Here is a 72,089-nt window from a genome sequence, read left to right on the forward strand (position 1 = left end):
TTTAGTTAATATTTCATTTTTTGCATGCGAATCGAGTAATTTTTGTTTCTTCTTAAGTTGATTTCCGACAAGTTTTTTATGAGATTTTTGTTTCTTGTTAATATTTCAATTTTTTTACATCCGAATCGAGTAAAATACTAAGCGATACTATATTAGTGTAATTATGCGTTGGGGGTGGGGTTGGGGATTTAGTGTGTGTGTGTGTGTGTGTTTTTTTTTTTTTTTTTTTTTTGAGGAGGGGGGGAGGGGTTTAGGGTTTTTTGAGGGTTTAGGTTTAGGTTTTTGGGGATAGGGGTAGCGGGTTCGGTTTTTGGGTGTGGGGTGAGGGGTTAGGTTTTTTGGGGTGGGGGTTGGGGGTTTAGGTTTTTCGTAATGTTGCACATGTGTAGTAATAAATAGTACTACTTAGGGCCTTGTTCGTGTTCGTTCGTTAAGGAAATAAATGTGTTCACGAACGGTTCATAAACACTTACCGAAAGAGATTTTATGTTCGTGTTCGTTCATTAAGGAAATGAGCGTGTTCGCGAACGTTCACGAACACAACTAAATTTGGTGAACGCGACGAAGGATAAAGATAGATGGCCCAGTGTCACGACCCCCGACCAGGTTTTACCCGGTCCAGGAGCCGCGGGACAGAAATCCTGTGGTATTTATGTTTACAGCGAAAGTCTTAACAGGATCGTTTTAAATTTGAAAAATGCTCGAGTATTATTTATTTACACTTCGGGATAAACCCCGTAAATATCATAATTTCATTTTATTTTACAAACATGTTTATTTATTTATTTGAGCCACTACTTCAAGCTTGATGGTGCTTCGTAGCACGTATACTTAATTCAGTAAGTCACGTGAAACATGTTGTAAAAAGGTTTTGTCAGCGGGGAAATACTGAGTGAATCATTCATTTTACTAAAACGACACATTAGTTATAAATTACAGCATAAGAGCGATTACTATGGCAGTATCTTAATTAATATATGGCCTTGCCACCCGTGTGACGATGGTCATACCACTATTGGGTCCAGTCACCCAATTAGTGACGTTTTGTCACTGTTAGGTCTTATTAGCCTAACCCCTGTTAGGGCTTATTGCCTAACTGTGAGAAATTAGTAATGTGCACAATACCCCATTAACCAGCGGTTAAGATAACCATGACTTAATCCCTGTAATTATAACATTTTGAAAATAATTTGGAGTATTGTAAAACAGTTGATAAAAAGAGAATGACTCACATTGCAGATTTATCGAGCAAGGTATAAGCCTACTGATTAGCCTTGATTAAACCTAATTTGATAATAATGCACACACAACGGGTTAGTAACTTAATACAGCAGTTACGTCAATTCACGAGATTAAACCCTCACAACGATTAACAAGTGCAATACATAACAATCCAATCGGATTCACAACGAATAACAGAGCATAGTCCGAATTCGAACAGCACTCAAATATTCAAGTCGAAATCACGACGAATAATCAAAGTAGAAGCTCAATTTGAGCAGCACTCGGACAATCGTTGGATAGTTATAATCGATCGGACGTTGAATCGTAATAGCGATCCAGTTATTACCCTGATTGCGGCAGCACTTCGTGACCCGTGTGTGTTAATTTGAATGAATACTGATATAACTCGACGTAAAATCGGAATTTTAGCATCGTTTTAACTTCCCAGATCAAGTCCCAAGGTCGGCTATTTATAGTGATTTTTGGGACTCGCTTACGGACCGTATGACTCTTCCCTTACGGTCCGTAAGGGAAGCAGTCTAAATATAGGCAGCCTAGGTTCGGGACTAGCCTTGCTGAGTTGCTACATCTGGCCAATCAAACCTACACAACGTTTTATTTAGATAAACATCTAACTAGGGTTTGCCCCCCTTGAGTTTTAGGGGCCCTGATCCTGATTCCGATTGTTCTGAGAATTTTAGGGCTAATGCAGAATTACTTGGGTGTCTCAATTAGTGTTTCCTTAATAGATAATTATTATCCAAATTACTAATTTTCAGGAGAGTCGTTACACCCAGAAAGTAGCACTCGAACTTGAATCCCTTATTGTGGAACAGGGGTCGATCGTATTTGCCAATGTAAATAATGAGAAATAAAAGGGAAATAGTGCATAAACAACGCCGAAAAGGGTTTCCTGGTTTAATTGTTAGGGTAAGAAAATAAATAAAAGTTTAATAATATAAAAAACACACATAAAATATATGTAAGTACAAAGATCTTCAATTAAAACACAAACATACGAACATAAACGAACGCACATAAACGAACGCAAATCAACGAATGTTCATGAACACGTTCACGAATACCTTACCGAACGTTCACGAAGACAATCGAACGAACGAGACCTATGTTCATATTCGTTCATTTAACTAATCAAACAAAATTTTTTGTTCATGTTCGTTCATTTATTAACGTACTTCCCGCCGAAAGGTTCTCGAACTGTTCGCTAAACGTGCGGTTCATTTACAACCCTAGTACTACTGAAAAAAGTACGTCACCTCAAATCTTTTTTTATGTCATAAAAATATGCTCGAATATACTCGAATATACTCGAATGAGAGATAAAAAAAATTGTGATCTTACGGTGCCATTTAAAAAAAATGATAACGTATAGAGTGACTAGAAATGTTTAATATATATATATATATATATATATATATATATATATATATATATATATATATGGTTAGTTTCATTATTGAACAACCCCTTTGATTGTGAACACCAGTGAACTAATCCTAACCCTTAATTATCAATACACGAGTGTATACACAAATGGAAATCAATGGTTAGGATTCGATAATGAAAATATACTAGTGTATTTTACGATTTGATTTTTAAGTGTTACGACATTACACAAGCGGCCTTAATCGAGTATACACAAAGTCAAGGCAATATCCCGTACTTAAGGTGTTGGCAAATTCTTCGGCATAGCCCCAAATGGGCCAACATCCCTATGCCTTGCGGTCGGTCGGTAAATAAAAGGCCGTCAAAGCGATCAAAAACCAACGAGTCGGGTGAACCCGAAACGCCAACCTCCGACGCTCGAAACACTGTCGTCAACGATGATATTCCGGACGAAGAGCCGGCGGAAGAGCTACCACGACCCGCCGGAAGAAGAAGCAGTGCAAGATCGAAAAGGTCCGAGTCATCGTCGATGAGATCCGAAATGACTAATGCATTTTCGGAGATAAACAAACGACTTCAAGACATACACGAACTAGAGACTAAGCGTATGGAAGAAAACCACGAAGTGATCGAGATTATGCGGGATAAACAATGGGCTCCTGACTTTGAATTCTACTCGAAACCGCACGACCACCTAACCAGAAAAGCGTTGAAGATGGCGTTAGCACAAAAGGAGCGAATAAAAAAAAAATATAACCTTTAATTGTGTAATGTTTTTTTTTATTTATTTTAGTATAATGTTTTTTTTAAAAAAATTTTAATGTTTTTTTTATTTTATTGTAATGTTTTTTTAATTTAATGAAATGGTTTTTAATTAAAAAAAATTAAAAAAAAATAATTAATTGAGTAATGATGGTTAGGGGCTTTATGACTACGAGCTCTATTGATATTACGCCCCATAAAGTCCCTGTGTGACGTGGCACGACACGTGTCGTATAACGCCCACAAAGGGGCTTCATGACTACACATGACCTAAGAGCATTCACATCCATGACATCAAATTTGTGTGTGGTGTTTTTAAAATATAAAAAGTATAAAAAGTGGTTGTGAGTGGAGGAGAGAGAAAATGTTACTGTTCATCTGTATATTTAGGGGTGGAAACTGTTCACCCCCTATAATTTTTTAATATATTTTGAAAGTGGTTGTGAGTGGAGGAGAGAGAAAAGGTAATGATAAAGGTATAAAAAATATTATGTAATTGAAAAGGAGAAAGAAAATGTAGTGTTTTTAGTGTAATTTAGGGTGAAAATATGTTGGGATGGATGTGAATGCTCTAATATTTCAATTTTTTACACGCGAATCGAGTAGAATACTAGCTATATTATATTAGTGTAATTATGCTTTGGGGGTGGGTGTTGGGGATTTAGTTTTTTTTTTTTTAGTAGGGGGGAGGGGTTTAGGTTTTTTTTTGGAGGGTTTAGGATTAAGTTTTTGGGGGTAGGGGGTTTGGTTTTTGGGTGTGGGATGGGGGGGGGGGGGTAGGTTTTTGGGGGGTGGGGGTTTGGTTTTTGGGTCTTTGATTACATACATGTTAAGAGTAATTTTATCAATTTTTATATGTAATTTAATAATACACATATGTAAACTAGTTTTTTTTACATATATGTAATTAGTTATGACACATATATATAATTTTGGGAATTAAACATATGTAAACTACTTTTAACATGTATGTAATCAAAGAAATACATATAATAGATGATAAAAAGATGCTAAATACAAAAACTTTTATATAAAATGATTGTTTATTAGGAGTTCTGAAAGTTCTGTAGTTATTTAGAGTTCTGAAATGAACTCAACCCTATATATATAGGATTAGGTTCAAACGTGAACAAAATCTCAAGAGTGAACTGCGTGAACTGATCTGGGCCCTTGATGTTTATGATCTTGAGATTTTTAGTGAATGGCAAGATGGTAATTATTTGGTTATTTTTTAGTATTTAATTAAGTGAATAAGGGTATATGTATAATTTACATTTTAACTTGATTGCATAAATCTCGTTTATCTCCACATTTAGGTTTCAAAATCCCACACAAATCTTTCTCTCTCACATATCAGCGCCGCCGACATATCAGTGCCGCCGGCCACTTCCATCTTCATCACTGCCGGCCACCTCCATCTTCATCTTCATCACCGCCGGGCATAGAAGTCTTGCTCGGTCCTATCAACTGGTTATAACTATGAAAATGAGAAAGAGCTTGAAGCATGCCTGACTGGAGTTTATGAAAAATTGTGTGAGAAATTACCATCACTGAATGAGAATCCGGCACTATTCTTGTTATTTCTCGAGTTATTGAGGTTGGTATGTTTTATATTATTTATTGTTTGATCGTTCGCGGTGGTTTTGGGTGGCAACAACTGAATGGTGGTGACGACAAGGTGGAAGCCGGTGGAAGATGGGTTTTTCGATTTTTGGTAGTGGCCGGAATTGCCTAATCTGCGACTAACGTGAATGATGGCGTCGGAGAGTCATAATTTCCGGTCAAGTGATGTTCTCCGGTGAACTGGGTGGCGGCTGATGTCCTTTGTTTGCGGCTAGTGTTTGGAAAGGGTTTGCATGGGCTTGGATAAATTATGGGCCAATAATTGCACATGATTAACAAGTAATTCCCGTGGGCCCACCTGCTGATTATGGGTGTCGGTTGGTTTGCTGGTGTCACCTTTCTACATTTTTGGGCTGTGTACATCTATGGAGATGTGGGCCTTTGTGGAATTATTTCATTGGATCATGAAAGTCACGTATAGGATTGGATGCATAATTTATTTTTGAGCCATTTTTCTTGGTATAATTTATTTTGGGCCTCATGTTCACCATGGTTGATTAAATGAAATTAAATTCTCATCATGATGTTTAGTGAAGCCAAAGTATTAGTTGCTGAGTTGTTTTTTTTTCAATTTTTTGATTTAGCTCCGTTTTTAATGCGATGTACACATGTGTATTTTGATTTTGCTCTGTTTTTAATACGATGTACACATGTGTATTCTGATTTGTTTTGTTTTTAATGCGATGTACACATGTGTATAGCGTCTGTCTTTTTGTGATATCTCAGATTTTTTGGTGTATTGAATGTGTAAAGTTGTTGATGTACATTTGTGAATTATGCAACGTATTACTTGCTGAGTTTTTTTGTGCTATTTTAGGAGTTGTAGTTAACGAGAAAAGTGGAGATGGAAGGTCGATAAGGATGATTCACGTATGTTTGTTTGCTTGGTTGATAAGGATGATTCAGCATACAACATAGCGAATAGTTGTAAAAGATTTTGTTTTTTGTTTTTCCGATTATGTTGGGTTTATTTTTTTGACGAAACTGGAACTTGTAATTGTATGTTTTTTTTTTGTTTGGTTTGGCAAACATTATGCAACTTGTAATTTGTTAAATATAAAATAGTTTTACAGATATTGTTTCTATGTATGTGTTATGTAGCTAATTACACATATGTACGATGCTGAGTACACATGTGTACTGTTCTATTTACATCCAAGTACACATGTGTATACCGTTGAAATATGAAGGTTACGTGGATTGTAAATATCAAATTGTGAATTCTGGTGATGAAATCTGAAATAAAAACTGAAATTGAAATCTTATGATTTGTTGTTTGTTTTGATAATTATCTTATTAAAAAATAAAAGATAATGTGGATAATGAATTTAAAATAGGAAAGATGTAACTTAATTCAATTATTAAAATAATGATTTAAATCTAATTTTTTATACAATTACAATCCTACCCTTAACAACTAAAAAGGAAATCAAGGGTCTAGATCTGTTCACGCAGTTCACTCTTGGGAGATTGTTCACGCTGGAACCCTACCCTATATATATATATATATATATATATATATATATATATATATATATATATATATGTATATATATATATATAGGGTGGGGTTCTAGAGTGAACACTAGTGTATTTGTGAACTGAGTGAACAAATCCTGGCCATTGATCTACACTCGTGTATGGCCAGGATCTCATCATCAAAACGTAAAATACACTAGTGTATTTCACCATCAAATCCTGGCCATTGATCTACACACGTGTATGGTCAGGATTAGTTCACTCAGTTCGCAAACTACACTAGTGTTCACTCTTGAACCTAATCCTATATATATATATATATATATATATATATATGGTTAAATTCATTAGTGAACAACCCCTTTGATTGTGAACACCAGTGAACTAATCCTAGCTCTTGATTACACTAGTGTATGCACAAATGGAAATCAGTGGTTAGGATTTGATAATGAAAATACACTATTGTATTTTACGATTTGATTTTTAAGTGTTCGACACCCGCCGAATTGGTTTTTTTAGAGTCCGGCCCCTGCCGAGTTTCCGTTCAAGCTCCGCCACTACCCTTATGTAAACAAGGTTTTCTTTTAACGGTCAATCTTTAAACACATTACTTCCACGTTGTTGATGTAACAAATAATAGACCAAGGTCTGTAGCGATATCTCCGGGTAAAAGGGTTCAAGAATTTCGATTAGCCTAACGCAGGTCGTGGGGTCCCCCCACGTTTGCAAGACGTGGAGAGAGGTTCGTTAGTGTTATTGTTGTTGTTTTTGAATTTTAGACTGATATAAAACCAGCCCAGAACGTAATCGTTGGAGAAGATGAATTATTTGGTATGAAGAAGAGAAGCATAAAGCTAGTTCTCATGGGAGAAGAAGAAGAGAAGCAAGCATGAAGCTTGTTCTTGAGAGGGAGAAGGAGAATCAGAGAGTTAAGATAGTTTTCAGCTGATTCTAGAGTCTTTCATATGTTTGGCATGGGCTGCAATTTATAGGGGAAGAGGTTTCTCAAAGGAGAAACCTTTTGTTAGAACTTTTGAGATCGTTGATACTTGTGCTGGATTTGTTTTAGTCATAGTTTGTAGCTATTTTGAATGTAAAAGGGCTTATTTTGTAATTCTCTAGAAGGATCCTGACCTAGTGTAGATAAGATTCCAGCAAATTTATAAATTTGCTGGCTAGTCAGGAACACTATAAATAGCCTTCACATTGTAACCTTGGCAAGCTTTTGGCTCTTGAATGAATATTGGTGTTGTTACATTCTATCTTTGATCTTGTGCTCAAATCTGATATCCAAGGTGTTCTATTGATTTATCTTATTGTTTGGATTCAATACAACACTTGTTGTATTCATTAATCCATTAGCTTCACCTTCATCTTTGATCATTCTTAACTTTTCATAGCTCAAACACTTAATCAATAGGTGTTTTGGGTTCAAACAACCAACCACTTAATCAATAGGTCTTTGATCATTCTTAACTTTTTTTAAGGCACTTATTATTAAAAGAATATCATAGCGTCTTAGTCAGCATGTATCTGGATGCAGCAGAAGAACAACTATGATATCCTCCGAATGAAATACCAATATAAAGACCCGAAATCTCAGACTTTGGCAATCTGTCAACGCAAGATTCAAGACCATTAAGCTATATGCCGCGACGTGTTACCCACTGAGATGCGTAATGCCTGAGAAAAGCCAGAATTCTTGTGTGGGGGCCATCGAAGACTTGTCAATATTACCAAAAACATGATAAAAGCGCTCTCCGTAGGCATGTTGAAAGAAGGATGCATGGATTTAAGCGGACAAACATACTGGCAGTTTTTCTTGTGCCCTGGTTAGTAAATAATAATAATAATATATAAAGAATTTGGCAAGTGTTGGCAATATGATCTTCTGTAGGTAAGTTCGATGAGCATGGAATATTTCAAGGAAATTTGCATCAAATGGAACCTCCCTGAGCTGGAAATTTGAAGTTCGGAGTCAAAATGGCCCAAATCTTATTAATATTGTGAATATTATGAAAAAATAATTTGTTAAACAAATCTGGGCACGTTTTATGAGAAAGTTTGAAATCAACGAGCGAATTTAAAATTGTTTGATATCCCACCATTGGCGGCGGAATTAAGATGCCAGCGAAATTATGATTTCACTGGTTATCAAAATTCAAATATAAATATCTTCTTCAAACCGTCATTAGTTTGTTTTTTTTAAAAACTTCTTCATCTTCTCTCTAAAGAAACCAAATCGCACTCTGACAAGATCATCAGCTGGATGTATGACAACCTTCGAGGAATGTTTGTGGTGAAAAGACGTGGTGGAGTAATCCAGTATTTCCAGACCGGATTTGATCTTTTCACACTTCCCAGGTGGGATCTGCGTGAGCTTGGTCGTCTGGACATTCTAAACCCAGAAGAAAGAGGAGTCGGGAGGGATTTTGAGCGGATAATTGCCAAAGAAGGCAACAAGGGTTTCCCTAATCATGCTCCGCAGCGTCCAAGACGTAGAGTTTCAAAAACAACCATTGATCCTGTAACCGGAAAAGGAAAAGTGACGTGGGTGATCAACCCTGCCAAAGTTGTCACGAGGATCAAGCTTCCTGAAGAAGTTCCTGTCGCTCTCAATGATTTTAAGAAATGGTTTTATGAAAACAGGACTAGTGAAGCTGTGATAAGATCCAACGAAAATGTGGATATTCGTATCCTGGATCCTATGGATGTTTTTGTGTTTGGGCTCTCAGATCTAACAGTGTTGAACGCTAGCCGTATAAACGTGGGAGCTGGTAATGCAAATCTGGAGGAGGCAGCGTTATTTCAGAGAGCGGTAGAGCAAGCCTGGAAGTTGAAAAGGGAAATGCTGGATATGGTAGACAAAATTGAGAAGAGGAAAGAAACTGAAGAAAAGAAAAAGGAAGCAAGGAAGAAGAAGAAACATGAACGCAAGAAAGAAAGATCTTCTGCTTCAACAACTGAACCCACCACAACATCACCGCCTCGGGCCTCATCCACATATGAGGCCACTATGGAGGATCAACCAATTAGTGAAGCTGCAACTACTCAAGAAACTCAGTCTGCACCAATCGAGACCAAGGCACCACCAGAAACGACAACGAACAAAGAAAATCCCACAGAGCCTGAAAAGCCAGCTACAGAGAATCTAGCGGCAACCACTGAAGAATGAAAAGACAAGTATGCAACGATCTTGGGGGGATATTGTTAGAACTTTTGAGATCGTTGATACTTGTGCTGGATTAGTTTTAGTCATAGTTTGTAGCTATTTTGAATGTAAAAGGGCTTATTTTGTAATTCTCTAGAAGTAAGGATCATGACCTAGTGTAGATAAGATTCCAGCAAATTTATAAATTTGCTGGCTAGTCAGGAACACTATAAATAGCCTTCACATTGTAACCTTGGCAAGCTTTTGGCTCTTGAATGAATATTGGTGTTGTTACATTCTATCTTTGATCTTGTGCTCAAATCTGATATCCAAGGTGTTCTATTGATTTATCTTATTGTTTGGATTCAATACAACACTTGTTGTATTCATTAATCCATTAGCTTCACCTTCATCTTTGATCATTCGTAACTTTTCATAGCTCAAACACTTAATCAATAGGTGTTTTGGGTTTAAACAACCAACTACTGTGATCCTGATTGATTTTGGGATCTACACCTTTAACTAATGAACCTGGCTTGCAGTGAGGGGCTTACCCTTTTAGGGGTTGAACGGTTTGGACCTGCGGACAAAAGGGTGTTCTCTGTGCACATGCTCCGTCTGTGCAGAAATGGTTCACACGTTAAGTGTTGATGTGACCGGTCACTGTGCTTGTCCTTTTTACTGTTCACCTGAGTTTGCGCGTATTGAACCTCTCAACCTTTTAACCTTTTAAGTTGTTATGTATATTAGTCATTTTATTGAGATTTGGGCTACCCCCGTCATCAGCCCCCCAAGTCAGAGGTGTTTGGGATGTAAGCTCAAATGCTTCTGACTTTTACACATTATTTTTTATTGCTTAAAGGCTTCAGGGCTTTAAGGCGTTTGAGTTTTGATATTTGAATTTCGGAATGATAGTAGGCTTCAAGGTTTCAAGGCTTGAAGGCTTAAAGGCTTCAACTGTCTCACTCAAGAGGTAGTTGAGGATCGACCTAAAGTTTAATCCGGTGGCTCTTGGTTTTGGCAAATCGATCGGTTAGTGTCCCGTTGGTTCGATTGCTCTTTATTGCTGAGTTTTCCAACTTGCGTCATCCGTTTTCGGTCTTTATTCTGAATGTTTTAGAGTATTATCGTGTGTCGTTTGGTCAGTTACACCCTTAAGGTCTTGCTAGGGTTTTACACTTTGATGTTTTGTGTCCAGCGATAAGGTATGACCCATCGTTGTTGTTGTTCCGCCGTTTCTTCCAGTTAGCCAAGAAATGCGATTGTTTTACCTTTGAAACATCTCAGGTTGATGTGTGTTTAATTTCGTCTATGGTTACTACCCTTGGTTCTTGGAAGGACCGATTTTCCTGGATTTCTGAGTCCATTGTTCCTTTCAGGCTTGTTTGGAGGTACCCTTATGCTGTTTTGAATGAGCTTGAACCTTTCAAACACAAGATAGATGGTTGTTGAAGTTTACTAGGAGGTGTCCTTCTAGGCTTTATCGCTTTCCCGAACATCTTTTAGTGCAGATGGATGTTAGCAGGTTGTGGGACAAGCCGGATCGTGACCCTGTGCTCGTGAGAGATGATCAAGGTATGATATTTTGTATTTTCTGCTTATGTAATATTTTATTTGTTGCAGTTATGTTTGCCTTAGACTTTATCAAGAGCGATGACACATCTGATGTTGTGTTTGGAGATGCCGAGGCTACATCCGGCGAAGATGTTGTTGTTAGGGGCACTGAACATAGGTTTGAGGGTTCAGACTATGTGAACGTTCTCAATGTCAAGGGTTTCACCAAAGTTGTTGCTTCCAAAGTCTCTACTCGTCGTTCGAGCTGTTGTTTGATAAAGACTACTGACCAACCATCGGCTTCTGAGCCGGTGGACCTAAGTAATGACATAGAGGCTTCAGATGATTTAGAAGTTGGGGTTGGGGAAAATCAAAAAGGACAAGGGACGACCCTTGGTGGTTTGGCGGGTAAAAAGGTTGTGAGCTTGAAGGGTTCCGGGAAGGATGGTGAAGGTTCCACCAATGTTAATCCAGGGGAGGTTTATGTGCCAGATTGGAAGGTCACAGTTGGTGACAGCTTCAAGCCTTCATCCGTTTGTGAGGATGTTCTTACCCACTTTGATTCTCCTGTTGTTCGAGGTTCTTGCTCATCTATGGGTGATGACCTGATGATTTCGAAAAATGGTAATGGGTGCTTCTAACCTTGTTGCCTTGCTTCCAGAGGGTGTATCCCGATTTCGCAAGAGGATGCGAGAATATGATGTCTTCTCGAAGAAGAGGGATGAGATGAAGGCTTCACTAGCTACTCTAAAGAAGGAGGCAGAGGGTTATGCTGGGAGGGAGAAAAGCTGATGTTGAGTATTGATGAGCTTTCTTCCCAGCACAAAACCGAGGTGGTTGAATTGGAAAAACGCTTAGAAGCTGATAGGGTTTAAGTCAGGATCGATAAGGCTGCCTTGGAGGTTCAGAAAAAGGCCTTATTAGAGGAGAAAGAAGGGTTAAAGGCTTCACTTGCCCAGGCAACTAGTGATAATAAATGGCTCATTGAGTATGGATTCCAGCAAGTGGTTAAGTATCTTCTCCATTCATCGGAGTTCAAAAAGGTCTTGGGTGATGTGTACACTGAGCTTCTTGCTCATGGGAGACACCAAGGTTTGTTTGCTGGTTACAAAGCTTTGTGAGCCTGGGGAGCCTCAGGAAAAGTCTTCTCTTTTTCAACCCAAAGCCTTCGAAGCCTTCAAGGAAACTGTTTTGAAAGTAGAGCATATTATTTACCCTTATGTGGGTTAAGTCTCCAAGTGTTTTGGTAAACCTTTGCCTGTCTTGCAGGAGCTAAAACCCAAGGGCCTTAATGAGGCTGTTTGTAACGAAGTGTTGAAGTCCCTATCGAAGAAACGTCCTTGCTCCGGAGATAGCGAGGAAACGTGTTCTGAAGGTGGTGAGGGCTCAAAGGGTTCAAGCCTTGAAGCCTCCGAGACAACGGGTGTCGTAGGGAGGAAAAAGAGGATGGCTAAAAACACCCAAGATGATGGGGTTTCGAATAAGGATGATGCAGCAAAGTCTACCGTCTCTGATGCTGACAAGTGAAGAAGAAACTTTGATTTGTAGTATTCTTAGCATGTCGAACAATGTTATGGATTGTTTGTTTGAACATCCTTTTATTTTAAGGGAACCGTTTAGGTCCCTTAGTGGTTAAAGCCTGACAGGCTTGTGGACAATGTTTTATGTTTGATGGCCAATATGGCCCTTGCTATCTTTAACTTATCTTGTTATGTCTATTGTGTTGTTCTGTTTACTCCCTTGTGTTTTTATTGGTTTTGTATGTTGTCTTTGTTTTGGGCGGTTCATCTTATGTTACTTATACCTTAAAGGGTTCAGTGCTGCAGTCACTTAGCCTTAGGATATTTTTAACAAGAAGATACAACCTCTATCCTATGTATGACATTCACTTAGAGTCTTTTTGGTTCGTAAGCCAATGTTGGGGCTTAAGAAACATTTGGTGTAGGCTGTTCAAACCCGTCTATGAGACATGTTTTTCAAGATTTCTATGAGTCTCATGGAGTTGTATTGATTTAGGAACTCACCCCTTATATAGGTCCATTCAACCCTTGAACCTATTGAGCGATGTGGCCTAGGAGCTCATCCCCTTACATGGCCCTTGCCATGGAGTTTCTTGCTAGGTCCTCAACCTGATTATAGGATAGAAAGACAAATTTTGATTCGTCGTTCATTCATTTCAAAGTATTTTGATTACTAGGAGAATAGAACAACTTTTGGGAACTATTTGTAATACGTTTTGGTTAAACATGGAACCTTTTAAGGTTTTTGCCATTCCAATGGCGGGGAAGCTTTTTGCCTTGCGGACCTGCCAGCTTGTATGATCCCCCTTTGTGGGCTTTAAGGATAGTGTATGGCCCTTCCTACTTAGGGCCGAGCTTTCCTTGGCTTTCTTTCTTGCAGGCCTCATTATTTCGAAGCACAAGGTCCCCAGGCTTGAAGTGTTCATGCTTCACCCGTGTATTGTAATGAAATTCCATGTTTTGCTTGTACCTTGCTTTTTGTATGGCTGCTTAATCACGAGCCTATTCAAGTTGTTCAACATCGTCTCTTTCTTATTTGGCTCGAGGTCGATGTTAAATGTTCTTTGTGTTGTTACTCCAATTTCAGCTAGGATTACAACCTCTGATCCAAACACTAGACTGTAGGGTGTTTTCTTGTGGCTCGTTTTCTTGGTTGTTCGAATTTCCAATAGCACATTGGGAAGCTGTTCGAGCCCGTTGTTGTCGTATCTTTCCAATCGAGATTTAATCCTTTCAACCATGTTGTTGTTTATCCTATTAACTTGGCCGTTGGATTGTGGGTGAGCTACCGAGCTGAATACTTGGGTTATTCTGAACTCCTTACACCAGGAGCTAGAAGGCTTCTCGGCAAACTACTTCCCGTTATCCGTGACTAGTACCCTTGGAGCCCAAAACGACAGATTATGTTTTCGTAAACGAAATCAATGACCTGTTTCCCTGAGATTTTTGCCAATAGTTTTACTTTTGGCCACTTGGTGAAGTAGTTCACGGCTACCAATAAGAGCTTGACTCCTCATTTGGCTAGTGGGGATGGACCAACGATGTTTATTCCCTACTTGTGAAATAGCCAAGCCGAGGAGATGGGAACGGGGTCATGTTTGAGGCTTTTGGGTACCTGAGCATGTAACTGACAAGCTTCATACTTTCGCAGTTGTTCAAAGGTATCTCGATGCATGGAAGGCCAAAAGTGTTCGAGGTTCATCAACTTTGACACTACCGATTTTGGGCCACAATGAGCTCCACATATCCCTTCGTGAACCTCTTTGATCAGATATTGGCTTTGTTCTGGGCCAACGCATTGAAGTAGTGGTTCAAGGTATCCTTTTTGTAAAGGATATCTCCGTGTAACACATATTGCCTTGACTTGATACGAACCCTTTTAGCCTCAGTCTGGTCATTAGGTAATTTACCATTTTGAGGAACCTTTCAATGGGAGTCTTCCAATTTGGCCCTTTTTTAGTGATCACATCTTGAACCTCAAGTCTTTGGATGGATGAGGTTTTTTAACACCTCAATTAGTACCTTCTTGGTGAGGTGGGCAAAACGTAGGAGATACAAGTTTGCTTAGTGCATTAGTTCTCTTGTTTTGAGATCTTGGAACTTTTTTGATGGAAAATGTTTGAAATGTGTTCATCAATTCCTTTGATTTCTCTCGGTACTAATACATGTTGGGTTCTTTTGCTATGTAGCTGATATTGTCTTAGCTTGAGAGAGTCTGTGAGGACTTGAAGCTTTTGAACCCCCATTTCTTGGCTGTGTAGTTGTCACTTATTTGGTTTGAAACAAGCAACGAGTCTGTGAAGACTTGAAGCCTTTTGACACCCATATTTTTGCAAGCTTGAGCCCAGCAATCAATGTTTTATACTCAGCTTTGTTGTTTGTAGTCTGAAATTCAAGACGAAGGGCATACGTGAATTCCAATTCATTAGGATCAATTAGAACTAGCCCTGCTCCTGACCCTTCAATGGTTGAAGCTTCGTCGGTAAAGAGCTTCCAGGTATGGGGGTCAGAGGGTTCAGTGGAGGTTGTATTGAATTCCGTTGTGACTTTTTTAGGGACTTCTATGATGAAGTCAGCTGAGACTTGGGCTTTGACAGCTTTTTTCGGGACATAGGTGATTTTTTAAGCACATTCTTAATAGGTTAGTCAGTGACCACTTGTATCGGGTATGACTGAAAGTACCTTCGAAGCCTTCTAGCCGTTTGGACTAGGGCTAGAGTAAGTTTTTTCGAAGAAGAATATTTCATTTCTGCTAATTTTGAAGTTTTGAAAAAGTCAATGGGTATCTGAACTTTATTTCGTTCAATGATTAGAGTCGTACTTATGGTTTTTTCAGCAATCGAAAGGTGGACATAGATCGTTCCTCCTGTTTCCGGAGCTGAAATGGTTGGGAGTGAAGCCAAATGTTGCTTCATTTAGTTGAAAGCTTCCTTTTGAGGTAAAACGCTTCAAAGCTGTAAGCTTTCCATCGAAAGCCTTTCTTGTTAGCATATCCCTTGAGGGTTAGCTTTTATTCTTTGTTTCCCAATGATGTGCCCTACAAACGAGCACTTGATTGGATTAAGCCTCACGTTGATCTTTCTCGAGTTTTGGAAGGTTTCTTGTATGTTATCGAGCATTTGGTATGCTCTTGATCACCAAATCGTCAAAATAAGCTTTAATGTTTTTGCCGATTTATCTGGCAAACGCTTTGTCAACCAGACGTTGATAAGTGGCACATGCATTTATTAAACCAAAAGATATTTTAGCAAGATATACCTTCATCAGTGTGAAATGTGGTTTTTTCTTCATCTTTTTTTTTTTCATTATTAGGATCTGATGGTAACCCTTTTAGGCGTCAAGAAAACACTTGAATGGGAAGCCTGTGAGCGAGTTATCCTTGAGGTCTATCTCGGGTAGCGGGCAGCAATCCTTTGGGCGTGCTTTGTTCAAGTCTTTAAAATCGATACACATTCTCCCAGACTTGTCAGGTTTTTGAATCATTACCGGATTGGCTACCCATGATTGATACTTGACCTCTCGAAGGATTCCGGCTAGAACAAGCTTTTCCATCTCTTGGCGTTATACAAGGCTTCTGTTAGGGGCTTGACTCCATTTCTTTTGTATAATGGGCTTAACATCAGGTGGGATCCATAACTTCATGTTTCAACAATGCTACGAGGGATGCCGGTCATATCTTCCGGGCACCAAGCAAAGACATAGTGTAAGAGCAGCTTTTTAAGGTATGAGATGGTTTCTTTGGAAAGGTTAGTGTTTACCCTTATCTCCTGTTGAGGATATTTTGGGTTTATGTCCAACCCTTGTTCATCGTCTTCATCTTTTCTTGAGCTTTCCCCTTCAACCACAAAAGATTCTTGGGTAGGTTGAAGGGTTGCTATCCCTTTTTCAGTGGGAAACATCACAGTGCCTTGACCAACTGAAACTGCCATTCCGAACACACTTTGACCTGGCCTTCCTGTGATGATATCATAGTTGGAAGGGATATTGATCACCGCAAAAGTGAGTTGTTCGGTTCGTCCCTTTGTTCTCTCGTTGAACAAACATTTTGGGTTATTTGGCCTACAGGCTTGATAGGTATGTCTGCGATACCTTCGGTGGAGGATTCAGACTGTTGAAACTTTGAACGTTCATCATCGCTGAGAGGGTTAAAGCATTTCTCAAGCATGATTATGGTGGTTGCACCGGTGTCAATGTAAGCCTTTTATGTCTTGATGGTTCCTATGTTGGATTCCATCACCAGAGGGTTTGAAAGTAACTCTCCTTATGTTGATGTTCCTATGCCTCGAAATGATGGCGTTTGTGGGAAGCTTTGTTTTCAAGGTCGACCATGTTCACTATTATTATTATTATTATTATTATTATTATTATTATTATTATTATTATTATTATTATTATTTTTAAACCATCTTGTCCTTGACCCCTTTAACCAAGTGAGCCAGTTCGGACTTGACGGCTTCTTCGATCCTATTTTTGGTTTGGAAGAAATCATTAGTATGGTGACCTTTCTATTCGTGAAACTCACTATATTGGCTTGATTTTTTCGATCTTTTGTTTTTTGGCAAAGGTTGAGGAGGGTGGAAGCTGTGTTTTACCTATTTGGTTGCCAAGATCTCTTGCGGAGTACTGGTTAAGGCTGTAATGTTTATGGTTTTTTCTCGGCTTGGGGGGTTCCGGCCTTCAGGCCTTCTGGAATCCGATCCTTTGAACCGTTTGTCATAAGAGCCATATTGGAAGCTCCGGTTAAGAGTTTATATTTTTTTTTTTATTTTTTTTTGTTCTTTGATGTCTACAACTTATTCTCCTCGAATGTGGGCCTTAGCCCTTTTGAGTGTTTCTTCAAGGGTTTTGGACAGGCATTTATTAAAGTCTCTTGTGAGACATTTGAAATTTATAGCATTCATGAACCCTGTAACCCTAATCTTTTCATTGGCGTAAGTTAAACCTTCCTTCTGGTACCTTTCGGTGAAGTCTCTGAGACTTTCATCGTCATGTTGTTATGGGAAACCTTTGCTAAAATCGTCAAAGGTCTGAATGCTTTGTTCAGGAAGGTCATTAAACCATATGCGTGGAGACCCTTCAAGGGTTCGTATGAACATGAGACAACATCCGGGGTTGGGCCATTTTTCAATTCTTGTTGCCCCGACGAAGATTTCGAGGTGGTTTTCAGCACCGTAATAGTATCTTTATCTGGGTTTGAAACTCGTAGTCAACAATTTGTTTGGGAGAAGCAAGACAAGATGTTGGGCTTGTAAGGTTTTGAGAGGTATTTTACTACCCTTGAAGCTGGGTTACCGCTTGAGGTACCCTGGTGAGTGGTTGGCACTTGGTTGATGAGATTAAGGTTAAAGCCTTGAAGGCTTTCTGTGTCATCAACCAACTTTCACGTGCTGCAAAGGAAATTGTGCCATCATTTGTGTCATCAGCTAGCGCATAAGGTTAAATCCTTAAAGGCTTTCTGATGGTACTAATAAAAGATGCTATTATCTATGTCATAAGGTTAAAGCCTTAAAGGCTTACTGTATAAGGCATTCCCACAGATGTGCTCATGACCGCACCCCGAGCAAAAGGCGGGGTGACCATGGCTTGTTTTCACGAAGTAGCAATGGGAGGGGGAACACTTGAAGCTGGTGAGTGCCATAATTGATCAAGAGTGATTTTATGCCCCATAGGTGCACCAGTTGTAACGGGTTGGGAGGTAAATAAGGGAAAAACGGTTGGACTTGGCCTCCCCAAAAGCTAAAGGGCTTGAGTGGTTGGTCTGTCACACTAGGACCAGCTTCAAGGTAAGATGTGGCTAAACGTGAGCTGCTAAAAGGAAGAGATGGAGGGCCATGTGATAATGAGGGTTCAGACTCCTCATAATTTAGTTTTATTCTCACTCTTTTTTCCCTTTCTAAGCTCACATGCTAGTTGAGAAGAAATCCCAGTTGTAAGAAATTTCTAGCTAGTCACTCGGGTGTTAGATCTATGCGTTCCGGTGTATGCATTACATCGATTTGAGTAGGTGCAACCCCTGACCGAGATGGGTTTGTGTTTGAAAAGAAGTGAACTCCGGGAACATATCCCGGTGGAGTACTTCCGGGAGTAGAAAGAGATGTAGATAAGACCGGTGAGATCCGACCCGAATTTGGTGTTAAATCGGTGTTGTTAGGCACCTGATTTACCTGACCGAGAGACTCGCTTTCAGACATGATGTAAAGAGAAAATGGAGCTACACAACTGGTCATTAAGATAAACTAAGCGGCGTAGCCCCACGGTGGGCGCCAACTTGTTGATGCAACAAATAATAGACCAAGGCCTGTAGCGATATCTCCGGGTAAAAAGGTTCAAGGGTTTCGATTAGCCTAACGCAGGTCGTGGGGTCCCCCCACGTTTGCAAGACGTGGAGAGAGGTTCATTAGTGTTATTATTGTTCTTCTTGAATTCTAGACTGATATAAAACCAGCCTAGAACGTAATCGTTGGAGAAGATGAATTATTTGGTGTGAAGAAGAGAAGCATAAAGCTAGTTCTCATGGGAGAAGAAGAAGAGAAGCAAGCATGAAGCTTGTTCTTGAGAGGGAGAAGGAGAATCAGAGAGTTAAGATAGTTTTCAGCTGATTCTGGAGTCTTTCCTATGTTTGGCATGGGCTGCAATTTATAGGGGAAGAGGTTTCTCAAAGGAGAAACCTTTAACTAATGAACCTGGCTTGCAGTGAGGGGCTTACCCTTTTAGGGGTTGAACGGTTTGGACCTGCGGACAAAAGGGTGTTCTCTGTGCACATGCTCTGTCTGTGCAGAAATGGTTCACCCGTTAAGTGTTGATGTGACCGGACACTGTGCTTGTCCTTTTTACTATTCATCTGAGTTTGCGTGTATTGAACCTCTCAACCATTTAACCTTTTAAGATGTTATATATATTAGTTATTTTATTGAGATTTGGGCTACCCCCATCATCACACGTAAACAAGGTTTTTTTAACGGTCAAGCTTTAAACACATTACTTCCACGTTTACTTTGTAGTTACAAAGATTTGAATCCACAACCTTATATTTATAATATGAGATACTATACCATCAGATCAATAGGTTATGAGTGTAAACAAGTTTTCTTTCAACAAGTTTATTACACGTAAATACTACTTTTTTTAAATGGACCTAAATGCTACTTTATCTTACAATTTAAGAGTATATAAATGGCACTACGTACTTTTATGATAAATTCTATAAAACTATAGTACTAGACCATGATAAACACTTTAATATATTCATAATTTTGGAAACTTGGATATTTTCCTTCACCAATACCTAGATGTAAAAATAGAAGCTTTTTCTACTGTCATCGTCCTCGTACTCGTCCTCGTCGTCGTCGTTATTATTATTATTTAGGATGACATGAAATGTTGGAAACTTAAGATATCTGGATACAAAAACCAGATTGCCATATTAATACGTTATACATACAAATATAAACTCATGTATATGATTCATGCATTTTATATTCTGATCTCTGTCTCTATGGATTTATAACTATTGAATGCATTTATATTCTTCGTCTCTATGGATTTATAACTATTGAATAATTCATAATGTGGACTAGCTAGCTTAGTTGATAGAGACATGTCTTTTAGACCATATGGTTAATGCATTCTAATGGGCATTTTCCATCACAATATAGTTATAACTTTCATTTTAAAAACGTTTAATAGTTAACGCCCTTTAATACCCTTTCAATTATTACTTTCTATTTTTTTTCTCTTTATTTGACATTATACTAGAAATGGTCTCCTCCCTTTTCATGCTCTATAATGCCCAATGAGAAAATGTTGGAGGCGTTATCATACATTTTTCACGCCCCTATAATCCCCTATTACGCATGACCTTAAATGAAAAAGGAAAGAAATTTGAAATATTTAGGATTATTGGCCTTCAGCAAAAAAAAAAAAAAAAAAGTGAATAGTTATTAATCATAGTGACCAACATTTAGAGTATTCACATCTAATCCTATTTTTTATCCTATTTTACATTAAAATTAATATATTTTCTCTCTTTTTTTAATTAAATTGTACTTTTTAATAACTTTATCATTAGATTTTCTTTCATTCATAATCACTTTCAAAATATATTAAAAAATTATAAAGGATGAACATTGTCTTCTCAAATTTACACGTGAACAGTAACATTTTTTCTCTACTCTAGTCACAATCACCTACAAACACTTTTAGGTGTTGTTTGTTTTTTCTACGGGAAAAGGTCTGCAGTCTGCGGATCACATCTGCAGGCATCTGTAGGAGAAGAGGTGGACCAAATGTCTGCAGTCTGCAAGGAGAAGGGTTTTTTTTATATATAAAACCTCTTCTAAGGTTTATAACACACACACACAACACACAGTTACACACTGATCTCTCTCTACTCTCTCTCTACTCTCTCTTTACAATCTGCAGACCACCACCGCCGCACCACCACCACCGCACCACCTCCGCCTTCACACCACCGCCATCATCTCCGATCTGGGTTTAACCACCACCACCGATCTCCGCCATCTCACCAGCTTGTTTGGTTCGATTTGGGGTTTTTCTGGGTTCAACCACCACCACCGATCTCCGATCTGGGTTCGATTTAGGGGTTTTCGTCGTTCAACCACCACCACCGGTCTTCAATCTCTCCCTCTCTCTACGGTATCTCTCTCACTCTCTCTCTCTCTCTCTGGGTTCGATTTGGGTTTCGATTTGGGGGTTTTAAGAGCCGCACCGGCGGCGGTGGCAGGGAAGAAGGTGGAGGTGGTGGCGGAGATGTGGTGGCGGAGATGTTGGAGGTGGTGGCGGAGACGTGGTGGTTTCGATTTGGGGGTTTTGGGTGGTGTTTGTTTTGTGGGGGTGCATGTAGTGGCGGTGGTGGTGGAGGTGGTGGCGGAGACGTGGTGGTGGAGGTGGTGGCGGAGATGGTGGCGGAGACGTGGTGGTGGAGGTGGTGGCGGAGATGTGTGGTGGTGGAGGTGATGCAGGTCTGTGGGCAGGAGAAGAGGTGAGAAGAGGTCCGCAGACTTAAGGTCATGTCTGCGTTGGGAAGAGGTGAGGCAGACGTTTTTGGTCTGCAGATTTTCTAAAAAACAAACAAGCTGCAGAGTTCAAACATCTGCGCACGTCTGTGCGGCACAAACATAAGTGGCCAGAATTACTTCTGGCCAAAAAACAAACACCACCATAATAAAATAAAAACCCCCTCATATAATTTGGGGTTGGATTTGAATGCTCTTAAACAATCAAAGTAAGTTGGCCTACACGTTAGAATGTCTTATTTCACTCATGTTGACCGTTAGTTTTTCAGTCACCTTTTACTAAATGACATATATCTCTATTGACGTACATATATTTAATTTGTTTATAGTTTTAAATCTTTTAAACACTGTATTTAGAGAATTCGCTGTATGAATATGTTTATAGTTAATTAGTCTGTTATCTTATAAGCATACTATTAAAAATTGATAATCATCCCTTCTCCAAAACCAAATAACATCAGAACATATTTATTATATATATCAAATAAACCCAAATTTTTTCCAAGTACGTGGTCATAATAGAATATATTCATATTCGTTTTAGCTGCCATATATGTTACAAATTTAAACGTTAAATTTTGAAGAACTGACAACACTGAATAAGCGAGTAGAAGTTTAAAATAATTAAAGGTAGGTTTCTTTTAGAGAATAAAATTCTACAAATGAAAGATTAAATATTATTGAAGATGGAATTAGACAAGATGAGAATGTTAAAAGCAAAAAAAAAAAGCTAAAGGCGTACATAAACTATGCACACTTGTTTTAGACTACGTCTGAAAAAGAAGCTCACCGTTTCTGAAACTACTAGATTAAAATCTAAAGGCATATCATACTAGATTAAAATCTCGTTTATCATAGGTATTATAAATGGGTAGAGGATCCTGTAAAAAGTGCTCAAAGTGTGAGAAGTGTAAGAAGTGTATTATAACACTATATATAATACTATATAACACCATATAAACACCGTATAACAACATGTAACAACATATAATACCATATAACACTATGTTACACTATATATCATTATATAACAAATATAACACTATACATCTATCATAGACATGCTATCAGACAACCTATAGTGTTATATTTGTTATATAATGATATATAGTGTTACATAGTGTTATATGGTATTATATGGTGTTACATGTTGTTATACGGTGTTTATATGGTGTTATATAGTATTATATATAGTGTTATAATACACTTCTTACACTTCTCACACTTTAGGCCCTTTTTACACTATCTTTACCCTATATAAATGTAATATTATATATTTAGTAATAAAAATTTTATATCACTAAAACATCCATGTTTTACAAAGGTTTAATAAGGGGAATTCTATTGGTACACCACCCAATCTATTCGCATACTTTATTTTTTCAATACGAGTCGTATAGGCCTATATGGATCGTATAGGTTCAAAAGTAAAAAGTCAAATGTTTACCAAAAAAAAAGTAAAAAGTCAAATCTGCATGTGTCAGTCCTTGTCTGGCGGCTGGCTGGATCTATACGGGTCGTATTGCAGTGTTTTTTTTTTTACAATTTTTTTATACATTTAGTTATAGTTATAACAAAGTTTAATAAAAGAATTCTTTTATTTTTTAAACAAAAAACATTTTTAAAAATTGATCATGTAGTATATGTTTGGTATATGATTATTATACTATACTATTTATGTTATAACCGTATTATATACTACACTTATACTATAGTTTATTATACTATACTATACTATAAACGTATTTATATATTATATAATATTATTTTGTAACATTTGTATGCAGTAAGGGTTGTATTCTTTGCATAATTTGTTGTACCCATTGTCACGTTACCTCTGTTCTTCCTTTACTAGTATACCAGCTTCTGTCTCATCTCTTTCATCCACACCCACACACTCCTCCACCTGATCCCAACTCCAAACATATTTCGGGCGAGAGTGAAGGGAGAGACAAAGGAGAGATGGGCGGCGTATATGTGGCGTCACGGTGGTCCTTAGGCGGCGGCTTAGGGCTGGGAATTTATCCGGCGACCTAGGGTTTAGTAGATTGTCGTGACCACCAATCTTCCGCTGTCGGTCGTCGTCTGATCCGTCGTATCATCATCATTGTAATCATCGGTAGCCAGGTGTAAGCAACTTTCAGAGTTATCGTTTTGTTTTTTTTTTTGTTTTCCCTGGTATTATTGATGTGGGTAGTTGCATAGTGTGACCAAAGATTTGAAAAATCACAAACCCTACAACACAATTTGGAATGAATCCATCGCTAGATCTTCATCCACCATGGTAATTGGTAAGTATTCTCCTTCAATTGAAGGCTTGTATCTTTGCAGTTGTTTCCCCTACATGATACAGTAAAAACACTCAATGATATTTTATCTTTCTGTTAAATAATATGTTGGGACAAATATGGATGAATTAGTTATTAGCCCAGTAGTCTTTGTAATACCTTACGCCGGAAAAAAAAGAGTTTGATAAAAAGTTATAGATTTTCAACTGTCTATACTAATAAGAGTGTGTGTGAATCGGGTTTTGTTTTGGCTCCGAATTCGGTGTTTGGATGCAGTGAATGTGTTTTGTGGATTTTCAGGTCACCGTGTATAATACAAAGTTCCATCCCTCATCAAACCAAGAGTTAAGCTTAGATGAGAGATTTCTAAGTAATCTGAGTAAAGTGAAGAAGCCGCATTTGGATCAACTTTTGTAAGAACCCTAAAGTTGAGTTTAGGGGAACGGTCTCTAAGTAGATCAGGTAAAATCAACAACTATGAATCAGTGAGTTCTAGCATGTATTAAAAAGATTTATTCACAAATTAGTTTCGTTCCTGGTAAGATCAGTTACATAAATTTTCAAATCGTGTCATATTTGCTAATTGGTTTATGTAGATCTTGATTGATTCCATTGTATTCTGGTATCTTTGTTTCTATGTTACAGAGTGCTTTATTCATGCGTGATTCTATATCTTTTTTAAGTATATTATGGGTTTTTTTTATTTCATTATATGGATGAACAAATGAATAGTCAAACTTACATCAACAAAATGGTTGAAAGTGCAGTTTGTTATTCTAAATTCCATGAAAATATGTGGATATTGAGAAGAGGAAGTTGGAACACTTGGAAATGGAATCAACGAAGAAAGTGTTTACAGCGTCAACAATCGGGGAGGCCAGATGGCAAATTAGCAAGTTTAGATATTTTGTTTATATTTTTTCAATTTGGTTTATTGTAGGCACAAATTAGCTATGCAATGGGAGGCATATATATGCAGTTTCTTTTTTGAAGAATCAAGGCCCGATCTTACCCAAGTTCTCTATTCGAGGTACTTGACCATATTCTACAATCTACACCATATGTGTACATAAGTGTATACAAGGGTGTTAAATGGGTTGAACCAACACGAATTAAAACTCAAAAATGCTTATGATGATGTCCTTTTCTCATGGCACCAAGTAGTTTGGTAATATTGCGAACAAGGGCTTTGTATAAACTCTGTCGCTTTTTTTTTTTAACAAATTTAGTCCACTGGATCAATGCTTGATATACAAATTGATCATTTTTGCAAATCGAACCGTGAAATAGACATTGAGTTTCATGTGCGAATAATTAAGGAAATAGTAGTTTTATAGAAAATGGTCAAAAATACTTGCCACACTACGATTACTTCCAAGACAAGGTCAATGTTGAGAAACGTGGCGAGACAATATTACCCCAATCAGAGGTATGTTTTACGTCGTTAATATCGAATGCTATTGATTATGATTTTTTTTATTGATGTTTGCTTTTGTCTTCTGGTTTTTAATTGGTTTTCTTTTGATCTCAACGTGATAGAAACTCAACTCAAAATCGATGAAGACTCTTAATTGTGCAAAAAAGTGATAAGCTGGTATGTCAACTCGCCAAGATAGAAACTGTGTACTCTAATAGTGTTAAAAAAAGGCATTACATTGCTTTTGATTTTTGAAATTTGAACACACATATTTATACTACATTTATATATAGATAAGACACGACACTTTATATTTAGATTAGACACTGCACTCTGCACAGAACAGAAGGCTCATACGCTCTGTGAGAGTCAAAAGTGTCAAGATAACAAAATTTACGGGTCAGACGGGGTTGGTAACGGGTCAAACAGGTTCCGGTTCAAGCTGGTCATTATGGTAGAAGTCAACATAATTGAGTTAAGTTGTTTTGATCCATATAGTTTTTTTCCTTTATTTTATCTTTTTTATAAATAATGCATCATTTTCATACTATCTCGATTGAAAATTTCCTGATTCTTTGTTTCTTTTCAGAATGTTCGAGTAATACCATCACCAATGGAGAACACATTCTTTACAACTCCGCTAACAAAGGCAGCTAAAAGATTTTGGGGGTATAGAATTTTGAGTTTAGGGAAGTCGGGACTTGATTTTTGGTAATATTGCTAGATGTCAATTTTTTTTGTGTATAACATTTGTTGATTGATATGGGTTTAGCTAAAGCTTGAATCTTTTAGAAAACTTGATGATTAAAGGCTGCTGATTTTCTGTGAAGAGAGTTTTGGGTTTTTTTTCCTTTTATTGGTTTTGTTGGTGTTGAGAGGCTGCGGAAAGCCGGAAAGTGTTATAAATGATGAAAAGAGACATCTTTATCTAGCATTCGACAAACCTGCACACGTTTCACCAAAAATAGTTACATTTTTATAAAGAAAAAATAATAATGCAGTTATGTCTGGTAACGCTACCGAACCAGTGTTGTAATAAACGATTGATGTCGTAATGAACATTACGCGTAATGAACGACACATTGTTTTGTGCCCCCGCCGCAACGTGGGGGTGACAGCCCTTAATTATTAACTAACCCATGCCAACTGAATTTGTAAGCCCTGGCCGCAACGCGGCGGGGTCTTACATCTAGTTATAATACGAATTGCATTGCATTGGGTTTTTTTGTACAATTTTTTACACATTTAATTATAGTTTTAACAAAGTTTAATCAAAGAGTTCTTTATTTTCAAAACAAAAAAACATTTTTAAAAATTTATCATGTAGTATAGGTCTGGTATATGTTTATTATACTATACTACACATATACTACATTATAGTACACTATACTATACTATACCATATGTTGATGCACTTAGTGTTGATACCGCTAGTGGCGTTGGAGACCATTCAAGTCACTACCGAAGTCGACGGCGTTCCTCCGTCGGTTCGAATCGACGTACAAGATGTAAGTGCCGACGATAGATACGAACACTACAAAAAAAGTGATCATTAGGGACTAGATTATCAAGGACTGATGAATCAATATCGAATATATAGTATTAGGGACTGATTAGTCAGTCACTGATGTTATTAGGGACTGATTTTTATGTGACTTTTATTTGGTACTGATAATCAGTCGCTAATATTGTGACACCTTATCGGAGACTAAATATCAGTTACAAATATGATTGCCGAATAAAGGTGTTTGGAAGGAGACTTGTTGGTTACTGAATTTCAGTTCCAAATACGTCCCCTCAACAATGAAAAATGGTGTCATTGTATTGGTGACTGATATTCAGTCTCTAATAAATAAGGAACAAATTAGATACTGAAAAATAGTCTTTAATAATCTCAAAACGTATGCATTAGGGACTCATATTCAGTTTTGAACGCCTTGTGTATAAGAAAGGGTCAAGGACTGATTTTTATTCACCAATTATTTGGTGCAAATTCTATCATGTAAAGCAAAGTATTGGAGACTGAAAATCAGTCTTAAAGGTCTTGTAAGAGGCCTTATCCAGAATTGCTTTATTAGTTACTAATAATATTTGACAATTGATTATTATGTGATACATTTTAGTCACTGATAATCAGTCGCTAATATTTGACACATTATTTGAGACAAAAATTTTAGTCACAGACATGATCGTGTAACAATGTTTTTTGCAGGTAAGTATACTAGCTATTGAATTTCAGTCTCAAATATGTCCCCCTATAATGAAAAATGGTGCAAATGTATTGAGACTAATTTCCTATCTTGGATATAGAGGAAACATATTACGGACTGAATATTAGTTCATAATATCAGGGAACATGTATTGGAAATGGATAAAGACTTATTTTTAGTCTCCCACACGTCATAGTTAACTTAACAATTAGTGATTATGTTAATGTCTAATCTTTAATCTCTAACAAATGGGTACCTATTAGAGACATGACATCCCATTCCAAATTTAATTTGGAATTGATATTTAGTCTGTATACTGTTTTGTAAAATAAAAGAATTAGGGATATATTTACATTCAATATCCAATAACTAATACTTACTCATACCATTTTGAGAAAATATATTAGAAACTGATGATCATATAGGGTCAACTATGACCTTTGATAGTCAAATAGGGTGGTAAAGGCTCTATTAGGGTCAATTTAATTTGGAATTGATATTTAGTCTTTATATTGTTTTGTAAAATAAAAGAATTAGGTAAAGGCTCTATTAGAGTTAATTATAAAATCTTATGTTAATTTGTCTTTTAAGTTAAGCTATGGCATAAAATACATTACCTCTGTAATTTATGAGATAAAACATATTATGAAAATTAAAATATAATACAAATGGGTTAAACGGGTCAACCCGTCCGAGTTGACACAAACCCGAACCGTTTAGCTAAACAGGTTCGCGGGTTCACCTGAAATTAACTCATATGAGACTAATTCTAAATCTTCAAATTTCATGTTATATTCGTATTGTGTAAGAAATTCACACCCTTAGTTAATATTACCAGATATAACATAATATGAAGTGATGAACCATCACATTTCATTATAACACATTTCATTATAACACGTTACATCCATCATGGTCAACTCCAGCCCACTTTTTAAAAAGATTTTAAACATCATACTTCAATTTTATCATATCTTTTATAACTAAACTTTTTTACCTAATTATTTGTTATACATTCTCTATATAATTTGCTTTTAGGGAGTTCATATAGAAACTCCTAGAAATATTCACCAAGTCACCGAATTTCCCACCCAATCCTTTTTAAAATTTTCACACAATCCAATCCTTTTAAAATTTTAACACAATTGTTTCCGCCTCCATATTCCCGTTCTCTCATCTACTGTGATTCCGACTACTACTGCTCACATACAAAACTGCCACCAACCATTCCATCTTTCTGTCACTCGCAGAAAACCTAAATCAAACCTCACGAACCCCTCTGATTTTGAAAGTATCACCGTCCACATTTTATCTCTCGCCCTCTATTACCAGATATATTGTCGTCCACAACCACAAACCAGAGACACGTTGATCGACCATCGCAAATGAACCCGGGACGCCGAAATAGCAATACCATCACTTGCTTCTCCATCTCGGTCACCAAGCTCCGGAATTCGATTCATCAGATCTGCCTTTTTATCGCTATTTAGGTAACTATTAGCAAAACACATGTTATTTTAACTGTATGTTGCCTTTTACTATTGTAACATGGTTCTTCCTCCATCATATTAGTATCATATAATTTATTGGTTCCTATGTGACAGATAATTTGGTGTAATCGCTGGTGAAGTTAATGAATTTTTGGAGCTTGACATTATCAGGAACACGATCAAGGTCGGTTTCTAGGAATAAGATCGGGGTCGGTTTAGAGGTGGCTTAATTATCAATAAGTCAAGTTTTATGAAGGGGATTTGGTCTGAATCGTAACATAATTTTTAAATAGACACAATTGGTCATATAGTTATGTGTAGCTTTCTTTTTGTGCATCTTTTACGCTTGCATCCTTTAAAAAATGTGCTAGAAATTTTATTATTAAGAGGCTTTTTAATTGTTTTTGTAACTACAGATCTAGAGACAATTATGCTGGTGCAAGAATAGAGGGAGGTGAAATAACTTTGGATTTTATGAAGAAAATGACAGAGGACTTCAATAATAAGAAAATGTTACATAAACGGTATATGTAGCTAGGAATATTTTTTACAAATCTCTAACTTTTGTTGTAATTACTTATATTGTTTTATGTTTTAATGTGCAAAACTTCTATCATCTTATTTTTTTCAATAATTTGCTGTTTTATGATGTTCTAAATATGCTATTGTTGTTGATGTAGCAGTAGAATGCCATAGAATACAGGGAATTATTTGGTTTTGGTGTTTGAATGTTGTAGAAAATTATACTTGTTTGACTAAGCAACTAGCAGGAAAGAAATATGATTCCATGAATCATAAATCTTGGTTTAACTTTTTCTTAGGTTTATATTTGTAAAAAAATAGATTAATTCAACTATTTTTTAAAATATATTTATTCTTCATTATTTTTTTTTTCTGATGACAGGGATAAAACAATACAAGCAACATGGGAGATAAGTTTCGAGCCTGTGTTTAGGAAAAAAACGATAACTAGAAATTGACAACCGAATCATCTCAACAAGATTTAACTGAGACCAAAGATCCGAGAAATGAGGTTATTGAGCTCAAAGAGGAATTGAAACATAGTAATGGAAAATACGGAAGAATGTCATAGTTCTTGAGCCGAAAGTATCTAGATTTTGAGAGCGTAATATATGCGCCGTCTGTTAGTGGATCGATGTTTTAGATGGGCTACATAACGAAAGTGACAATACTATCTAAAACATTAGTTAGGACATTTATTACTTTTTTTTTATCTAATGCTATTCTAAATTTTCCAATTCCTCAATTGGTGTTACTTTGAATGATTATTGTTATGATATTAATGCTTGAATAAACACATTGGAGGCTACAAATAAATGTTATTTTAAACTAATTATCAGTCTTTAAAGAACATATTAAGCATTGAAATAACATAGTATGTGAGAATAATTTTCAGTACCTAAAAGAAGCATATTAAGTGTGACAACTCGTATTTCAAACCCGTCTTTGTACTGTATGCAACGTATGTGAACTTGATTGAACTATCGAATGTATGACATTATGACATGTTATGTGAATATGTATTATGTGAATATGTATATATCTATTTAATCCGAACCGCACAACACATAGCCAATCGCACAAGCTAATGGGCCGACTCATGACACTCTCGGCCCACTCTCTTTTGAAACCGAAACACATAGACAACCCATGAAGGGCTTCGGCCCACTACACTTATACGAATTAGATGGTGGGATATACACCTCATTCGTTACAATTTACCTCACACACACTCAAAACCCTAGCTCCCTCTTCTCTCACTCAAACTCGACGGCACAAGACAAACAAGGAACATTCTTTGTTCGGATCACCCTCTTGCCATCATTAACCGGTTAGTGTGCTTATGATTGTTTGCGTGTTTGAGTTATAGATTACGTGTTGATGTGTGTACTATGATAGTCTTGCATGATGATTTAGGGTTTTTAATTTGATTGATTATGTTCTTGTGTATAAGATTACATGATATAGAACCAGAACCGATTAGATGATTAATCGGTTGCCATATTCTGTTTTCGGATTACTTGTTAAGATTGAATGCATGTAATCGGTGGTATATTGTATAATCGGACAGAATCATGTGATTTGATAAGTTGTTGTTATGCTTGAACAAGATTAGGGTTCATATGAATTTATGATGGATTGGCTTGTTTGATCGATAATTACAAGAATAGAAACTGTTAATTGAGTTGGTAAAACTTGGAAACTACTAAATGGATTGTAACTAACTAGCATGATTTCCGGAATGATAAGGCCGATGGCACAAGGCCTCCTGTCACACAAATGGCCCAATCGCACAAGATCAGATCATTCAAGATCTGATCCAAACGTACAAGCTACTCGCACAAGCCGGACACACAAAGTTAATCGCACAAGATGATTTCCATCGCACAAGTCCCTTGGATCGCACATGCTCTATTAGGCCGCACTAGTAACTCTGTTTTGTTTGTTTGTTGGGCTGAGGTCCGTATGTGAACTCTTTAGCTGTTGGGCCGGGTGAGAAATCTTGGGCTGGGTAATAAAGCGGATCGCACAAGGTGTAGTTAGTCGGATTGGGCCGGACAAGCCCAAGTCACATCGCACAACCCACCCAGCCGCACAAGATTGTTATTCGTTCATTCGTTATTGGGCCGATATGTTAATTGAACCTGTTATTGTTATTTGGGCCGAAGTATAGGGATCGCACAACATGTTGTGGATCGCACAAGGTTGTGCTGATCGCACAACATGTTGGGCCGATTACCAGTGGGCCTATCTAATCGCACATTGTTTGATTGTTAAAGTGTTGCCATGACCTATACGTGTTTGTAACGTGATAACTTGTGTGAAACATACGTGCTTTACCTGAACCAAACCTGACTTATATGATAATCCTGTTAGGACGTGATTGACCATTCTTAATTCAAGTAACTTTGGTATAACCTGCCGAGCAATCTCAGGTGAGTTCATTGCATTTTCTCAAGCATGCGTCCCGGTGGTTTGGGACAACTGGTAAACATTTGGAAGGGAAACATTGGGTAAACAACTTAATCGGTTTTGGTGTTTTGCCTGGAGGGCAATGGGGGTAATTAGTTGATAGCGCTATTAGGTGGGAAACCTCACACCGGGCCATAGGGACGGGGTGAACTAATTATCTGGGTTTCACTATGGTTGTTAAGAGGCACACTCCTCGGTTACGTAAGGGCGTTTTCCCTAGGGTAACTAGCGTGAACAACATAGTGGGTTGCTAAGAGGCACACTCCTCGGTTACGTAAGGGCGTATTCCCTAGGGTAACTAACATGAGCAACATCGTATCACAACATTAAATCGCATTAACATATATCTGGTAATACAACACGTTAACGAAACCTTGAACTCACCAGCGTAGTCTGACACACTTGTTTGCATGCTTGTAGGTCGTTAATCTTGGAACATGGACTTGCTATCTGGAAGTGCTGGAGTGGTCATGGATCGAAGCTATTGGATTACTTATAATTGATACATTGGTTTTGAGTTTTATTATGAAATAATTGCTAAACGACTTATCATATGCTTCCGCTATATAACTCTTTGTGAATCAATATTTTGTTTGACAATTAATCATGGCAATTAATGACATGTTTTATTTAAATATTTATCATTGGTTCAACGTGATTGGTGGCTCAGACTCTGATGTGTAACACGCCTCGCGGGGTTCCCGCAGGTGGTATTTTGGGGGTGTTACAGTTTGGTATCAGAGCCACTGGTTATAGTGAACTAGGTTTTAAAACGTTTTGTAAAACCAGACTATAACCGAACACCTTCAAGAATCGATCATGACACTCAGCTCCAGATTGCAAGGTTCGTCTCTCTCACTTTATACATTATTTGCTTAACAGTCACACACTCACAACATATATGAAATGAAACATTAAACACCATAGTGACTTGATAGTGTGACACTACTCTTCGACTCATGTGAATCATAGACCTGTGATACCATCTGTTGTGTTGTTTGTACGGGGGAAACTTCGAGCGCAAGCTAAGAGGCACTGAGATAAGCATGCAAATTGCCTTATTATTATGGGTGCACACTTAATAATAACGTGGGGTGCATGCAAGTCCCAGTGAGGCTTATCGAGCGTGAGAAGGGTTCTGCCTTATTATGTGTGAACTTGGTAGTACGTAAATATCAACCTGATACTTGATATCCATCTCGTTTCGATTTCCTGAATCGGTTCATCTCCATATATAGAATCATGAGTGGACGAGGACACGGACGTGGCAACATCAACATGACTCAGGCTGAGTTGACTGACTTAATCAATACCCGGGTGGCTGAGGCTTTAGCAGCCTATCAAGCTGGTACGGAATGTACCAAGTACTCTTTACTCTTATACCACGTACACGTCTTTTCATTCCTATAATGTGTTTCCTTCCGTCATTTAGGTCAGCAAGCGTAACCTCAACCCAACCCGCCTGCGTGCACATTCAAAATGTTTATGGACTGTAAGCCACAGACCTTCACCGGGACTGAAGGTATAACAACCCTCGGTAAAACCGACATCCTCATAATATTTCTGACACCCTAATATATTGTAAATATATTAATATATGCACCCCGTATATGAAAACCGAGCCCAAAATAGAATATAATATATAAAATAAATTAAAAACAATAAATAATAAGTTGAGGCGGGCCGCATGGGACCTCACCTCAACTTAACGCGGGCCGCGCGAGGATATAACCAGAATTCTTTGATTTTTAAGTTCAAGCGGGCCGCGTAAAGGTGTATCCAACTTAATGCGGGCCGCGAGCGACCAAGATAGTGGCGCAGCCCGGTGATGACACGTGTCATCATCGTGGCGAGTCTAGGGGGTGAGCCGGACAAGCTAGTCCGTTGACCAGGATTGACGCGGGCCGCGTAGGCCCAGCCCTAATGTCACGCGGGCCGCGAGGAAGTCCAATTACAACCCTATATAAGAAGGCAACGGGCTTTCAGTTTCCGTCGTTCACATTCTAAATCTCAAATCACAATTTCTGTAGGGAGTTATTATAGCCGGGCATTATACCCCCTAAAATAGCGAGGTTCTGCTACGATGTAAGTATTATAACCCCTGGAGACGTATTAGATACGCTGCCCGATTGATCTAGGGTTCCGTAACGGCTGTCGTGGTTCTGCCCGACGTAGTCGTTGGAATACCGTCTCGGGGAGGGTATTACTAATGTTAAAATGGGTTATTATACTAACACACGTGCCTTTGTGTAATTTATAGATTATCTCCAGGAAACCCTTACGAAAAACCTAAAACAGCAAAGTGAGTGATCCTTCTTTTTATGAACTCATTTTTGTGAGTTGATTCACTTTTTGTAAACCTTTTTGTTTACTGTTTTTACAAAACCTCACTTAAGTAAATATATATAAAGCAGTTATTGAGTATTTGTAAAGAATACAATTATAGTGGGTATGTTGGGGTTTTGTATACAAAATTGGTTACTGGCGTGGTAACATCCCATAAGTTGAGTATGACCGTACCACTGATGTTAATTGTGATGTCTTGGAAACAAATGTAATTGCGGATGTGCCCTCAATATTGCAAATTGGTTTTTACTTAAACTTGATTAAACTGGGAATCACTCACCAGTATTTCCCACTGACAAAATATTTTTAAAACGCGTTTCAGGTAACAAAATGTGAAAGCCAAATAGAAGCCAGCTGGACAGCACTGAAGGCTTGGAAAAGTGGCAATAAAGTTACCTAATAATAAAATGGATATTTTTATTCAAATAAATAGGATGTACTCCTATGAAAAGTGTGTATTGAAAACTTGGGTTTTACCCATATGTTTAATGTTATAAAACATGGTGGTTTAGTCTGATTTAATATTTCCTAACTACGGTCCTGATGAAAATTTCCGCTGCCAAATTGGATAAATAAATACGATACCACCAAAACTGGCTCACGGCCGCCCATTCCCGGGAACTAGGGATCGGGGGCTGTGACAGAAGGCGGTATCAGAGCTATGCCACTGATTCAGCCGCAGAAGTGTTCTGCTGACATCAAAATTCAAATTGTTAGGAAATAAATTACGAAAATACGTGCATAATTGTATTTACTTGTTATGTGATATCTGACTATTTGTTAGTTTACAGTATGAGTGACCAAGGACCTTCTGACGCTTATCGTCAACTGTCTGGTTCGCCTAGGAGCGAAGGCACCTCCTCTTCTCAGCCTGCCCTCTCAGGGTATTCTGCTGACACAGAAGAAGGAATCTTTGTGTTTAAGGCTCAGTCTGAAGAGCCATTTCCTCAGAAAAAGAGGGGATGGTTCAGTAGGGGAGCGCACGAGCGTAGGAAAAGAATGAAAAAGTTGCAGGAACAGCGAGTGTTAGCCGCAGCAAAAAGAGAAACTGATGCTTATAATCAGGATATGCTCAATAGGGGTATCGCTAATATCCATATTTTAGCAACCACTGCTGCTGACCCAAACCTGGAACAAATGCTAGCACCACAACCACAAAATCCTGATCAACCCATGGAAATAGAAAACCAGATAGAAATGCCTAATTTCAACCCGGAGGAAATACCTAGGGTACCTTCACCTGATCCTCTAGACCCAAACAATTACGACCCCTGGTGGGATGATGTTAGGGACTACGTGCAACAAAACCCAATACAGGAAAATGTGCCAATACCCAACTTAGGAGCTTATCCAGGGTTAGATCCTCAAGATCCCTACAACATTAGTGATGCATATGTTAGGGAAATTTTAGAGAATCCATACCCGTACCAGGCCCCTATGCCTCCGTATCAGGAACCCATACCTCAGTTTCCAAACCCAGTCCTAGAACCTGCACCCCCAATGAGTGCAGAAAATGTCCAGGAACTTAGGACTTTTGGGGAGGAAATTTTAGAAAGCAGTGATCGTATGCGACAGGTGGGAGAACGCCTCGTATGGAAATACGATGAGCGTAATATGGATTTTTGGATGAATCCATATCAGTGAAGGTGATGGTAAAAACAGTAATAATAATAATAATAATAATAATAAAATAATATATGTGTGTATGTGTTAGAAAAAAAAACTACGGATGCTTATTATTAGTATTGTAGCTTTACATTCCAGTCAGTATTGTAATTTAAATTTCAGTACTAGTGTGTAATGATGCATACTATATAAATAGAGTAAAAGTCGCAATGCTCGACGTTTTTGGTTAAACGTGCGTGTCATGTGATTGGCTATATTCAAATATTATTTGTGATATTAATATTTGGTAAATGTCTAAAATTCAGATGGCCGACGAGGGAAATCAAGATAATCTGAATAACGATAACCAGAGTAACAATAACGTGGTTAATGAGAATCCGGACAACAATAACAATGGAAACCAAATGGATAATAGTGCCGTTCAACATATAGTGGCACAAGGAATTATAGATGCAATGCCATTTATTATTCAAACGGTTCAAGAAGCGAATAATAAAAGTAAGCATAGCAGTAAACGACCAAGTGAACCGGAGCACAGCGTGAACAATGGACCTGTACTTCAAGCGCCCATTCCCAAAAGAAGAAGAACCATGCCACATGGTTGTTCTTACAAGGAATTCTGGTCCTGTAAACCAATAGAATTCTCGGGCAATGAAGGACCCATTGCAGCTCTACGCTGGATAGAGAAAACTGAGGCTGTTTTAAAAATAAGCAAATGTGCTGAAGAAGATAAGATAATGTTTGCTTCAAATCTGTTTAAAAATGCAGCCCTAGAATGGTGGAACACTATCCTCCAGTCAAGAGGAAGTGATAGGATTTATAACATGGAATGGGAGGAATTTAAGAATATGGTAGAAAGGAAATTCTGCCCTCCCAATGAAAAGGAACAGATAGCAAATAAGTTTCTAAACCTAAGAATGACCGGAGTAGACAGTAAGGGTTACACTACCACATTCTTTGAATATGCTAGGATAGTACCTACCCTTGCATCACCTGAACCGGTATTAATCTCCCGTTATATCTGGGGATTAATTGGAGAGATTAGACATGTAGTCAAGGCAGCTAGACCCCAAACCATAGAGGAAGCTGTAGAACTAGCCAATACCTTGACAGATGAGTTAGTTCGTACTAGAGAAGAAGACCAGAGGAGAAACCTAACCCAAAGGCTTACTCAAGAATTCCGTTCTGGGAATTCCAACCGTAGAAATATAGGTTCTACCTCTGCACCATACTGCAAAACCTGCAAAAAGAAGCATTCTGGAAGATGTTCTACTTACTGTAATTTTTGTAAGGTCCCAGGACACAAGGAAGAGAATTGCAAGAAGAAATCCAGTAATGGAATGTGTTTCAATTGTGGAGAAAAAGGTCACATTAGGACAAACTGTCCGAAATTGGCTCCAGCTGCAACCAACAAAAATCCTAAAAATGCTAGAGCATTCATGCTAACTGCAGACGAAGCTAGACTAATTCCGGACGTCATTGCTGGTACGTTTTTAGTTAATGATATTTTTGCTAAAGTATTATTTGACTCTGGTGCCAACCAAAGTTTTATTAATACTTCATTTTGCAAACTCCTAAATCAATCATTAACTAAACTACCACAAGAATGTCTAGTAGAAACTGCAAATGGAGAAACCATTAAAATTTCTGAAATCTTACAAGGAGCGAGAATAGAAATTTTTAATCAAAAATTTATTGCAAACCTTTACCCAATGAATCTGGTAGGATTTGATGTCGTATTAGGAATGGATTGGTTAATAGCCAATAAAGCCAATATCTTATGTGATCAAAAGTCAATTCAGATAAAATCACCAAGAGGTGAAAAGATCATAATTAAAGGAGATAAACCCTTTAGATCCACTAAATTCATCTCTGTGATGAAAACTGCAAGTTATATAAGAAAAGGATCTATAGTGTATTTGATTTCTATAATCACTAACACCAAAGGAAAAGAATTAAAAGATATCCCAGTAGTATCCCAATTTTCAGATGTCTTTCCAGAAGAATTGCCAGGACTACCGCCAGACAGGGAAGTTGAATTCAGAATTCACCTGTTACCAGGAACAGCACCGATTGCCAAAGCACCCTACCGTTTGGCACCCGCTGAAATGCAAGAACTAAAGAAACAATTAGACGAATTGTTGGAGAAAGGATTTATACAACCAAGCTCATCGCCATGGGGAGCACCGATTTTATTTGTTAAAAAGAAGGACGGATCAATGCGAATGTGCATTGACTACCGTGAATTGAACAAAGTCACGATTAAAAATCGGTACCCGTTACCGAGGATCGATGATTTGTTTGATCAACTTCAAGGAGCTCGATTTTTCTCTAAAATCGATTTAAGATCAGGATATCATCAATTAAAGGTACAGGAAGAGGATATTCCTAAAACCGCATTCAGAACAAGGTATGGTCATTATGAATTTACTGTCATGCCATTTGGTTTAACCAATGCCCCAGCCGCATTTATGGACATGATGAACCGAATATGTAAGCCATATTTGGATAAATTCATAATTGTCTTCATAGATGATATTCTCATTTACTCTAAAAGTAAAGAAGAGCATGCAAAGCACTTGCACTTACTTTTAAGTTTATTAAGAAAAGAAAAGCTTTATGCTAAGTTTTCAAAATGCGAGTTTTGGTTAGAACAGGTGCAATTTCTCGGACATTTAGTGAATCATGAAGGAATTCATGTAGATCCAACAAAGATCGAAGCAATTACTAAATGGAAAACCCCTGAGTCACCAACTGAAGTTAGAAGTTTCTTAGGATTGGCCGGTTATTATCGAAGATTTATCCGAGATTTTTCTAGAATAGCCATTCCCTTAACTAAGTTAACCTGTAAATCTGTTAAGTTTGAATGGGGACCAAAACAAGAAGAAGCCTTTAGAATTCTTAAGCAAAGATTAACCCATACACCGGTACTAGCGTTACCAGAAGGAACTGAAGACTTTGTAGTCTTTTGTGACGCTTCTAAGTTAGGTTATGGATGCGTATTAATGCAACGTCAAAAGGTTATAGCTTATGCATCTAGACAGCTTATGAGTCATGAAGGAAATTATTCGACCCATGATTTGGAATTAGGAGCCATAATTTTTGCCCTTAAGATTTGGAGACATTATCTTTATGGTAGTAAGTTTACCATATTTACGGATCATAAGAGTTTAAGATATGTCTTCGGGCAAAAAGAATTGAATATGAGACAGAGACGCTGGATGGAATTACTTAGTGATTATGATTGTGATATCCAGTATCATGCAGGAAAAGCCAATGTGGTGGCTGATGCTTTAAGTCGAAAATATCACGAAAAGTCAAAAATGGTGCGTTCTCTTAAATTAAATCTACAAGTAGATTTAAACAATCAAATTAGAAACGCACAGGAATCAGTAATCAAGGAGGATACTGAAAAATTAAAAGGAATGATTAAGGAATTAGAACAAGGAACAGATGGAATTTGGAGGTTCCATAAAAAGAGAATGTGGATACCTAAATTAGGAAATTTACGTCACCGTATATTAGAAGAAGCTCATAAGTCTAAATATACGATGCATCCAGGAAGTGATAAAATGTACCAGGATTTAAGTAAAAATTTCTGGTGGATAGGAATGAAAAGGGACATAGCAGCTTATGTTTCTAAATGTTTAACTTGCTCACAAGTTAAAGCTGAACATCAGAAACCCTCAGGTTTGTTACAGCAATTAGAAATACCAGTTTGGAAATGGGAATTGATAACAATGGATTTTGTTACCAAATTGCCTAAAACAAGGAAAGGTAATGATACAATCTGGGTGATTGTAGATAGATTAACCAAGTCAGCTCATTTCTTACCAATGAAGGAAACCTTTAGTATGGAACAATTAGCCAAATTATATGTAAACAAAATTGTTTCATTACATGGCATTCCTTTATCAATTGTTTCTGATAGAGATAGCCGTTTTACTTCTCATTTTTGGTCAAGTTTCCAAAGAACAATGGGAACCAGGCTAAATCTAAGCACCGCGTATCATCCTCAAACAGACGGACAAAGTGAAAGGACAATTCAGACAATGGAGGACATGCTTAGAGCTTGTGTAATTGATTTTGGAGGTAATTGGGACGAACACTTACCTTTAATAGAATTTTCTTATAATAACAGTTATCACACAAGTATCAATGCTGCACCATTCGAAGCACTTTATGGACGAAAGTGCAGAACCCCAGTCTGTTGGGCAGAAATTGGGGAAAAACAATTATCTGGACCTGAAGTAGTACAAGAAACAACTGACAAAATCATTCAAGTCAAGGAACGACTAAAAGCAGCACGTGATCGACAAAAGAGTTATGCCGATAACAGACGCAAACCATTAGAATTTCAAGTAGGAGATAAAGTATTGTTGAAAGTCTCTCCCTGGAAAGGAGTGGTAAGATTCATCAAAAGAGGAAAGCTAAGTCCTAGGTATATTGGACCTTTCAAAATTCTTAAAAGAATAGGACCTGTAGCTTATCAGCTACAACTGCCAGAGGAAATGGCAGGAATACATGATGTATTTCATGTATCTAATCTCAAAAAGTGTTTAGCTGATGAATCACTCGTAGTACCTCTCAAGGATATAGAGATTAATGAACAACTCAAATTTGTAGAGAAGCCTCTACAGATTGAAGATAGAAAAATTAAAAATCTCAAGCGTAAGAGATTAGTTCTGGTCAAAGTTAAATGGGACTCCAAAAGAGGACCTGAATACACGTGGGAACTGGAATCAGAAATGCAAAAGAAATATCCACACTTGTTCCAGTAGATCTCGAGGACGAGCTCTAAAACAAGGTGGGGAGGATATAACAACCCTCGGTAAAACCGACATCCTCATAATATTTCTGACACCCTAATATATTGTAAATATATTAATATATGCACCTCGTATGTGAAAACCGAGCCCAAAATAGAATATAATATATAAAATAAATTAAAAACAATAAATAATAAGTTGAGGCGGGCCGCATGGGACCTCACCTCAACTTAACGCGGGCCGTGCGAGGATATAACCAGAATTCTTTGATTTTTAAGTTCAAGCGGGCCGCGTAAAGGTGTATCCAACTTAATGCGGGCCGCGAGCGACCAAGATAGTGGCGCAGCCCGGTGATGACACGTGTCATCATCGTGGCGAGTCTAGGGGGTGAGCCGGACAAGCTAGTCCGTTGACCAGGATTGACGCGGGCCGCGTAGGCCCAGCCCTAACGTCACGCGGGCCGCGAGGAAGTCCAATTACAGCCCTATATAAGAAGGCAACGGGCTTTCAGTTTCCGTCGTTCACATTCTAAATCTCAAATCACAATTTCTGTAGGGAGTTATTATAGCCGGGCATTATACCCCCTAAAATAGCGAGGTTCTGCTACGATGTAAGTATTATAACCCCTGGAGACGTATTAGATACGCTGCCCGATTGATCTAGGGTTCCGTAACGGCTGTCGTGGTTCTGCCCGACGTAGTCGTTGGAATACCGTCTCGGGGAGGGTATTACTAATGTTAAAATGGGTTATTATACTAACACACGTGCCTTTGTGTAATTTATAGATTATCTCCAGGAAACCCTTACGAAAAACCTAAAACAGCAAAGTGAGTGATCCTTCTTTTTATGAACTCATTTTTGTGAGTTGATTCACTTTTTGTAAACCTTTTTGTTTATTGTTTTTACAAAACCTCACTTAAGTAAATATATATAAAGCAGTTATTGAGTATTTGTAAAGAATACAATTATAGTGGGTATGTTGGGGTTTTGTATACAACATTGGTTACTGGCGTGGTAACATCCCATAAGTTGAGTATGACCGTACCACTGATGTTAATTGTGATGTCTTGGAAACAAATGTAATTGCGGATGTGCCCTCAATATTGCAAATTGGTTTTTACTTAAACTTGATTAAACTGGGAATCACTCACCAGTATTTCCCACTGACAAAATATTTTTAAAACGCGTTTCAGGTAACAAAATGTGAAAGCCAGCTGGACAGCACTAAAGGCTTGGAAAAGTGGCAATAAAGTTACCTAATAATAAAATGGATATTTTTATTCAAATAAATAGGATGTACTCCTATGAAAAGTGTGTATTGAAAACTTGGGTTTTACCCATATGTTTAATGTTATAAAACATGGTGGTTTACTCTGATTTAATATTTCCTAACTACGGTCCTGATGAAAATTTCCGCTGCCAAATTGGATAAATAAATACGATACCACCAAAACTGGCTCACGGCCGCCCATTCCCGGGAACTAGGGATCGGGGGCTGTGACAGAAGGGGCTGTGGGACTTCTGAGATGGTTCGAGAAAGCAGAGTCTGTGTTTGCTATCTGTAACTGTCCCGCTGGGGACAGGGTGAAATATGATGCGGGTACCTTGGCGGATGGTGCCCTAACGTGGTGGAACGCCCAGGTACAGTTGTTGGGCATCGAGGCAGCGAATGCCACAACCTGGGAAGACTTTAAAGAACTGATCAGGGAGGAGTACTGTCCTCGGGATGAGGTCCAAAAGTTGGAAAACGAGTACTACGACTTGAAGATGGTTGGATCTGAAGTCGAAGCGTATGTGAAGCGATCGTATGAGCTGGCCGACATGTGCCCGAACTTGTCCCGGCCTATGTCTCGGAGGATTGAGTTATTCATCAAAGGGTTGCCTCCGCGTGTGAAGAGCTTGGTCACTGCAGCCCATCTCAATGATTTGACACAGATCGTTCGTCTGACTCATAAGATAGTGGACCAAGAGGTGGAAAGCGATTCGTTACCCCCGCGTATTTCGGCTACTACTGCTGCTACACCCACTGCCACTGCGTCCGCTAATGATAACAAGCGAAAGTGGAGTGATTATGACAAAGCATCCAGTGCTGGCCAGACTCAGAAGAGGCCAGACAATAGCAACCGCAACATCAGCCAGTCGTCTTCTGTCAATCAAGGCCAGGGAAGTGGCCACAGTCAGGGTTCGTATGCAGGGAGAAAGCCACGGTGTAACAAGTGTGGCTATCATCATTGGGGGCCGTGTGGTCGGACGTGTAACAAGTGTGGTAAGCCGGGCCATGAGGCCATGGATTGTAGGACCTCACAACCCAAACACCAGCAGCAACAGAACCAGCAAAACTAGAGACAACAGGGGCAACCACCCCAGCAGAACCAAGGTTTCAGAAAGGGGTGCTATCAGTGTGGGGATGAGGGTCACTTTAAGCGGGATTGCCCTCTGTTAAACCAGAACGCTAACAACAACAACCGCCCGAATAACAACAACGCTGGAAACAACAACAACAAGGGCAACAATGGGGGAAATGGTGCTCGCGGCAGAGTGTTCCAGCTTGGAGCAGGGGATGCCAGGAATGACGGCAAAGTTGTAACTGGTACGTTTCCTGTTAACAATCGTATTGCTTCTGTATTATTTGATTCGGGTGCCGATTGGAGTTATGTGTCCCTAGAGTTTAGTCAACGATTAGGGATAACCCCAACACCTTTAGAAGTTAAACAAGTAGTAGAACTAGCAGATGGTAAAACGATAGAAGCCTCGAATGTCCTTTTTGGATGCAAACTAGATCTCGTGGGTCAGGTGTTTGACATTGACCTCCTTCCCGTTACGCTCGGTAGTTTTGACATAGTGGTAGGCATGGATTGGTTGTCTAAGCACCAAGCAGAAATTTTGCGTAAGGAGAAAGTTGTGCGTATTCCTCTCCCTGATGGGGAGTCACTGTTAGTTCAAGGGCATCGTAGTGGGACGATGGTTGGGATTATCACGGCCATGCGTGCACAGCAGTATCTACAAAAGGGGTATCCAGCAATGTTAGCGTTAGTTACCCACGCTCAGTCTGAAGAGAGTAAGATTGAGGATCTACCAGTGGTGCGAGAATTTGCTGATGTATTTCCAGAGGAGCTACCAGCGTTACCTCCTCACCGTCAAGTAGAATTTCAGATTGATCTTGCACCGGGGGCGGCTCCAATTGCTCGAGCTCCTTACCGGTTAGCACCTGGAGAGTTACAGGAGTTGTCTAATCAGCTACAGGAGTTGTTGGATAGGGGTTTCATTCGACCCAGTTCTTCGCCTTGGGGAGCCCCAGTCCTGTTCGTAAAGAAGAAAGACGGGTCATTCCGTATGTGTATCGACTATTGAGAACTCAACAAGGTGACCATTAAGAACCGCTATCCATTACCACGCATCGACGACTTGTTTGACCAGCTGCAAGGGTCAAGCTTCTATTCCAAGATCGACTTAAGATCGGGGTATCACCAGGTAAGGGTTAGGGAAGAGGATGTTCCCAAGACGGCTTTTCGAACGCGCTACGGACACTATGAGTTTTTGGTCATGCCGTTTGGATTGACCAATGCACCAGCGGTTTTCATGGACCTCATGAACCGCGTATGTAAGCCATATCTCGACGAATTTGTTATAGTGTTTATTGACGACATATTGGTTTATTCCAAGAACAAGGAAGATCACGAGCGTCACCTACGTCTCATCTTGGAACTTTTGAGAAGGGAACAGTTGTATGCGAAATTTTCTAAGTGCGACTTTTGGATTCGAGAAGTGCACTTCCTTGGGCACGTTGTTAACGAGAAAGGGATACATGTGGATCCTGCGAAGGTGGATGCAGTTAAGAATTGGGCGGCACCAAAGACTCCGTCTGAGGTGCGCCAATTTCTTGGTCTCGCAGGGTATTATCGAAGGTTCATTAAAGATTTCTCGAAAATCGCGCAACCTCTCACCTCGCTAACACAGAAGAACACGACGTACTCTTGGGGAACGAAGCAGGAAGAGGCTTTCCAAGTTCTGAAACAGAGACTTTGCAGTGCACCAATCTTGTCTTTGCCAGAGGGCACCGAAGATTTTGTGGTATATTGTGACGCGTCAATTCAGGGTCTCGGTTGCGTGTTGATGCAACGCGAAAAGGTGATAGCTTATGCTTCTCGTCAGCTGAAGGTGCACGAAAAGAACTACACGACACACGACTTGGAGTTAGGAGCGGTGGTATTTGCGTTGAAGATTTGGAGGCACTATCTGTACGGTACCAAATGCACCATCTACACCGACCATAGGAGTCTCCAGCACATCTTCGACCAGAAAGAATTGAATATGCGACAGCGACGATGGGTGGAATTATTGAACGATTATGAATGTGCCATCAAGTATCATCCGGGCAAGGCGAACGTTGTAGCTGACGCCCTCAGCAGAAAGGATAATGCACCTAGGCGTGTGCGAGCATTGCAACTCACGATCCAGTCCAACCTTCCTTCCCAGATACAAGACGCTCAGTTAGAAGCGTTGAAACCAGAGAACGTTCGAGCTGAAGCTTTACGTGGCTCGAGGCAACGACTAGAACGAAAGGGAGACGGTGCTTACTACGTAACTGGACGCATTTGGGTCCCACTCTTTGGCAACTTACGAGAACTTGTAATGGAAGAGGCACATAAATCACGCTACTCTGTACATCCTGGATCAGATAAGATGTACCACGACTTCAAAACTACCTACTGGTGGCCTAGCATGAAAGCTCACATAGCAACCTACGTCAGCAAATGTTTAACTTGTGCCAAAGTCAAAGCAGAACATCAAAAGCCCTCAGGTCTACTGCAGCAACCAGAGATACCCACATGGAAGTGGGAACAGATCGCCATGGATTTTGTGACAGGATTACCTAGAACTCAGGCTGGGAACGATACCATTTGGGTGATTGTTGACCGCCTCACGAAGTCAGCACACTTCTTAGCAATCAAGGAAACAGACAAGTTTTCTCAACTGGCAGCAATCTACCTTAAGGAAGTGGTTTCTAGGCACGGGGTGCCAACTTCTATCATTTCAGACCGAGATCCGCGTTTCACTTCAGAGTTATGGCAGTCAATGCACAAATCGTTCGGTTCCCAACTCGACATGAGTACCGCTTATCACCCGCAGACAGATGGCCAAAGCGAGCGCACCATCCAGACACTTGAAGATATGCTTCGGGCATGCGTACTCGACTTTGGAAAAGGATGGGAGAAGCACCTACCGTTGATAGAATTCTCCTACAACAACAGCTACCACTCAAGCATTAAGGCAGCTCCGTTCGAAGCACTGTACGGACGGAAATGCCGTTCACCTCTCTGTTGGCACGAGGTGGGTGATAGTCAGATCACAGGCCCTGAGTTTGTACTTGAGGCATCAGAGAGCATTGTGCAGATCCGAAACCGTATGGCCGCAGCTCGCGATCGTCAGAAAAGCTACGCTGACAAGCGTAGTAAACCGCTAGAATTTGAAATCAATGACCGCGTGATGTTAAAGGTTTCACCCTGGAAGGGTGTGGTGCGTTTTGGGAAACGCGGCAAACTAAACCCTCGTTATGTGGGACCGTTCAAAATCCTGGAACGAATTGGAAAGGTGGCCTACAGGTTGGAATTACCTGCTGAGTTGGGTAATGTCCATGATGTGTTTCACGTATCGCAGCTAAAGAAGTGTTTGGTTGATGAAACACTAGTTGTACCATTTCAAGAGCTCAAGATAGATGACAAATTGCAGTTTGTCGAAGAACCAATTGAGATTATGGATCGGGAAGTTAAAGTTCGGAAACACAGCCGTATACCGATTGTGAGAGTTCGTTGGAACTCAAGACGTGGTCCAGAGTTCACGTGGGAACGCGAGGACCAGATGAAACTTAAGTATCCACATTTGTTCCCCGAAGACCAGTCCAAACCTAGTGAACCTACTGTTGATGCAACTAGTGAATTTCGGGACGAAATTCCCATTCAAGTTGGGGAGGATGTGACACCCCAGGAAAACCAGCAGACGATATAACTTACCTAGCTTTAACCTATCCAGCTTTCTCAGTGAGTGCGTACCAAATTTCGGGACGAAATTTCTTTTTAGTTGGGGATACTATGACAACTCGTATTTCAAACCCGTCTTTGTACTGTATGCAACGTATGTGAACTTGATTGAACTATCGAATGTATGACATTATGACATGTTATGTGAATATGTATTATGTGAATATGTATATATCTATTTAATCCGAACCGCACAACACATAGCCAATCGCACAAGCTAATGGGCCGACTCATGACACTCTTGGCCCACTCTCTTTTGAAACCGAAACACATAGACAACCCATGAAGGGCTTCGGCCCACTACACTTATACGAATTAGATGGTGGGATATACACCTCATTCGTTACAATTTACCTCACACACACTCAAAACCCTAGCTCCCTCTTCTCTCACTCAAACTCGACGGCACAAGACAAACAAGGAACATTCTTTGTTCGGATCACCCTCTTGCCATCATTAACCGGTTAGTGTGCTTATGATTGTTTGCGTGTTTGAGTTATAGATTACGTGTTGATGTGTGTACTATGATAGTCTTGCATGATGATTTAGGGTTTTTAATTTGATTGATTATGTTCTTGTGTATAAGATTACATGATATAGAACCAGAACCGATTAGATGATTAATCGGTTGCCATATTCTGTTTTCGGATTACTTGTTAAGATTGAATGCATGTAATCGGTGGTATATTGTATAATCGGACAGAATCATGTGATTTGATAAGTTGTTGTTATGCTTGAACAAGATTAGGGTTCATATGAATTTATGATGGATTGGCTTGTTTGATCGATAATTACAAGAATAGAAACTGTTAATTGAGTTGGTAAAACTTGGAAACTACTAAATGGATTGTAACTAACTAGCATGATTTCCGGAATGATAAGGCCGATCGCACAAGGCCTCCTATCACACAAATGGCCCAATCGCACAAGATCAGATCATTCAAGATCTGATCCAAACGTACAAGCTACTCGCACAAGCCGGACACACAAAGTTAATCACACAAGATGATATCCATCGCACAAGTCCCTTGGATCGCACATGCTCTATTGGGCCGCACTAGTAACTCTGTTTTGTTTGTTTGTTGGGCTGAGGTCCGTATGTGAACTCTTTAGCTGTTGGGCCGGGTGAGAAATCTTGGGCTGGGTAATAAAGCAGATCGCACAAGGTGTAGTTAGTCGGATTGGGCCGGACAAGCCCAAGTCACATCGCACAACCCACCCAGCCGCACAAGATTGTTATTCGTTCATTCGTTATTGGGCCGATATGTTAATTGAACCTGTTATTGTTATTTGGGCCGAAGTATAGGGATCGCACAACATGCTGTGGATCGCACAAGGTTGTGCTGATCGCACAACATGTTGGGCCGATTACCAGTGGGCCTATCTAATCGCACATTGTTTGATTGTTAAAGTGTTGCCATGACCTATACGTGTTTGTAACGTGATAACTTGTGTGAAACATACGTGCTTTACCTGAACCAAACCTGACTTATATGATAATCCTGTTAGGACGTGATTGACCATTCTTAATTCAAGTAACTTTGGTATAACCTGCCGAGCAATCCCAGGTGAGTTCATTGCATTTTCTCAAGCATGCGTCCCGGTGGTTTGGGACAACTGGTAAACATTTGGAAGGGAAACATTGGGTAAACAACTTAATTGGTTTTGGTGTTTTGCCTGGAGGGCAATGGGGGTAATTAGTTGATAGCGCTATTAGGTGGGAAACCTCACACCGGGCCGTAGGGACGGGGTGAACTAATTATCTGGGTTTCACTATGGTTGTTAAGAGGCACACTCCTCGGTTACGTAAGGGCGTTTTCCCTAGGGTAACTAGCGTGTACAACATAGTGGGTTGCTAAGAGGCACACTCCTCGGTTACGTAAGGGCGTATTCCCTAGGGTAACTAACATGAGCAACATCGTATCACAACATTAAATCGCATTAACATATATCTGGTAATACAACACGTTAACGAAACCTTGAACTCACCAGCGTAGTCTGACACACTTGTTTGCATGCTTGTAGGTCGTTAATCTTGGAACATGGACTTGCTATCTGGAAGTGCTGGAGTGGTCATGGATCGAAGCTATTGGATTACTTATAATTGATACATTGGTTTTGAGTTTTATTATGAAATAATTGCTAAACGACTTATCATATGCTTCCGCTATATAACTCTTTGTGAATCAATATTTTGTTTGACAATTAATCTTGGCAATTAATGACATGTTTTATTTAAATATTTATCATTGGTTCAACGTGATTGGTGGCTCAGACTCTGATGTGTAACACGCCTCGCGGGGTTCCCGCAGGTGGTATTTTGGGGGTGTTACATTAAGGACTGAAATTGCGTGGTAATTGAGACTAATTTTCATTCTTTTAAAACATCTTATTAGAGACTGGTATGATACGGAATCTCAAACCTAACGAAATGCATTAAGAACTATAAACATGTTTAAAAGACTGATTTTCAGTCCCTAAAGTAATACAATAGAGACTGAATATCATAGTATCTGAGACTAATTTGCAGTCACTGAAGAAATGAATCGAGGACTGAAATGATGTGGTACTAGAGGACAATTTGATGACTGAATTTTTGTGTATCAAAGACTGATCGCTAGTCTCTATTGTTTTCATACAATTGGGACTGATTTACAGTTACCAAAAGCACTATCTAGTACTAGGTATCCGCGACTGGCTGGGGACTAGCAAATCAGTCCCCGATAACCATTAGGAACTGATTTTGATGTACCAGATACTGATTTTTCAGTCCGTAACACTCATTTTTTTGTAGTGGAAACGAGAAAGACATCATGATGATGATGTCATGCTAGTATGGAGTACATATGATCACACACGAAATATATGTATAAAGTGCATGGTACACGAAACATATGAATTATATATGTTTGCACACGAAACATATTGTGACACGAAATGTCAAGAAACAAATATGGTTCGTGTGTCACAAAAGAAGTACTTCATGTCTGATAGTATTGTTTCGCATAGTGTTTCGTGTGATGTGTCTCTGTTTCGTGTGTTCACCTGCTGTATCGCCTATAAATACAGCAGGTTAGGACTCAGTCTGTAAGAGAGAGAGAGAGAGAGAGAGAGAGAGAGCTATCAGAGCTATTATATGGTTGTATTTTGTACCTAAACTCTGTTGAAATCAATATACGGAACCGTTAATAATTGTATCTTTGCGTATTGATTATACTTCTCGCTCGGTTGTGCTGTAACTTGGATTCCGCACTCGTTAAGGCATCCGAAACAAGAAATCATCGTAGTCTGACGATCCGTATAGGGACCCACACTACGCTACGCTAAGCTATACATGTATTTTATCATTACGTGTCGTGTTATGAAGTATACCTTGTATACATCAAAATACGGCCCCGTATACGCACCGAAACGACAAAAACCCAAAATCAGTTTTTTTACTTAACCCTTATACGATCGTATAGGGCAAAACCCGGATGTATAGTAGGCTAATACGGATCGTATAGGCTAATATGATCCGTATAGACCCCCCCCTGCATTCTCAATAAAACCAAGGGGTTAATTGATAAATCAGGGGGTCTATACAGATCGTATACACTTATACTATTCGTATACTATACGACCCGGTTTTGACCTATACGATCGTATAGGGGTTAAGTTAAAAAAATTAGATTTTGGGTTTTTGCCGTTTTGGTGCGTATACGAGCCGTATTTTGATGTATTTTTATCATTACGTGTCGTTTTATGAAGTATACCTTCTATACATGTCATTTCCAGTGACGTTCGGTTCCGTGTGGTATCGTGTTCTATGATTACGTGTAATTTTGTTTGGAATCCACTTATACTCTAATGTGTCGTGTTGTATGTATACGCGTCGTACGATATCATTACTTGGCTTATTTTGTCGTTAAATGTCATATTATAACGTATATTGTCAATATGTTCCATATTGTGGCATATATTGTCCGTACTGGTCGTATCAGTGACGTTTGGTATTGTCATGTTTATTGTCTGCAAGTGTCATATTAGGGTGTAGATTGTCTATACGTGTCGTGTTATTGCATATTATGGCGTAGTATCCGGTTACTACACCTATATATGCTCATACGAGACCTATACCTCACCTAGGGGTGTGCATAGGTCGGTTTGGGCCGGTTTTGACCTAAAACCATAACCATAACCATAACCGTGATGTCATTAATGTATAACCATAACCATAACCGATCGGTTATGGTGGTTATGGTAATTCGGTTTGATGGTTATAGCGGGTCGGTTATGGGTTGTTAACCGTGTATTTAGCTTAGGTAAATATAGCGTAATTTTTTTTAACATGGAATAAATTGTTATTGCATATCTGTATATATTAGTATATTACATAGTATTAAAAAATATATATAATCTATAATAATAATACCAATTATTACTGAATATTGAAATAAAGTGATATGATACATTCCATAAATTCAAATAAACATCCAACCAAAACCACAAAACGATATGGAAAACCCATAAATACTAAAAATCTTCAATGAAAAACATCAAATATTAAAAATATGGTTAATAATCATAAATCCTACAAATTTTATTACATGTCGGTTCGGTTCGGTTACGGTGGGTATAGAAGAAATGATAACCATAACCGACCCGCTACTTTCGGTTTTCAAAAAAACCATTAACCGACCCACCGATTTTTTATTTGGTTTGGTTTTTTCGGTTCGGTTTGTCGGTTAATTCGGTTATGCTTCGGTTAATTCGGTTTTTTGCACACCCCTAACCTCACCTATACTATACTACATTGTACATGGTATTCTTAAAAAAAAATTAAGGAAGTTTTTATTTAAAAAATGAATATTTTTTAGAAAACTCTGTTAAAACCATAACCAAATGTATAAAAAATTGTAAAAAATAAACTCAACCAATACCACCCGTATAGACCTATACGACCCGTATAGGTCCAGTCAAATAGACAAAATCTAACACATTAGTCTTTATTGGAAATTAAAAAAGTAATACGACCTGTATAGGCCTATACGACCCGTACTGAAGGTGTGAATTTAAGAATTCAGATGTGCGAATAATACGACCCTTTAATAAACCTGTTTATTATATATTCTAATATGTTAATTGTTAATATATAACATTGTCAAAATATGTGTAACGCCCCAAAATTTGAATTTTAATCCACTAGTAGGTTTCCTTATGTATTAGTATTAAATAAAATAACTAAGCTATTTAACTTAGTTAAATAGTTAGTCAAACAAGTAAGGAATAAAACTTAATGCCAATTGTGACCAAATAGTAAACAAGAAGGAGTAAAAGTGGGAAAATAGGTTGTAGTTTCTATTAAATAGAAAACTTCAGTGGTTAGTGTGTGCTTATATGTGTGTGTGTGTCGACACCAAAGGAGAACAAAGAAAAGGTTCTCCCAAACACTCTAAAATCTAGAAATTTAAGAAGGATTTGAAGCGAAATCAATGCATGAATGAAGAATCCTTACCATCTCATGCTAATGAACATGTGGTAAGTTATAAATTTTGATTTGGTGATTTTTTAAAGAAGTGAGTTATGATCAAACCATCAAGTAGTATGAAATTAAGTATGAGGAGGTGTTAGAATCACCATATAGGTCTTGGGTTATGAACGGTTTGGAGTAATTTGATGTTTGGAGGTGAAAACCACTTCTAGTGGTGAAGATGGCGACATGGGTGTGTCACCCATGTCCAATCCTTGTTCAAATCTTGTTGTGCTATGTTGTATGTAATGCATTCTTGTTAGGTAGATTGAATGTGATATGAATTTGTTGATGTTTTGTGTTAATTGATGAATGAAAACATGAAGTAGGAAGTAAATCATGAAACACTTGTACATTATGCATAAATTGTGGTATGCACCCCAAGTGTTTGATGAAATGCCTAGGTGAGATTAATAGATGAAATGGTATGCAAGTAATGGATGAAATCGTATAATATGGGGATATGATGTATTTGATGATAAATAAACATGAGAGAACTATTTTTAGATGGAATTCATGTAGGATTTGGTTGGCCATGTTATTTGGTAAAAGTATGCATTAGAATATTGTACTCTATGTTGGAGTGGTATGATGGTTACTACATGTTTGAATAATTGCTTAATCAGAATTGATAAGTAAAAGTACACTAAATGTGAAGCATATGAGATCATTAGAACATGTTGAAGTTAGAATGATGTAGGGTTGTTAAGCATAGGTCATGGTGTTAGTTGTAGAATTATGTTACTAGAATGAACGGAATTGAATATATTTGGTGTGTACATATAACTAGATGATCATGTCGTTGTATGCTTATTGCATCGTGAGTATGAAATGTATGTAGTGTCATTAGTATAATCTACTATAATGACATGGATGTATGAGGTTAAGTCGAAAGTTCATATGATAAATCGTTGACTTTCTGAAAGTCAACTGTGCATGAGTAGCAATGTTAGACTTTTTGTCACAATTGTAATGTTATAGAAAGTCATATGATGCATGTTATATCCATATGTGTTATATGTGATGACGTGATGAATTATATGAGTTTGAAAAGATTGACTTGTGGAAATATGCCTTATGCTTGTTAGAATTGACTAATGAAAGTCAAATGTGAAACATGAATTTGATATGATCGTTAATATGTACAATCATGTATGCTAACAAGAATGTGAATGCGATGACATGAAAGTATAGGAATCATGTCAAGATGGATGGAAGCATGGAAGGCTAACAGGTCAAAAGGAGGCGAGGAAACGGATGCGAATACGGACACTTAAGGTAAGTGATTTCCGGAATCACTTCTTATTTATAAATGAAGTTTGGTATGTTGTATATAGAGAACCATGTAAGAAGTTACGGGTAAGGGTAAGTACCAAGGTAAGTTCATATGAACTTCGTCTATCCTTAATGCAAATTAGGTTGATAGTTCATTATGTTAATGGAATGTTCATCATGTTACTAAAATGTTCATCATTTTACTGAAATATTCATCATGTTAATGGAATGTTCATCATGTTACTAAAATGTTCATCATGTTAATGGAATGTTTATCATGTTACTGAAATGTTCATCATGTTAATGGAATGTTCATCATGTTACTGAAGTGTTCATCATATTAATGGAATGTTCATCATTTTACTGAAATGTTCATCATGTTACTGGAATGTTCATCATGTTAATGGAATGTTCATCATGTTACTAAAATGTTCATCATTTTACAGAAATGTTCATCAGGTTAATGTAATGTTCATCATGTTAATGGAATGTTCATCATTTTACTGAAATGTTCATCATGTTAATGGAATGTTCATCATGTTACTAAAATCTTCATCATTTTACTGAAATATTCATCAGGTTAATGTAATGTTCATCATGTTACTGGAATGTTCATCATGTTAATGGAATGCTCATCATGTTACTGAAATGTTCATTATGTTAATGCAATGTTCATCATGTTTGTTGGAAGTTAGTCGGTTATGTTTAATTGCTATTACATTGATTTGTGTTGATATGTTTGTAGGTAAGGCTCCACTTACGAATAAGTGAATGTGACTTGTATGTATGTATGTATGTAGATATGGAACTGTAGCGTGTGTAAGTAGTGTGAACTTGTATGTATTCACATATGAATGGGATACGTATGAATGTACTTAGATATATGAAAGTGTATACAAGTGTTGTAATCTAATGATTGTAGATCACTGGTATACGTATATGTGAAGATGTGGGTTTTCAGTATGTTTGAGATTACGTATTCCTAACCATGTTACTATTGAGAATGAAATGGAGTGCAGGAATGGGAACGCCGGACTCTCGAGGAATCGATGTCGGACTCGAGTAAATAAAATTGAGAGGATGTTTCAATGGAATACCTTACGTAGTTAGAATGTGATATAGCCTTTTAAGTATATGTATTGAATTATATATGATGTTACTATGTACTAACATGTTGGTTATATATAGTGATCGCAGATTAGTCAGATATTCATGATGGACAAGTGAACGAGGGTCGAGTTGAAGATCATGGATTGTACGGGAAAGCGGTCACGTTGTTTGTAATTATTTGTTAACATAGTTACATTAAATAAATGATGAATGATGTATTTTTGTTAAAAAGGTTGACCTAAACGGTATTCAAGTATGTTAGAGTAGTTAAAAGAAAGAAATTTTGCGGTTCATTTTCCGTTGCGTCGTTTTGGGTCAAATCATGATTAGGGTCTTAAAATATGTCTTTTAAAAATGAAGTTTGATGTGAGATTTATAAATTCTATCAAGTTAATTTTTAAAACCTTTTTTGATTAATTAAAAAATAAGTTTGATGTATCATTTATAAATTCTGTGAAGTTAATTTTTAAAACCTTTTTTGATCGATTGGGTATTATTTTTTGTCATCAATAAATGTTAATTTAATTAAAGTGTACTTAGTCTTTTTAATATCATTTTAGTACAATTAAATTTTCTTAAATTGTAATTATAAATATAGTTAAGTCTATAAATATATATAAAAATAAGAACTAAAACTTATGTTTCAGATCTTTTTTATTATTTGACAAAAACAATCCATGATACAAATTTATATTTCGAGACTAATAAGGAAAATCGAAAATTATAACTATTCAAAATTAACTTCATATTAAATTTATCTGGTTAATGATACAACTGTCTATAATTAAATAATAGGTATCAATAACTGAATTAATACTAAATATTTAAACATACATATTATTTAGTGTTATTTATGATTGCATTGTTAAACAGGTTATAGGAAAAACAAGTTGAAGAGGCATATATAGAACACAAGATAAGTTATCCTTCAAATTCTCTTAAATTTGTGAAGGGTACAAAAATATAATGTATCGTAAAATATAATACAATGCCAACAAATATAACACAATGTCAAAAAAAGACATAATAGAATGCAAAAAAGACACAATAACGCAAATAGAGAAAAGACACAGGGCTAAATATAAATACACAATAATCCTAACTAAAAATCCAAACACAAAAAACGAAAACTTAAAATCTCTTATAATAGAGTTCGACAAGACGGTTCTAATGCCTTTTGAATGAGTTCAATCGAAGTACCCTGACTTTCTATTTTTAGGAGACTATGTATTTATACTTTATCACATGCATGATATGTATTTTGAAGATAAAAATTAATAGATACAAATAAATTATAGATGTACTAATCACCTCTCAAATCATATGCTATTATCTATAAAAACACATATAATCCAATAAAACGTTACAGTATGTGGTGTGTGTAATAATTTATGTAACAGTACGTACAATTCATCTCTTGTTTATTACTTAAAAAGAAAATTAAATTTATATTGTGTGTACGGGAGTGAGTGGGTGTTAATGGCTATTGTCTGATTACAGAATGACTTTCGATATTGAGGCATTTGTTTCCAGGCTTACATATTATATTATGTACGTGGTCATATATGTTATATATGCTGCTACTTATATAAGACTATTTTTTATAATAATCTACCCATGGTTTCAAAACCATAAAAGAAAATTTAATCATGCTGCTTTATCTACTTAGCTTATCAATACTCATTTAGTTAATATAAAACTCACATATCCTACTTTAGATAAGCAGCGGTTTTGATATCAAATGGATCTTGAATCTATCATGGATCTTCTCTAAATACTATATTAATAAAATAATGACCTTTGTTAGTATAAATACCAACTCCCACATCTCCATCAATTCCATCACAATCCATATTTCAAACATCTTTTTGGAGTATAACACATCAAAGAAAATGCAGAAAATTAGTGCTTCATCTTTAGCTCTTGGTCCAGATGGATTAAACATAGCTCAGTCCTTCTTCAAGCCCATCCATGGTGCATTACCACCACCACCCACCACCCGCAACACCAAAATCTCCGTCATTGGCGTAGGAAATGTCGGTATGGCCATTGCCCAAACCATTCTGACACAAGATCTCGCAGACGAGATCGCTCTCGTCGACGTTAACCCCGACAAGCTCCGTGGTGAGATGCTTGACCTCCAGCACGCCGCTGCATTCCTCCCACGTACCACTATCTCTGCATCCGTTGATCACTCATGCACTGTTGGTTCTGATCTTGTGATTGTAACCGCGGGTGCCCGCCAGTTACCCGGGGAGTCTAGGCTGAATTTGTTGCAGAGGAATGTGAGTTTGTTCTCCAAGATAATTCCTCCATTGTCAGCCGGGTCTCCGGAGACTGTTATGATGATAGTGTCTAACCCGGTGGATATTTTGACGTATGTTGCATGGAAATTATCTGGGCTTCCAGCTAACCGGGTTATCGGGTCAGGTACTAATCTGGATTCTTCACGCTTTCGGTTTCTCATTGCGGATCATCTTGATGTCAATGCCCATGATGTGCAGGTTAGTTTGAAGTTTTACGAGTCCTTACATACACTACTAGAAAACTGCCGAAAACTTAACCCTAGTTCTCGTCAGAGTTTTGTTAGAAACTGGTCAGAAATTTAAACAAAATTAGAAAATAAGAATAAAAAGAAATGGACAGATTATCTGTAACGTACATTCCAATAATATTTTGTAAACATGTCACTTACTAGTTATTAATCTTTTATCTAACTTTTTACTCAAGGCATATATCATGGGAGAGCACGGAGACTCTTCTGTAGCACTATGGTCAAGCATAAGCGTTGGTGGAGTGCCGATACTTAGCTTTCTAGATAGACAACAAATCGCCTATGAGAAGCAAACACTCGAGAACATACACAAAGAAGTCGTCCAAGGTGCATATGAAGTGATTGGTTTAAAGGGTTATACATCATGGGCCATTGGTTACTCGGTTTCTAACCTAGCTCGGACCATATTAAGGGACCAACGCAAGGTGCATCCTGTTTCAGTACTAGCTAAAGGGTTCTATGGCATCAATGGGGGCGAGGTGTTCCTTAGCTTGCCGACACAGTTGGGAAGGAGCGGAGTGATGGGAGTGACGAGTTTGCATCTAACCGAAGATGAATCTCAACAACTTCAAAAGTCTGCTATGACCATTTTGGAGGTGCAAAGCGAATTGGGTATTTGAATTTGATTAAATATCCTTTTATATTTATATTAGCAAAGAATCTGTTTGTATTTGTATTTATTTGTGATGTTAAGTTTATGTGTGTGGTTTTCTTTGTATTTTGTAATCTTTAACGATTAAAAATATGTGAGTTTTATCTATTTCAATGCTTTTACCAATAATTATTTTAAAAGAGACCATTTTTTTGGATATTCACACCCTCTCACTTTATTTCGCTCTGTATACACATCAATATATAGAGATAGAGTGAGAACGAGTGTTCCACTAAGATTTTGAAATGTACCAATAAGATAATCATTTTTATTGGTAGATTACTTAACTGACGTAGAGAGCAAAAATATAATATAAGTGAGTATAGAGAGTTCCACAAACTTTATAGAAATAATTTTAACTTCACATCAAATTAGTTGTTGAAGAAACGTGTATCAGATGGGTAAGTTCTGTCGGGTAATTTCCACGCCAGCAACCTGAACGATGACCTACAAAGTAACACACCGTCAGGACTCATTACTGGAATGAGGTTATTGTTGGGTTTCCGTGGTGATCGGCCAAAACTTTAATTTATCAAAACCCGGTTCAATAAATAATAGTTAATTAATTAAACGAGTTAATTAATAAAACGCAGCGGAAATATAAACTAATGATCAACAAAACGAAACCCGACAAGATCCGGTTACATGCAAATACGAGCACGGTAAAAAATATATATTTAACTACCGATGAGAAAGATATACCTCGGTTAATGACTAACCGGTCGAGACACCGAGGTTCAACGAACAAGTGCTAGTAAACGAACCAACGAGATGCGACAAAGGGGGCGGCGCTGAGCGGCGACAGCCGGCGGCAGTCAGCAGCGGCAGCCGGGGCAGCAAGCGGCGGCAGGCGGCGGCAGGTGCCGGCTGGACAGCGGCTGGCAGCGGCTGGGACGGGGAGGCGACGGAGGCAGCGGGGCGGCGACGGTGGCAGCCCGTGGCTGGCTTGGTGGTCGGTTTTATGTGGGTGTTCTTGAGAGAGTTTTTGCAACCTTGTGTTCATCAAACTCTCTTATCTCTCAAATTGCAAGACCCACCATTTAAATAGACATGGACCTCTTTTGCATGATTGCCAAGTGTCAAGACATGCAAAATTGCATGTACTCTGATTGGGCAAAAGGGTGGTGCATGAAAAGTGGTGTAAGATTCTTTGCATGCAATGCCATTGGCCGAGATTTAGGTGCGCGACAAGTGGCAATGCAAGAGTGTTCTTGTCTCACCCGGTCCACGTACCCGTCTTTCCGTTAATACCCGCGTATGATCATAAATAATTATGATATGTCTCGTATGTTGTTCGTAATTACCAGTTAAACGGGTTAAGTGGATTTTTAGTTCGTTGCCCAAGGTGTAACTCTTACGGTCAAGACCCGGTCGGCAACGTTGACTTATTGAACCGGACATAATATCTAACAGCTCCCACTTGGACGGTCTCTGATAAGATCTCAATGCAGACAGCCAGCGGTGTTCTAGCTACACATAGCTGCCCCCAACAGGTCATGACACTTTAAAGTCATTTACCAAGGTATCTTCTCTTTAGCAACGACTTCCTACATGAAGACAGTAGACTTATGGCAATTCTTCGTCATCTATCCTTTCTGTAAAAGACATCAATTGAACAATGAGACATGGATCAGATTCAATCTCACATGGCGTTCAATCATTATCGTTCTCGTTCACAGAATCAAAGTGGTCCAATCAAACACACAGTAAGTTTGGGTAAGGCCATACACTTCACCAGTTTGAATCAACGAGGGCGCCCAGATGTCTAACTGTTACATATAATGTAAGAGTACAGAATCCCATCTTGGCTACATACAACTCCCACTGAACTTCAGAACCATTCTCAACCAATGCCTTTATGACTAGCAGTTACGCGACAGCGTTGGACACTGATCAAAGAATAGTCTTTAGTAAACGAAAGTTCTAGTATGTATCTCAGGTCAGAGGATACTAAATGAGTATACCTAAATCAAATACATCTTATGACCATGATCCATGAAGATGATTTTATTCGAGTTACATCCAACGTCATTTATAATGAGGTTTGTGAGTCTGGAAGTCAACTCCTTGAGTCCACAGTCAGAACAGTCTTAATTTAGAGTCGTTCCCACGAGTCTGACCGACTACGGATAATTTAGAATACAAGATTCATGGATTAAACGTACAAAAATCGAACACAGCTGTAAGATTCAAACTTTGCATTTAGCTGGTAAATCAAAGGTGAATTCAAAAGGTACAACTGTTTGAATGTTCGTACATCCAAATACTAAATCAAAACAAATGGCTATCCAATCTAAGACCGATAGCATTCCCATGCTTATCCTAAGACATCGGTTTAGTGAATGGGTCTGCTAAGTTTTGATCTGTGTCTATTTTGCTTATTAAGATGTCACCTCGTTCCAGTATTTCCCGTATATAGTGGAACTTTCTTAGAATGTGCTTAACCCTATGATCTGGGCTCCTTGGTTTGAGCAATGATTCCTGTGTTATCACAGAACACCTAGATTGGTTTCTGAACACTCGAAACCACATCGAGGTCATTGATGAATTACTTCATCCAAGCAGATTCTTCCGCAGCATCTGATGCAACTATACATTCGGATTCGGTGGCTGAATCCGCCACCATACTCTGTTTGGAGCTTTTCCAATAGACAGCTCCTCCATTGAGAGTGAATACGAATCCTAATTGTGAGCGAGAATTATCTCGGTCACTTTGGAAGTCAGCATCAGTGTAACACCTTACAGTGAGCTCCTCTTCCACTCCTCCAAACACCAAGAACATATCTTTGGTTCTTCTCAAGTACCTCAGAATGTTCTTTACTGCAGTCCAATGGGCAATGCCAGGACAGTGCTAAAAACGACTGGTCATGCTTAAAGCATACGAGACGTTAAGTCTAGTACATAGCATACATGATTGAAACAATCGTTGAAGCATATGGAACTGCATCCATTTGCTTAGTTTCAATGTCCGTTGAAGGAGATTGCGATTTGTTCAACACGGTTCCTTTAGTCATAGGAACACCTCCTTTCTTGGAGTTTTCCATCTTGAAGCGTGTCATCATTTTGTCTATGTACGTTCTTTAACTTAGCCCTAGAAGCCGCTTAGATCTATCCCTATAGACCTTCATTCCTATAATGTAAGCAGTTTCTCCAAGATCTTTCATTGCGAAGCAAGATCCCAAATGGTGTTTAACTTCGTTAAGCATAGGGATGTTTATTTCCAATGATTAGTATATCATCCACATACAGGATGAGGAATGATATGGTGCTCCTACTAACCTTTCTGTAAACACAAGCCTTATCTTCATTCTTGACAAAACCAAACTCTTTGATCTTCTGGTCAAGGTGAAGATTCCAGCTACGAGATGCTTGCTTGAGTCCATAAATGGACTTATTGGGTTTGCTCACCTTAGTTGGATATTTAGGATCGACGAAACCTTCAGGCCACCTTATAGACATTTTCAGAGAGATGTCTATTAGGAAGGGAGGTTTTGACATCCATTTGCCATATTTTGTAATCACAGTACGTAATTATGGCAAGCAATATCCCGACTGATTTAATCATAACAACGGGCGAGAAGGTCTCATCGTAGTCAATACCTTGAGTTTGAGTGAAACACTTCGCAACTAGCCGTGCTTTATAGGTGTGTATGTTTCCATGCATATCGGTTTTTTCTCTTAAAAAATCCATTTGCTCCCTACTGCCCGAGATTCGGGGGGTAGCTCAACCAAGTACCATACTTGATTGTCATGCATAGATTGCATCTCGACGTTCATGGCTTCTTGCCATTTCTCAGATTCTGAATCTAAGATTGCAGATTGTAGTTAGCAGGTTCGTCATTAGACTTAGCTACTAATAAGACTTCGGGACCTTTTAGACGCCATAGACATCTATCAGATTTTTGCGAGTTCTACTACTTCTGCAAACGCTTGTGTTTTATGTCTGACTCATTGGCAACAACTACTTGTTGATCAGACAGTCCGACTACCTTAGCGGTTGTTTGTGGTTCTTGAATCTCTTCAAGATCAACCACATTATTTCCAGTTTCTCGATTAAGAAGTTCTTTCTCGAGAAAGTGTCCCTTCCGTTTGATGGAAATCACATTTGCATCAGGATGGTAGAAATAATGTCCGCTTCTTTTATAGTATCCGACGAAAACAATCTTTTCGCCTCGAGGATCGAGCTTATCATCAGAATCACTTGTGATGTATGCATCACATCCCCATACTCTAAGGTATTCCAAATTGGGTTTACGCCCATGCCATATCTCATATGGAAGTTTTGTTTACCTTTTAGTCGGAATCAAATTGACAATGCGGGAAGCGATCATAAGAGCTTGTCCCAAAAGGAGTGAGGCAAGTTAGTTCTACACATCATTGATCGAACCATATCAAGTAGAGTTTGATTTCACCTTTCACTAACGCCATTAAGTTGGGGTGTGCCAGGTGGAGAGGGTTGTGAAACTATTCCACACTCTTTTAGATGATTGAGAAATTCAAAGCTGAGGTATTCACCACTTCGATCTGATCGAAGTACTTTTATCTTTCTATCAAGCTGGTTTTTAGTCATGGTTTCTAGACATGGTTCTAAAAGGGCCATATACGTCATGTGAATGAGTTCTAGAAGACCATTGATCCGTTCACCAACATCGGTGAAGGGGTGCTTTGTGAGTTTGCCAGCTAAGCAAGATTCGCAATCATCAAAGGGGTCCTGTCTAGTGGATTCGAGAATCCCCTTGGACTAGAGTCTTTTATGCGTGCCTTACTTATGTGGCCAAGTCTGCAATGCCATAAATATATTTCATTTATGCCAGCTTTGTTACGTTTAGAAAGATGATATATGTTATTACTTGTTTAAACATCAATCTCATAAATACCATTTCGAGGTTCAGCCTCAAAATAAAAGACATCATTCAAGTAGGCTATAATAGAAGAACCATTTAAAACGTACTTGAATTGAATCCTTGTTCAAAAAGTGAAGAAATTGAAATAATGTTTCTGGTCAAACCAGATGCATATAAACAGTTATTTAAAGTAACTACAAGGCCAGTGGAACATAAAAAAATGTTCTAGTTGCAAGAACTGGAACTCTCTTTCCATTACCAACTATGAGTTCCAGGTAGCCTTGTTTCAGTTTCTTCCACTTTTCAGGCTCTTGCAAGACATTAATGATGTGGTAACCACATCCGGTATCAAATACCCATGTGTTGCTTAGAAACAGTGAAAAGTTCAATAACATAAATGAGAATATCAGAAGAAGTGTCAATGTTATTGGTCTTGTTCATATTCAGCTTGGCTAGATACTGTGGGCAGTTTCCTTTCCAGTGCCCATTTGGTTGCATTCAAAGCACTGACGCTCCTAGGAGGGTGTGGTTTTGCAACATGCCTGTTGTTAGTGGCATTTCTGGCAGCAACAACAACTTTTCTCTTGCCTTTGCTCTTGTGTTTCCTTTTCTTGTTATTGGGCATCTTAACACCACCTGACTTGACCATTAGAACTTGGTTGGTTTTGTGGAATAACCAAGTTTGTTCATTTGGTCAATGTATCCTTCCGTCTTTAGCACATGAGTACTGATACATGATCCTTCCAACATTTTACAGCTTATGAGCTGTTTCATGGTGTCATATCGCTCCTGTTGGGCTTGTGTTCTGGAACATGCCTTTCAGTTGCTGGATCATGTCATAAGCATCCATATCTTCTTCTAAAGTTCAGGAGACATGGTAGCTTTCATAAGTCAGGCTACCTCAACGGCATCCTCGTTATGTTTCTCCAGTGCCTTGCGAGCAGTAGTAGAATTACTTTCAGGCTCGGTAGGGACTGGGCTATCTAAGATATACAACTTTTCCTCCATCTTGAGAACTATTCTCAGATTGCGGTGCCATTCGAGAAGGTTGGTGTTATTCAAATTTTTATTTCTTTTCAAGTATAGACTTGAGAATGAAGGAGTTGTTTTTATTAGACATCTGTTATATAAGCAAGGTGATATTAATGAGTATTTTCGATGTATATCTCCTTAATTCGTGAGGTGAGACGATAAGGAATGAGAATCCGGTTATAAACTCTTTCTAAAGGCAGCTGGGGCATGCAACATTAGCAAGAGGTTCAAGCGGACTGACAACGATTGTCAATTGTGAGAAAAGCACAACTCTCGGGGTTTATGAGGCTGCGAGGATAACCTATTGTCCTTGCATTGATACGTTTGGCCTCATCTATGCCACTTTTGTTCTCGAGACAGCTAGGGCACGTAACATGAGAAGAAAAGTAATAGTCGTCCTAAAACGGTCACATATGGAAGGATCGGATGTGTCGACGAAGCCATTGCACCTTGGAAGGATAAACTGGACACCAAGTGTCATGCTGTGGCTCCAACACTGATGGTTCGCATTATGCCCCAAGTGTTACTAGTAGTAGGATGGCATAGACTATTGATTTTAATTTTTACCAAATAGGGTCGTTATAGTCGGTTTTAATTTAGATATTAAATTTGCGACATAACCAAAAGGACCCTTTCACCTCTCGGGACAATTAGTTTTAGATAACCTATAAAACTAAGTTTGTCGCGACTTGGAATAACCAATTTTAAGTTAATAGAAAACTATTAAGTTAATAGTTTTGGAAAATAAAAACTAGTTTAATTTGCAAAACTTAATTGGTTATTATTTGTTTCAAAAACAACCTTTATTTTATAACAAAAACTTTAACAAGTTGTAAAAACATTTTAGAACTTGTTTTAATGTGATCGTTTTTTACTATTTTAAAACTCCTTTTAAAATCATGTTGGTATTTAGGTTGGTTATATTATAACAATTTATAAGATAAAAACAACCACAATAGCAAGATAAATATGTAAATCCATATGGCCAAAATTGTTCGATCTTGCTAGAGCCTAATAGCAAGATCAAACGGGTCACGGGGTCACATCACACAAACAACCACAAGGATGGACTTGAGTGCATCTCGTTGTCTTGAGCAACTCCCACTAACTCCAAGACTCCACTTGGCATTCGGTTTTGCTTCGGGTTTGCTTCGGGTCTTCGTATCAACAATATTTAACAAGTAAATACAACAAAGACAAAAAGGGCCTATCTATTACAACTTTGAACCACAAGATGGGCCAAAACCATAAACTAAACTATTACAACTTTGAACCAATCGGTGGCCAAAAATAATAATTACAAAACCGAATAAAATATACAACCACAAAAAAAAGGTCGGGCCGGATTTACATATCGCACAACAATCACAAAATAAAATCGGGCAATATTTTTGGTCAAGCAAAACAAATAAAATATTGACCAAAATAAAAGTGCCCTTAAAAATACTTAGATCATAAACTTTAAATAAATAAAGTTTGTGTTCTAATTCTGGTTAAAAGGACCGGTACCGACTCGTATGTTGTAACCAAGGCTCTGATACCACTGTTGGGTTTCCATGGTGATCGGTCAAAACTTTAATTTATCAAAAATCCGGTTCAATAATAATAGTTAATTAATTAAACGAGTTAACTAATAAAACGCAGCGGAAATATAAGCTAATGATCAACAAAACGAAACCCGACAGGACCCGGTTACATGCAAATACGAGCACGTAAAAAATATATATTTAACTACCGATGAGAAAGATATACCTCGGTTAATGACTAACCGGTCGAGACACCGAGGTTCAACGAACAAGTGCTAGTAAACGAACCAACGAGACGCGACAAAGGGGGCGGCGCTGAGCGGCGACAGCCGGCGGCAGTCAGCAGCGGCAGGTGCCGGCTGGACAGCGGCTGGCAGCGGCTGGGACGGGGAGGCGACGGAGGCAGCGAGGCGGCGACGGTGGCAGCCCGCGGCTGGCTTGGTGGCCGGTTTTATGTGGGTGTTCTTGAGAGAGTTTTTGCAACCTTGTGTTCATCCAACTCTCTTATCTCTCAAATTGCAAGACCCACCATTTAAATAGACATGGACCTCTTTTGCATGATTGCCAAGTGTCAAGACATGCAAAATTGCATGTACTCTGATCGGGCAAAAGGGTGGTGCATGAAAAGTGGTGTAAGATTCTTTGCATGCAATGCCATTGGCCGAGATTTAGGTGCGCGACAAGTGGCAATGCAAGAGTGTTCTTGTCTCACCCGGTCCACGTACCCGTCTTTCCGTTAATACCCGCGTGTGATCATAAATAATTATGATTTGTCTCGTATGTTGTTCGTAATTACCAGTTAAACAGGTTAAGTAGATTTTTAGTTCGTTGCCCAATGTGTAACTCTTACGGGTCAAGACCTGGTCGACAACGTTGACTTATCGAACCAGACATAATATCTAACAGTTACTCCCGTAACTAGCTCCGACGTGAGAATAAGTCTTGGTGTATGGGAGTAAATTATTGTAGAGAGAAAGTATTAAGAGAGTAGATGATCGTACCTTAGGTTTTGCTTCCTCTATTTTTAGCTATGTTATACGGAACCGACTGTTTGGCCATTAAGGAAGTGCAAGCACGCAAGATGGAGGTGGCAGATATGAGAATGCTAAGATGGATGTGTGGGCACACAAGGTTAGACTAGATAAGAAATGAGGTTTTTAGGGAGATGTTAGAAGTAGCTATTATATCAGATAAGATAAAGGAGGGAAGACTGAGATTGTTTGGGCATGTGAAGAGGAGGCAGACGATAAAGCCAGTTAGAGTGGTTGAAACTCTCGAGGTGGAGGGGAGGAGGAGTAGAGGTAGACCCAAAATTACTTGAGATAAGCGGATTAGGCAGGTTTTGCAAAGTTTACACCTCTCTGAGAACATGGTCCATGATAGGAGTTCGTGGAGCCGTTGGATTAAGGTTAAGGATTTTTAGGAGAGGGTACAATTGTGTTTTTAGGTGTAGTGTATGGTTGTAGATATGTAACTATGTGTATAAGTTGTTTTGTGTTGTTATATTTGTCTTGTTTACCATGCACTCTTTCACCACTCATGTTACATTGGTAGCTTCACACACACACACACACCTCATGTTCTATTTATTTCCTTCATGGGTGTTTTGGAGCCGAGGGTCTTATTGGAAGCAGCCTCTCTATCCCTAGGCGAAGAGATAAGGTGTGCCTACATCTCACCCTCCCTAGACCCTACAAATAACTTTGTTATTTGTGGAATTTTACTGGGTATGATTGATTGATTGATATTATATTTTTTTTAAAAACTTTTAAGTTTTATCATTTATTTCTTTTAAAATTTTAAATTATGTAATATGTTTTGATTTTTGAAAGTACTGTTTTGAACTTTGAAGTACTAAATTTACTTAATATTTTTGATGTAGAAAAATATATATAATCAAGTCTAAGTGGTATATCGTACTACATTATATAGTATGTACTGAAACGATCAATAAGCCTACCCCTCTCAGACTAAATTTTCCGGAACTAGCGAATTACGATCTTGTTCTACGTTCTCGTACTGGAACGTAACGCGAAACATGTGACAATGGTCGGAAACTTAGATAATTGGACAATCAAATAAAATAAGAAAAACTATATTAATACGTTATACATACTAACATAAACACGTGACTATGAACGTAATGCGAAACATGTGACTATGTTCTTTTCTGTCAAATAAATATACATGTCAATGACCAACATTTAAAATGATTAAAGTACGATGGTCTAACTCGTTCAAGTTAGAATGTTCCATGAACATTAGTGATATATGTAGTCTGTGTTGACTTGAATATCAATTTGTTTATAGATTTACTTGACATGATAATTGTTTAAAAACAATTAAAAGTAGATATGTAATATATAGAAACCAATACTTTCTAAATGTGAAGTCATAAGAGATTAGTTTTTTTATATTCGTTTAACCACTCTCCATCCATCCATCATCCATTGTCATACTCAGTAAATCTCATCAACAACAAAACTAAGGTAGGGTCTGAAGAGGGTAAAATGTAGATAGCCTTACCTCTACCACGTATGAATAGAGAGCCTGCTAGACTCACGGCTCGATAATAGTTTTGCATCAAGCCTTGGACATAAGGCACTTAACACTCAATAATCGGGACAAAGGCCGATTAGTGCATGTACCCTTCTGTCCTTCGGCTATCAACGCCACATGATGCATGATTAACCGTCCGCTATTTTTAATGTTATTTCACGAAATTAGTAAAATAACGTTAAGATTAGTGCAATTTCACTTTTGCCCCCCGAGCATCCACACATATATACATTATGTGTGCACACAACAAGCGGTTCGTTTAACTACTCTTAACATATTCAATTTTTATGGTTAAATTATAAGAAAATAATGGCATTCAATATATAAATGAACGAGGCAGGTGTCTTTTAGAGAAAACCACTCATGTAAAATACTAGAAATGAACGATTAGTTCTTAAGATGTAATTAGGCAAGAGAAGAATGTCAAAAAAAGGAAAGCCGGCTATAAACTATGTACACTTGTTTTAGACTATTTTTATAGGGAAGCTCGTTGTTTCTCTAATCTACACAAAACGGTCCAAAACATAAATATTATTTACTTAAAAAGGTTGGTTGAATGTATAAATGTGTGTGTCTATGTTAGTTAATGACCATTGTATGATTATAGAATGGTTTTGAAAGTAATTAGGTATTTGTCTACAGGCTTTCTTTTTAAATTATGGGGTAATGTATGTTAACATACGCGTTAACTAATAGCTATTACTTATATTTTAGTATTTTTAGTTTTTTACTTTCTTGTGATATAGATTAAACAGATTCCAAAGTTTGTACATTATAGAGTGATGAATCAAAGATTATTTTTACTGGTATTATTATCATTATATTTCGGTTTTAGACCTTTACCAAGAAAGTTTAGGTTCAGATCAGGTTGTAATAGGATCATAAATCATGCTTTAAAATATGAACTAGAAATTAAAACTCATTTATCAGATGTAGCAAGAATTAAGTACTCCTATATCTTACCTATGATAATAAAGAATAATGGGATCCCTAGTTATGGATACCAAGTCCTTTTCATACAAATACCAACTCCTACATCTCTATCACACAATCCATTACAAATAAAAAATATTTTTGGAGATTATATTTTATATTTTAAAACACCTGATTTCTTATTCATCATTTTATTAGCAAAAACACATTTTTACCAAATTTTCCAACAATTAATTAACACATCAAAGCAAATGCAGAAAATTAATACTTCATCTTTAGCCCTTGGTCCAAATGGATTAAACATGCCCGGCTAAAGGCAGGTGCCGGATGGGCCTGAGAACAGGGCCTAAATCCTTATAGGGCCCAAATTTTTTTACTCTTTTTATATATATAAAAGCAATAGCCCAAATCAATACAGGGCCCAAACTATTGTTAAAACCCAATTAATATTAATATTAATAACCGATAACAATAACCAACCCAATTAAAACCTAATTGCCGCCCACATCAACAGAGGAAACAAAACGTCGCGATTGCATCAGGGGATTTCTGATCGAACAGTAACAGTTTCATCGCAGTATTGCCAGATTCAAAAATTGCAATATCAGTTTCATCGCAGTATCACCATTCATCATCATCGCAGCACTGCCTTTAGCCGGCCCTGATCTGATCATTCAATCATCATCATCGCAGCACTGCAACAGGAGGTATAATTGTATAAATTTTAACCGATTAGCCTGATTTCATATGTGATTCACTGATTCTGATTGATTTCATAATTCATATGTTGATTGTTGAGGTATAAATGTGATTCTGATTTCATATACGATAAAACTTTGTTTGATGTTTGATTATACTTTAAATGTATTTATATTAGACTTCGTGTGAATTGTGATTTAAAAAAAAAAAGATTAATGGAAACAAGTCATTTTACGGATTGTTGCCCTTGTGAAATTTCTTGCAAAATATGGCTTAGCGTTTCGTGGATCAAATGAGAAGTTGTATCAAAAAGGCTTAGCAAGTAAGTTTGATACTTTTGATCATTTTTGCTACGCTATTTTTGTTAATTTGTTTTGTCTATTTCATAACAATTATCGTAGTATTATGAGCTTTTAGTATTTATATATTTGATTGAATGATCGATGAGTTTATATTATATGAAGATTTGCGAATAGGGCCCAAATTTTTTTATCTCGAACAGGGCCAAAAAAGTTTTGTGATTTTCGGAGACGGCCCTGGTGCAACTCCACCACCACCCACAAACCGCAACATCAAAATCTCCGTCATTGGTGTAGGAAAAGTCGGTATGGCCATTGCACATGCCATCCTCACCCAAGATCTTGCTGACAAAATTGCTCTCGTCAACGTTAACCACGACAAGCTTTGTGACGAGATGCTTGACCTCCAACATGCCGCTGCATTCCTACCACGTACCACCATCTCTGCATCCGTTGATCACTCATGCACTGTTGGTTCGGATCTTGTGATTGTAACTGTGGGTGCCCGCCAGTTTTGTTGCAAAGGAATGTGAGTTTGTTCTCCAAGATAATTCCTCCATTGTCAGCCGGGTCTCCGGATGCTGTTATGCTGATAGTGTCCAACCCCGTGGTGGATATTTTGACGTACGTTGCATGGAAATTATCAGGGCTTCCGGTTAACCGGGTTATCGGTTCGGGTACTAATCTGGATGTTAAAATACCTATATTTATCCAGTATAAATGTGCATTTTATATAGCTTGTTATTTTGGTTCTTTTTATTTTTTAACCTCTTGTTTACTTTTGGTTGTGAGGTTGGGCTATCAAGGATGGGCTGCTCTATCAAATGGTTTGCTTGCTGTCTTGGGCTGTGGCTTGGTCTTATAACCGTTGCATCCTGCTGTTTGCCAGCTGGGCTCCTGTGTTGTCGCTTAGGGTTGACAAGATAAAAGGGGCCTTGGTCCCTTGGCTGATTCATTCGAGCATCTCATTTCTCTGTTGATCATTCGCTGCTCTCTGGTTGTTCCCTTATACTCACACGTACATTCGTGAGTCTAGGATTTTGTCTATTGCTTGTACCGATCATCCAGTTGGAGATCCTTTACTCTTTTGTTTGCTGTTAATCTGTGATGACTGAATCGCTCAATCATTGTATTTGATTCTGAACTTTCATAATAAAAGCCTTTGATTCTTAAGTTGTGACATGGTATCAGAGCCCGAGGTTAAATCGGTGCTCTGGTGTTCTTCCACTGCTTCTCGTGAAGGTTGATCTCTGTAAATCAACCTAGGTCTTTCCGATTCTTGAGGTCTTGGTAGTCCTTGTGTCTGTCGGCCTCGATTCACGGTGTTCCCCTTCTCTTCCTGCTGTTGTGATCAAAACCCTAAATTCTAGGGTTTGGGTTTGGTTCTGGTTCTGACAATCGGCGCTGCTCGTGTGGAATTGAAACCCTAAGTATTGGGGTTCTGCTCTGTTTCTTGAAGAAGACCCTCGTTAGTCCCTTTTGGGGTAAACTAACAGGACCCGTTTTTGGTTTTCTGATCAAACGCTTGTAACCCTAAGTGAAGGTTACAAGCCTTGGTCCGCTGGAGTTATTTGCACCCACTGTGAGATTGTTCCTTCCTTTATCTCTTTAATATTGTGTCTTGCATCACTTTGTCTTGTGTCTAGGCATACTTGACACCGGGTTTAGGCATAACCGGTTTGATTATTGGGACACAGAGAGGGTTCACTCTGTTGCATTGTGTTTGGTCTGTCAAATTGTGGCTCCCTGGTCATTGTCTGCGGAGGCACCTTGAGTGATGAACCTCTGATCGGACCTCTGTCCAGGCTTCGCCGGTGTTTGTTACCTTGATTGTTTTGGTTGTTTTTTATTGTTTGATATCTGTTGTCTGCTTATCTGTTCTGTTCTGTTCTGTTTTCTTGCCACTATGCCTGATAAAACTGAGACTGTTGTGACCTTGATTAGCAAGTTGGATGCTAGTGACCCATTATATCTTCATGCTAGTGACTCTAGTGGGCTCACAATAGTTAGCATTAAGCTTAAGGGAACTGAAAACTATGTGGTGTGGTCTAATGCTATGAAACTTGCTTTAATGGCTAAAAACAAACTAGGGTTCATTGATGGAACTTGTGTTAAATCTAAACGCAATGATGTGCTTGCTAGTCAGTGGGATAGAAGTAAT

The 72,089-nt window shown here is 38.3% G+C and overlaps 1 protein-coding gene and 3 long non-coding RNA genes across 4 annotated transcripts; all 4 read left to right on the top strand.

The window, feature by feature from the left end:
• The first annotated feature begins 23,647 nt into the window (after positions 1-23,647).
• Positions 23,648-26,247, top strand: LOC110925536. The gene is made up of 2 exons (XR_004887028.1): positions 23,648-25,472; positions 25,583-26,247. It is a non-coding gene; the product is annotated as an uncharacterized LOC110925536 (long non-coding RNA).
• Positions 26,248-28,744: 2,497 nt separating this feature from the next.
• Positions 28,745-30,505, top strand: LOC110922233. Its single transcript, XR_002582989.1, has 4 exons — positions 28,745-29,160; positions 29,275-29,344; positions 29,577-29,684; positions 30,065-30,505. It is a non-coding gene; the product is annotated as an uncharacterized LOC110922233 (long non-coding RNA).
• Positions 30,506-52,330: 21,825 nt separating this feature from the next.
• LOC110923106 lies at positions 52,331-55,086 on the top strand. The gene is made up of 3 exons (XR_002583745.1): positions 52,331-52,453; positions 53,635-53,723; positions 54,909-55,086. It is a non-coding gene; the product is annotated as an uncharacterized LOC110923106 (long non-coding RNA).
• Positions 55,087-56,657: 1,571 nt separating this feature from the next.
• On the top strand, positions 56,658-58,026 carry LOC110922114 (L-lactate dehydrogenase B). The gene is made up of 2 exons (XM_022166444.2): positions 56,658-57,334; positions 57,561-58,026. Exons 1-2 carry the CDS (start codon positions 56,723-56,725, stop codon positions 58,002-58,004), a joined length of 1,056 nt encoding a protein of 351 aa, XP_022022136.1. The 5' UTR covers positions 56,658-56,722; the 3' UTR covers positions 58,005-58,026.
• The last annotated feature ends 14,063 nt before the right edge of the window (positions 58,027-72,089 follow it).

Source organism: Helianthus annuus, chromosome 17 (genome assembly GCF_002127325.2).
Source record: "Helianthus annuus cultivar XRQ/B chromosome 17, HanXRQr2.0-SUNRISE, whole genome shotgun sequence".
Taxonomy (NCBI): Eukaryota; Viridiplantae; Streptophyta; class Magnoliopsida; order Asterales; family Asteraceae; genus Helianthus; species Helianthus annuus.

Coding starts and splice junctions, on each gene's coding strand:
- LOC110922114 (XM_022166444.2), top strand. CDS start 56,723: ATGCAGAAAATTAGTGCTTCATCTTTAGCTCTTGGTCCAGATGGATTA. Junction 57,335..57,560: donor TCAATGCCCATGATGTGCAG/GTTAGTTTGAAG, acceptor TTTTTACTCAAG/GCATATATCATGGGAGAGCA.